Source organism: Trachemys scripta, chromosome 1 (genome assembly GCF_013100865.1).
Source record: "Trachemys scripta elegans isolate TJP31775 chromosome 1, CAS_Tse_1.0, whole genome shotgun sequence".
In the NCBI taxonomy this organism is placed as follows: Eukaryota; Metazoa; Chordata; order Testudines; family Emydidae; genus Trachemys; species Trachemys scripta.
Genome location: NC_048298.1, coordinates 341,598,991 through 341,671,079, shown reverse-complemented (window position 1 = coordinate 341,671,079; position 72,089 = coordinate 341,598,991). Strand labels below are relative to the sequence as shown.

The window sequence follows — 72,089 nt, the reverse complement described above, 5'->3', positions numbered from 1 at the left end:
TTATGGCTGACTTAGAACAACGCTTCCTTAGCTCTCGTCCCCTAACGCCCCTACTCTACTTGCGCTACATTGATGACATCTTCATCATCTGGACCCATGGAAAAGAAGCCCTTGAGGAATTTCACCATGATTTCAATAATTTCCATCCCACCATCAACCTCAGCCTAGATCAATCCACACAAGCGGTCCATTTCCTGGACACTACTGTGCTAATAAGCGATGGTCACATCAATACCACCCTATACCGGAAACCTACTGACCGCTACACTTACCTACATGCCTCCAGCTTCCATCCAGGACACACCACACGATCCATTGTCTACAGCCAAGCTCTAAGATATAACCGCATTTGCTCCAATCCCTCGGATAGAGACAAGCACCTACAAGATCTCTATCAAGCATTCTTAAAACTACAATACCCACCTGCTGAAGTGAAAAAACAGATTGACAGAGCCAGACGAGTACCCAGAAGTCACCTCCTACAAGACAGGCCCAACAAAGAAAATAACAGAACACCACTAGCTGTCACCTTCAGCCCCCAACTAAAACCTCTCCAGCGCATCATCAGAGATCTACAACCTATCCTGAAAGATGATCCTTTACTCTCACAGATCTTGGGAGACAGACCTGTCCTCGCTTACAGACAACCCCCCAACCTAAAGCAAATACTCACCAGCAACCACATATCACTGAACAAAACCACTAACCCAGGAACCTATCCTTGTAACAAACCCCGATGCCAACTCTGTCCACATATCTATTCAAGTGACATCATCATAGGACCTAATCACATCAGCCATACCATCAGGGGCTCGTTCACCTGCACATCTACCAATGTGATATATGCCATCATGTGCCAGCAATGCCCCTCTGCCATGTACATTGGCCAAACCGGACAGTCTCTACGCAAAAGAATTAATGGACACAAATCTGACATCAGGAATCAAAATACTCAAAAACCAGTGGGAGAACACTTTAACCTGTCTGGTCATTCAGTGACAGACCTGCGGGTGGCTATATTACAACAGAAAAACTTCAAAAACAGACTCCAAAGAGAGACTGCAGAGCTAGAATTGATATGCAAACTAGACACAATCAACTCCGGTTTGAATAAGGACTGGGAATGGCTGAGCCATTACAAACGTTGACTCTATCTCCCCTTGTAAGTATTCTCACACTTCTTATCAAACTGTCTGTACTGGGCTAGCTTGATTATCACTTCAAAAGTTTTTTTTCTCTTAATTAATTGGCCTCTCAGAGTTGGTAAGACAACTCCCACCTGTTTATGCTCTCTGTATCTGTGTATATATATCTCCTCATTATATGTTCCATTCTATATGCATGCGAAGAAGTGGGCTGTAGTCCACGGAAGCTTATGCTCTAATAAATTTGTTAGTCTCTAAGGTGCCACAAGTACTCCTGTTCTTCTTTTTGCCCTGTCATAGGCTGCACCTGGGAGTGGGAGGGCAGCTGGGCACCTGACCCAGGCAGGGGCAGGGCTATAAAGGGGAGTCCCGGGGGCAGGCTCAGGAAACTAGGAGAAAGAAAGGGGCTGTATGATAGCAGGAGACTATCTGTGCAGGGAAGTCTGGGTGACTAGAGAGTTCCTGGAGAAGCTTCTGTTCCTGGGCAGGGCCAGCAGTACTGGAGTTTTCCTTTGCTAATTGCAGGCGCGGGGGGGGTCTGCAGAGAGCCCGCCTGCACGAGCTCTGGGACACGTGCAACACAAAGGCAGCTAGAGTAGCTGTGTCAGTAGCTGCCTGCAGCCTGGGGAGAGGGGCGGAGGTTGCAGGAGGGGAGAGCTTGGCAAAGGCACCAGGAAGACACTCAGCCTGTGAGCACGTGGCTAGGACTGTTGGGCTGCAGAGGGAGCAGCTCCAGGCAGTTGCACTAGACTGGCTCCTGATTAGACTAATAGGAATGGAGCCTTTGCCCTCGCAACCAGCGCAGGGCTCCGCAAACAGTGGCAAGGGGTTGTTGGGGGAAATTCTTTTCTTAAGAAAGAGCTGACCTGGGAGCTTGGACAGGGAAATCCCTGCAAATCTAGAGCTTTTCATGCTGCACTTCTAGACCTAGCAGCTGCCAATCAGGCAGGCTTTATTAGCAGCTCGGCAAATGCCAAAGGGGGCAGGGATGGCTGTGGTATGATAGGGAGCTCTAGCCTCAGCTGCAAAGTGCTTTATTTCCTTGCACACCGCTGCAGCAATTCTGCTGTTTCAAGGATGCACCTGACAGTACAAAAGCTCCCCAATACAATGCATAAATGTCAGTGTTTGGAGCAGCTGCAGCCATTGGGATGCTTTTAAAAGCTTATAATCTATGTTCTCCAGATTCAGTCTAAATCTCTATCCTGCTTCCATCTAAACATCCAGTTCTACATGTTGCTGTAGTGTTGGATTTGAGCAATAAATGCTACTCAGGCAACTAAATTTGTCACACATACTTATCTATTTGCAGCCCTGCTGTGATGGTAGGGTTTTTGCTGAAATGAACAGACTTTGTAAAAATGAGTAATCATTTCTGCAAGGCTGTTCAAATAGTATAGCATTTCTACAAATCCTTTTAATGACTAGGAAGAGTGACCGTGTCTGCAGATTCAAAGACTGCTTGCTGCGGAAGTTTTGCACAAAACTTAAAGCAAACCAATTTCTGCACACTGGAGCTGCCCTGATTGTGGTGTAGTGTCCCACACTACACAAGAAGGAGGGGTGGAATAGAAAGGCAGCCAGGCTCTGTTGGGACCTGTTCCCAGGACTCTGATCCTAGAAGGGGTTTGCTCGGGGGCCAGGGGCATTTCCAATAGTGGGGACAATAGTGACTCCTCAGAGCTAGTAACTGCCCTGTCATAGGCTGCACCTGGGAGTGGGAGAGCAGCTGGGCACCTGATCCAGCCAGGGGCAGGGCTATAAAGGGGAGTCCTGGGGGTGGGCTCAGGAAAGGGGCTTTGAGACCAGATCACTGGGGCAGGGCTGGGGAAGTCTGTGTGACTATAGAGCTCTTGGGGGCGCTTCTGGGTCAGCAGGGCGTGGAGACAGAGACAGACAGAGCTGGGGGTCTGCAGAGAGCCCGGCTGTACGAGCTCCGGGACACATGGAATACAAAGGCAACTGCAGCAGCTGTGTCAGTAGCTGCCTGCAGCCTGGGGAGAGACAGGGGCAGGTTGCAGGAGGGGAGAGTTTGGCGGGAGCACCAGGAAGACACTCCGCCTGCAAGCATGTGGCTAGGACTGTTGGGCTGCAGGGGGAGCAGCTCCAGGCAGTTGCACTAGACTGGCTCCTGATTAGACTAATAGGAATGGAGCCTTTGCACTAACAATCAGTGTAGGGCTCACCTAAGGTGACCAGACAGCAAGTGTGAAAAATTGAAACAGGGAGTGGGGGCGGGGTAATAGGAGCCTATATAAGAGACCCAAAAATCGGAATTGTCCCTATAAAATTGGGACATCTGGTCACCTTAGGCTCACCAAACAGTGGCAAGGGTTTGTTGGGGGAAATTCTCTTCTTGAGAAAGAGCTGACCTGGGAGCTTGGATGGAGGAAAACCCTGCAAACATAGAGCTCTTCATGCTGCCCTCAAGCAGCTCTGCAAATGCCAAAAGAGGGGAGGCTGTTTTAGTGTGAATGCACCTAAGGACAGTACAAAAGCTCACAAATATAATGCATACATGTTTGCTTAGTGTTTAGAGCAGCTGCACCCATTGGGATGCTTTTAGAAGGTTATAATCTATGTTCTCCAGATTCAGTCTAAATCTCTGTCCTGCTTCCATCTAAACAACATCCAGTTCTACCTGTTGCTGTAGTGGTAGATTTGAGCAGTAGCTACTACCCAGGAAACTAAATTTGTCAGAATATTTCTTTGCAACCCTGTGATTGTAGGGTTTTGCTGAAACAAACACTGATTTTGTAAAAATTAGTTACTGTTATTTCTGCGATAGCTGTTTACATTTTATGTCATCCCTACAAATGCTCTTAATGACTGACTAAGAAGGGTTGCAGTGTCTGCAAATTCAAAGACTGTTGGCTGTGCAAGTCTTGCACAAAACTTAAACCGCTAGAGATGCTCTGACCATGGTGTAGGGTCCCACTCTGAACAAAAAAGAGGAGTGGAATAGAGAGCATGGAGGTGTTTTTAGCCAGGTTTTAGGAGGAAAAGCACTCCATAAAAGCTGCATTTATACTGGAAAATGCAGTGCTGTGTATCACAGTTCAGAGCCACTGCTCCTGTATTTCTGTTCAGGGATCTAGCCACGGCACCCATTCTCAGGCTATTGCCTCCCTGGCTGTTGTATCTTGAGTCGAGACCCGTCTCTCTCTCTTGACTGGGGTTTCTTCAGGCTAAACAGTTTGGCCATCACTGTGTTTCCCTGCACAGTCTGCCTAAACGGGCCTGCGTGCTTTCCTCTCAGACTGACAAACGAGGGATTGCTTCCAATATGATACCACAGAGTTTTGTAAGCAAACCTGCTTTATTCTTCAGTTGAACACATTACAGAGAAAACATTTGATGAGAGAACTTACAATCATGTTAATAAGCTTAGCAGAGTCCCCCCCCCCCAACTCTACATGAGTTCTGCCAGGATAAATCTTTCAGCCTAGGGAAGCCCTTGTGCTTACAAATCACAACTTCCACTCAGAACAAGCACACTCATGACAGGTTCATTCCAGAGATCGGGGTCTTTGATTTTGAATTTCTAGAAGCAGGCAACTAGTACACAATGGGTCTGTCTCCCCAGGGCATCTCTTCCAAAGATTGGCTTCAGCGGGGGAGAATGTGCATTCCCTTCACCTCAGGGTATTTCCTAAGGAAATCCACTTCCCAGGTATAGTTCTGAAAAGACTTTGGAACTTCCTCACACCCTCCAAAGATTAATGTAATCTTGTCTTCTTGCCAAAGAAGTGCCATCTACTGTCTCAGTAGTACATAAACTTTTGTGTTTCTAATACAATGTACCCCCAGAGGTTTAATTCAGAAAGGTTTAACTGAATTCAGTAGAGTTCATTCAGGATATTGTCACTGTCATATTCCGGATCACGTCATTGCTACATCATAGATGTGCATGGCAAAAGCTCTTAGAGAAACAAGTTGTGGACTGAAATTGTTGATACTGTCAACAGTAGGTCAAGTGCTTTGGGCATAAAATATTCCTATCTAAGGATCTGCTTAGATGTACAAAGTCTGTTCATACTTCTGCTGAGATAGAGCCCTCTGTGCTGCATTCACAGGGGTCTAATCCGGTTCAATTGATTAGTTCAGCAGATGTAAAGAGGTGGCTCACCAGCTGTGGGACAGGGAGCCCCCACCACGAACACTCTCGTTTTTACTGTTCATCTGCCTTTCCTCTTCATCTGTCTTAACTGGCTGCTGCTTCTCTCTGCCTAGCCAGCGGGGCAATTATCTGGCCTTGATTTTCCCCAAAGTCAAGATCCTCCATATATGGAGGTGTGTACCAGAACATCTGATGTTTCATAGGACACTTTATCTGGGTACTTACATGACCACTATTGTTGAAAGATCTAACATATGGGAAAATAGCACTCAATGTCTTGTCCGCGGGAGCAGCAGGGCCAGTGCAGAGTGATTAGAACCAGCTCACACACGTAAATACCTTATTTCCCCATTTATTGTTTCTGTAACAATAAAGTTGGTTGCTTTGTAGAGGTAACAGAAGATGCCTCTTTTCTGTTGTATTTGCCTTTTGATATTTCACAATTCATAGATTCTAGAACTGGAAGGGACCTCGAGAGGTCATCGAGTCCAGTCCCCTGCCCGCATGGCAGGACCAAATACCATCTAGACCATCCCTGATAGACATTTATCTAACCTACTCTTAAATATCTCAAGAGATGGAGATTCCACAACCTCCCTAGGCAATTTATTCTAGTGTTTAACCACCCTGACAATTAGGAACTTTTTCCTAATGTCCAACCTAGACCTCCCTTGTTGCAGTTTAAACCCATTGCTTCTGGTTCTATCCTTAGAGGCTAAGGTGAACAAGTTTTCTCCCTCCTCCTTATGACACCCTTTTAAATACCTGAAAACTGCTATCATGTCCCCTCTCAGTCTTCTCTTTTCCAAACTAAACAAACCCAATTCTTTCAGCCTTCCTTCATAGGTCATGTTCTCAAGACCTTTAATCATTCTTGTTGCTCTTCTCTGGACCCTTTCCAATTTCTCCAAATCTTTTTTAAAATGCGGTGCCCAGAACTGGACACAATACTCCAGCTGAGGCCTAACCAGAGCAGAGTAGAGCGGAAGAATGACTTCTCGTGTCTTCCTCACAACATACCTGTTAATACATCCCAGGATCATGTTTGCTTTTTTTGCAACAGCATCACACTGTTGACTCATATTTAGCTTGTGGTCCACTATAACCCCTAGATCCCTTTCTGCCGTACTCCTTCCTAGACACTCTTCCCATTCTGTATGTGTGAAACTGATTTTTCCTTCCTAAGTGGAGCACTTTGCATTTGTCGTTGTTAAACTTCATCCTGTTTACCTCAGCCCATTTCTCCAATTTGTCCAGATCATTTTGAATTATGACCCTGTCTTCCAAAGCAGTTGCAATCCCTCCCAGTTTGGTATCATCCGCAAACTTAATAAGCGTACTTTCTATGCCAATATCTAAGTTGTTGATGAAGATATTGAACAGTGCTGGTCCCAAAACAGACCCCTGCGGTACCCCACTCGTTATGCCTTTCCAGTAGGATTGGGAACCATTAATAACAACTCTCTGAGTACGGTTATTCAGTCAGTTATGCACCCACCTTATAGTAGCCCCATCTAATTTGTATTTGCCTAGTTTATCGATAAGAATATCATGCGAGACCGTATCAAATGCCTTACTAAAGTCTAGGTATACCACATCCACAGCTTCACCCTTATCCACAAGGCTCGTTATCCTATCAAAGAAAGCTATCAGATTAGTTTGACATGATTTGTTCTTCACAAGTCCATGCTGGCTGTTCCCTATCACCTTACCACCTTCCAAGTGTTTGCGGATGATTTCCTTAATTACTTGCTCCATTATCTTCCCTGGCACAGAAGTTAAACTAACTGGTCTGTAGTTTCCTGGATTGTTTTTATTTCCCTTTTTATAGATGGGCACTATATTTGCCCTTTTCCAGTCTTCTGGAATCTCTCCCGTCTCCCATGATTTTCCAAAGATAATAGCTAGAGGCTCAGATACCTCCTCTATTAGCTCCTTGAGTATTCTAGGATGCATTTCATCAGGCCCGGGTGACTTGCAGGCATCTAACTTTTCTAAGTGATTTTTAACTTGTTCTTTTTTTATTTTATCTGCTAAACCTACCCCCTTCCCATTAGCATTCACTATGTTAGGCATTCCTTCAGACTTCTCGGTGAAGACCAAAACAAAGAAGTCATTAAGCATCTCCGCCATTTCCAAGTTTCCTGTTACTGTTTCTCCCTCTTCACTAAGCAGTGGGCCTACCCTGCCTTTGGTCTTCCTCTTGCTTCTAATGTATTGATAAAAAGTCTTCTTGTTTCCCTTTATTCCCGTAGCTAGTTTGAGCTCATTTTGTGCCTTTGCCTTTCTAATCTTGCCCCTGCATTCCTGTGTTGTTTGCCTATATTCATCCTTTGTAATCTGTCCCAGTTTCCATTTTTTATATGACTCCTTTTTATTTTTTAGATCATGCAAGATCTCATGGTTAAGCCAAGGTGGTCTTTTGCCACATTTTCTATCTTTCCTAACCAGCGGAATAGCTTGCTTTTGGGCTCTTAATAGTGTCCCTTTGAAAAAACTGCCAACTCTCCTCAGTTGTTTTTCCCCTCAGTCTTGATTCCTATGGGACCTTACCTATCAGCTCTCTGAGCTTCCCAAAATCTGCCTTCCTGAAATCCATTGTCTCTATTTTGCTGTTCTCCCTTCTACCCTTCCTTAGAATTGCAAACTCTATGATTTCATGATCACTTTCACCCAGGCTGCCTTCTACTTTCAAATTCTCAACGAGTTCCTCCCTATTTGTTAAAATCAAGTCTAGAACAGCTTCCCCCCTAGTAGCTTTTTCAACCTTCTGAAATAAAAAGTTGTCTCCAATGCAGTCCAAGAATTTGTTGGATAGTCTGTGCCCCGCTGTGTTATTTTCCCAACATATATCCGGATAGATTCATAGATTCTAGGACTGGAAGGGACCTCGAGAGGTCATCGAGTCCAGTCCCCTGCCCGCATGGCAGGACCAAATACCATCTAGACCATCCCTGATAGACATTTATCTAACCTACTCTTAAATATCTCAAGAGATGGAGATTCCACAACCTCCCTAGGCAATTTATTCCAGTGTTTAACCACCCTGACAGGAACTTTTTCCTAATGTCGAACCTAGACCTCCCTTGCTGCAGTTTAAATATAGTTAAATACAGATGTATCATGGAGGTGAATGCTTCAAAGGATAGTTGAAGTCCCCCATCACCACCAAATCTTGGGCTTTGGATGATTTTGTTAGTTGCTTAAAAAAAGCCTCATCCACCTCTTCCATCTGGTTAGGTGGCCTGTAGTAGACTCCTAGCATGACATATCCCTTGTTTTTTTACCCCTTTTAGCCTAACCCAGAGACTCTCAACACTTCCGTCTCCTATGTCCATCTCTACCTCAGTCCAAGTGTGTACATTTTTAATATACAAGGCAACACCTCCTCCCTTTTTCCCCTGTCTATCCTTCCTGAGCAAGCTGTACCCATCCACACCAACATTCCAATCATGTGTATTATCCCACCAAGTTTCAGTGATGCCAACAATGTCATAGTTGTATTTATTTATTAGCACTTCCAGTTCTTCCTGCTTATTGCCCATACTTCTTGCATTTGTATATAGGCATCTAAGATACTGGTTTGATCTTTCCTCCCAGTTTTGTCCTGACCCTCCTTTCTCTCTGACAATATAGCCCACACTCCCTCTAGTTTCCGACTCATTTCCCCGGTCTCCATGTTCCCCACTTACCTGTGGGCTTTGCTCACCTGTCCCCGTCGAACCTAGTTTAAAGCCCTCCTCACTAGGTTAGCCAGTCTGTGTCCAAATAGGGTCTTTCCTCTCCTCGAAAGGTGAACGCCATCTCTGCCTAGCAGTCCTTCCTCGAATAGCATCCCGTGGTCTAGGAAGCCAAAGCCCTCCTGGCGACACCATCTTCGCAGCCAGGCATTCACCTCCATGATGCATCTATCTCTGCCCGGGCCCCTACCTTTGACAGGAAGAATTGAAGAGAATACCACCTGCGCTCCAAACTCCTTCACCCGTACTCCCAGAGCCCTGTAGTCACTCTTGATCCGCTCAGTGTCACACCGTGCAGTATCATTTGTGCCCACATGGATGAGTAGCATGGGGTAGTAGTCAGAGGGCTGGATAATCCTCGACAATGCCTCCGTAACGTCTCGGATACGGGCTCCCGGCAGGCAGCATACCTCCCGAGATGAAATGTCAGGGCGACAGATGGGCGCCTCCATCCCCCTCAGCAGAGAGTCTCCGACCACCACTACCCTATGTTTCCTATTCGCAGTGGTGGCAGCAGACCTCCCAGCCTTAGGGGTACGAGGCTTCTCCTCCTTTACTGTAGGGAGTGATTCCTTCTTTCCTGTATCAAGAAGAGCATAACGGTTACCTATTTAATGGCGGGAGGGTTCGGTGCAGGGGTGGAGCACTGCCTGCTGCCAGAAGTAACCAGCTGCCAGTGTCCACCCTGAGCCATCTCCTACTCCACCAGTGGTGTATCAGCAGTCCTGTGTACTGGGACAGCTACTGTCAAGGAATTGCTCGTGGATACGGATGCTCCTCAACCTAGCCACCTCCTCCTGTAGCTCTCCCACCTGCTGCTTGAGAGATTCCACCAGCAGGCACCTCTCACATTGGATGGTCCCCCCAGCCTGGATATCAGTAAGTAGAAATTGCAAGTTACAGTCTCTGCAAAACCACACCAGGATCTGGGTAGAAGCATCCATGCTCAGGCACTCTGTCTGGCTACAGGCACAGGTGGAGGAGACAGTAGCAGTGCTGGCACAGGTGTTGCGGGTCTTCCTAACCATCGTAAGCCTCCCTCTGTCAAACTCCCGTCTGCAGCCCCCTGTCCGCTGAAAGGGTTGTTTAAGCAAGAAGTTTTGAATGTAGTTGGTTTATAGGTATTAAGGGGAATAAAGAGAAAACAGAACCAGCAAGGGACCCTCGTCCCCTTCCTGCTCCCTTCCAAACTCCCTTGCGAAACTCCCAGTTAGCAGCCCCTGTTCGCAAAAGCTCCCTGGTCGCTTGTGCGCTGCTTTATAAAGCCCTGGCCTGTATGAATGCCCCGCCCACTGATTAAGGCTCAGCCACTTACCAGAGGCTTCTAGCTTTCAAACCTTCCTTTGAAGCCAGCCACAGCACACGGTCCTTCAAACAACCAAAACAAACAGATTGACAAACACAAGCTCAGCACACAGCAAGTAACCCTCAAACACAAACACACACACCCTACAGACAGCCACTTACCCCAAAAGGGTGCTGTATTGCTCCTCCTTCACCTGGAGAACTCCCTTGCGAAACTCCCTGTTAGCAGCCCCTGTTCGCAAAAACCACAATATTTCAGTGTAGTTCCATATGCAGGGAACTTGTGCGTGTGACTAAAGTGAAATAGAATTCCAATAACATCAGAGAGATGTAGGACTGGAAGGGACCTTGATACGTCATTTAGTCCAGTCCCCTGCACTGGGGCAGGACTAAGTATTATAGAGCATTCCTGTTTGTCTGACAACCTCCCTAGGCAATTTGTTCCAGTGCATAATATGCACCACTAAGAAAGTTTTTCCCCTAAGGTCTAATCTAAACCTCCCTTGCAGCAATTTAAGTCCATTACTCTTTATCCTGTCCTCTGTGGATAAGAATAGTTTATCACCCTCTTTATAACAACCCTTTACATTCTTGAAAACTTACCTTGTCCTCCATCAATTGTCTCCTTCAGATTAAAAACCACAGTTTTTGGGTTAAAAAATAAATAGTTAATTACAATTTTGTTGACCATTATCTTGTCTAAGCCCCTAGAGAATATACTTTGTTTTGTTTTTATAAAACACTTACGCAAACCGTAACCCTGGACAGTGTACAGCATTAAATAATATGAAACAGTAGACGAGAGACCCGAGACATTGTTGAAATCAGAGGGGCTATGATTAAGTCCGAATGCAGAGGGCCTTGGGGTGGAAAATGAAAAGATACAGCTGAAGCGGAAGATGGTATGATTTAAGAGGGGTTCTGGGGCTGCTTTGCAACGGTCCATAGGGAGCCTATAACCCTCATGCACAAACACCAGGGCTGGGTGAGGTGGTTGGGCCTTTGTTAGAGGAACAGGCCGTTCATATACGTTTTGTTGTTGACAAACTGTAACCTAACCGTGCATATACTACGGGGGCAACCTACTGCCCTTTTGACAAACCCCACATCCCTTGAACTCCATAAAAACATGCTTTCACAGTTATTTTTAACTGACATTTTATTTTACAATACGGCCTGTTTTGTTCCCAAAACACTCTCTAACTGTTAATGTTTTTTCTTAGCAAGATTTTGTAATTTGCTGAACAAAGATGATCAACATTTTGCATTAAACATATATCTGTCGGTTTGATGATTTAATCTAAAACGCTATTTGGGTCCTCAGCCTTTGTCACTTTGTCCACCAATTTTGCCCCTAGAGCTAAATGTTCCTGGGTTAAACAGAGGCACTGCAGCGCGTATCCCAGCGTGATGATATTTAACACACTCTCCATACACAAACTGCCGCTAATTTCTTTAATTTTACAGTTTACATCATCTAAAGACCAGTACACGCAGGCATGATGCCTCTGACTGGGGGCATCTATGGCGCACCCAGGACAATCCCCATTTTGTTTCTCTCTCAGGCAGTGCTTGGTTTCGTGCACAGCCGCTCGCACAATTGCATGCATCACTGTTTTACGGTTATGAACTCGCACCGGCTTAATACCGAATTTCTCCCTCAACTTTAGATAGTACAGGCCTATAGAATTAGTGTCCAAAACCTCCTTACTTAGGGAGTTGTTACAACAGCCCTAAACTATTGGCTAAGAGTATCATGCGCCCTCCCTCCCTAAGTAAGTAGGAGTTTCTATTTAAGCGGATCAGATGATTAAAGGTGGCTGCACCTCGAAGGCCCTGGCCAACACCGGCAGTCAAGCTTCTCATGAAGAGACGTTATACGGTCGCTGCTATGGGCCCTGAAGAAACAAACACGCCGTTGTGGCAAACGGTGTTTGAGACGGATCATGAGAGTGGGGAGACAGGGATAGCTAACGATGCCTGTATCCGCAGGAACAACGCGGTGGAGAAACACGAGGCCAGACCGCTGGGCCATGATTTGTTTGAGACTCCAGCCCCCGAGCCTGGCGTAAGTGGTGGTAAAGCACATTATAAACACGTTAGTGTTGCTGGAATGGGTGCAGTGTTCTTTTGCGTACTTCCACGACACTACGGCCGTGTCCTCTTCGATAAACTCGCATGCCGACACATCGTAATAAGGTACAAAAACGTACTTGAAGAGCTTGTCGGGGTCTGTCACTATACTGGTGTTAGACAAACCTCAAAGCTGTTTTTAAATTCCTTGTGGGGAAAATTTGGTCAGCGAACAAATTTGACTTTTTGCGGGGTTTACCTTAATCTTGTTTAGACGCAGACACACACCTTCTCTTTCATGGTATTCTTTAACGTACTGTTGTTGGTTTTTTTTTAACTCGTTGGTACACCAGTGAGGGAACCCCGAGGCCTCTTGTTTCTGTCTCAGGTGTGTTTTAATGTAGTCTGAAAACAGGGCATCTGAAGAGCGGTTAAAATGCCAGACTTCATAAATCTCAGTGATCCTGTACCCTTTGTTTAAAGCCTCCACCAACTCTATTGTGCACCAAGTCGCTGTTAAAGCCCTCTCCTCCTGTGTGTGCAGGGGTCCTTTTGTCTTTTTTCTGCAAAAAGGGCACTCGGGGGAACATTAGTTTACCACCGACCCTGTATGGTAATACGGGGAAATACAGGCCTCTCGGAGGGAACACTTTAACCTTGGTGATGCCAAAGTACTGTCTGATATCCCCAAAACCCTCATACATGATAACAGGATGCCCCACAGGGTATTGTTTAGTCTGGTTAACAAAAGGGTAAAGGCTAGTAAAATCATAGTAATCAACCTGCTCCCTGGGCTGCGGTTTGTAATAAAGGCAGAGGGCGTTTGTTCTACCACTGTAAAGGGTGTCTCTAGGAACCAAAGTCTGTGGCAGCTTTTTTTCTTGTAAAAAATCCCCCACCCAGTTATCGTTTGCTAGCATAGCCTGCCACTCGTGTTCCCGCACGGTCCTTACCTCAAGCCCCTGTCTTTTCAGAAATTCAGCCTTAATCATGGTTCGGTTGTACAGATGCCCGTAGGTCGCATTAAGCAACGGGTTGTACCGTATTTTCCGGCGTATAAGACGACCTTGTAACCCAGGAAAATCTTCTCAAAAGTCGGGGGTCGTCTTATACGCCAGGTGTCGTCTTATAGGGCGGTGCTGAAACTTCCAGCCGGACTGGAGAATCTGCGGTCACCGCATATGGTGCGGGGAGCTCAAAAATGGCCGCGACCGCATGAAAGCAGCAAGGGCGGAGCAAGCTGCAGGTGTCCGGGACGCCCGGGGTATGGCAAAAAGAGAGAGAGCGGCGCTGTGCCCAGAAAAACACACCTCTTTCACCCGTCTGGCCCGCCCTTGTATCCTATTACCGTACCTCCTTCTCTGCCTCTCAGATCTCGCTCCTGAGGACTGCAGTGAAGCGGCGCAGGCGCGCATGTGCGAGATCTGAGAGGCAGAGGAGGAGGTAATAGGATACAAGGGCGGGCCAGACGGGTGAAAGAGGCGTGTTTGCGCTACCGCTCTGATAGTCTTGGAGACAGGGAGGTCTGAACAATCCAAGCAGGCTTTGTATACAACAACCAGCCAATCGCCGGTAAGGTACATCGCTTGCCGTGATTGGCTGGTTGTTGTATACTGGGTACCACATACAGTACAGCACCAGTATCTGTACCTGTTCATACAGTATAGCACCAGTACATACAGTACAGTATAAAAATGTCCAACAGTCAAAACCCCATCATGGCTCCACCAGCAAGAAGAAAGAAATATGAAGCCAGTTTCAAACTTAAAGTTGTAAACTTTGCCATGGAACATAATAACTGCGCTGCTGCAAGACAATATGGAGTAACAGAAAAGATGGTTCGGGACTGGAAAGCAAATGAAAAAGCATTAAAGATATGCCAAGGGGTAAGTGTGCATTAAGAAGAGGCACCCCACATTGGCCAGAACTCGGAAAACATGTAGCAGACATGGTGAATGAGCATCGCCAAAACGGTTATGTAGTGACACGAAATAAAATATGTTTGTTCGCACTTCAGTGGGCCAAATCTAACCCAGATCACAGCAACAGATTTAAGGCCACTGTATCCTGGTGTACTAGATTCATGGAAAGGCATAATATGGTACTGAGGCAAAAGACGAAAATTGCCCAAAAATTACCTGCAGATCTTGATAGCAAAGTAAATAGTTTCCATCGATATGTAATACAACAGCGCACTAAACATGGCTATGCGTTAAGTAGTATTAGAAATATGGATGAAACTCCAATGAATTTTGATATGGTTGGAAATAAAACTGTCCATCAAAAAGGTGAAAAAACAATTTTAATTAAAACAACAGGACATGAGAAGTCCAGTTTTACAGTGGTACTAGGATGCACAGCTGATGGCGCCAAACTGAGACCAATGATTATTTTTAAAAGAAAAACAATGCTGAAACTCAAGTTCCCTGTTGGTTGTTTTGTACATGTGAATGAAAAAGGCTGGATGGATGAAGAAGGGGTAAAGCTATGGCTTGATAATGTATGGAGCAGGCGACCAGGTGGACTTATTCAAAAATGTAGTCTACTGGTGTGGGATATGTTCAGGGCTCATTTAACTCCCAGCACCAAGCAAAGGCTTGCAAGACTAAACACAGATGCGGCAGTTATTCCTGCAGGATTGACATCATTGGTACAGCCACTGGATGTGTGCCTAAACAAGCCATTTAAAGATCGCATTCGAGAACAGTGGAATGAATGGATGGTTAGCGGCGAAAAGTCATTCACAAAAGGAGGAAACATGCGTGCTCCACAGTTGGATGTTTTGTGCAAGTTTGTCATAAAAGCCTGGAATGATATTGATGCAGAAACAGTAATCAAGTCTTTCAAGAAGTGTGGCATATCAAATTCATTAGATGGTATGGAGGACGACTACTTGTGGCAAGATGAAGAGGAAGCCGAAGCTGAGACCACACCATCTGATACGGAATTCGATCCATACGAAGACTGCCTTACAAATGTATCACAAGATGTCATTGATGTACTTATGATATCAGATGACGAACAGGAGGATTTTGAAGGCTTTTAAAGGGAAACTGTCACGCCAGCAAAACCTGTAAAAATACCGTAGCTTGCAGTTATGATGGGCGTTGCTAACTTGCCAGGGACTTGCCCGGCACTTGCTCTCTCTCTATTGTTTGTTGTTTTCCTCCTATCATCATCAGTTCCAGTTTGGTTGACAGCTTAGAAAATAAACAGCATGGCAGCTCCCATGGGTTTATTGTCTTATCCTTCCCTTCAGCTTTAGAGTGAATTAGGAAAAGTTTAATCCACTTGCACTGTTTTATGTTTACATGTTTGATGACAAACAGCCTTATGTTTATAAGTGACAGTTTTCCTGCTAAGTACCTGCATGTCATAAGCATTTGAATTAAAATTACCATATTGAAATCAAATCTGATGTTTTTTTAATTTTTATTTGGTGTGCGTTGGAAGAGGGGTAGTCTTATACGGCGAGTATATCCCAAACTCTATATTTTAACTGGAAAAGTTGGGGGTCGTCTTATACGCCCAGTCGTCTTATACGCCGGAAAATACGGTAATCATTTTCACAATAGCAGATGGGGCAGCCATGGAAAAAAAAAACAGCCGTTAAATTCAAAGGCCAGAGGTTTTCCTGCTATGATGGTGTAACCATCCAAAAAATAGGAGCCTGCTTTAAACTCCCCACCCTGCAAAGGGTGTTGGATGTCAATGTTCTCAGTGTGGGCTATGTACATCAACCATTGAATGGCCGGGGTGGAATATCTCTTCTGCTGCTTGTGGTAATTGTCTAATGGCAGAAGGGCTATGGTTCGCGGTTTTAAAAAAAATTAAACCGGTACATGGCCATGCAAATCGAGGCTACTGAAAGGGGTCTATACATTTAATAACCACGTCCTCGTTATCCTGTCCTGGGTATTTAACAATCTACTTCTGTCATTTTTATGACTTCATTTCTGAACCGGTCACAAGCCTCTCGCAAAATTTCAACAGCTTTTTGACAACAATAGCGCAGTCCTTTCTGGAGATCGAATTCGTTTTGGCGATTGTGTTGGTACTAGTTCAGAAATTCCTTTTTTCTTCAGGCATCGTGTATTCTACTCCAAAATACTCTATCCCGGGTTAGGCCCCACAGAGTTCTGATTTTCAACAGTGTTAAAGTGTGGAAAATATCCCTTGACTTCCTCAAACCCCATAGCTTTGGGTAACTTCCTGAGTTTCATAGGAAGAAAATTTAAAGAATCTATAAATCTGATGTCTAAGTTTACTACCGTGACGCACATAAGTTAGCCCCGTAACGCAAGGTGGAAAACAGCCATTTTTTCTTCAACTGCCTAAGCACAAAATAACAATCGTAACCTTTAGCATTATGAGTGATAAAAGTGTATCCCTTAAAGTGCTTGTCTACAAAGGTTCGAACAAATTCACTAATGCATTCTTCCCCCTTAAATTCCCAGCTAGTTTCTTTATCTAAATGCAAGGCATAAACCTAATTTGGCACGTGTACCCCTGTTTCTTGCATACATTCAAAATCCTAAAACACATAATCCTTCCCCTCTTCTGGAGACCAGATATTATGCATATAACACTCGTGACCCTCTATGTTGTCGATCTTCTGATAGCACTGGGGACATTTTTGCTTTTACACCTGCGATTTTTAACCTCATAGAAGCCGCACTTATTGCAGACTTCTGTTTTTACAATCAACTTTACCATCTTTTGCCAGAGCGCTGTGCCTTTCTAAACAGGCCTTGGACCTACAAAATAGCTTACAGCTGGGGCATCTCTTCATTTCAGCGGCCACTTCAAGGCACTCGGCGCTGTTACACGTATGGCAGTGATTTTTACAGGCGTGCTGGTGTTTGTGGCTGTACGTGGCGTAACGGTAGTTGCACAAATACGGTGCTCCTATAAAGGCTTTAATATTTAGGATGCCGTAATAATGTTTGTCATGTAACAAAACAAAAACCGTTTGGGGGCGGTGTACACCATCCGTTGTAAAAAAGCGCCAATTCCCATTTTCATGATACGTGACGGTGATAGCCACGCCTAAGCGCTCTTCAAAAGAGCTCACGTCTGTAAAGCTAATCATTTTTTGGTCTGAAAGCCCCAACGCCTGATGTCTGGCCCCCTCTAGCGGTTGGGCATCTGTAAGTTTTTCATCTGATAAGAGACCCAGCATGCTACCGGCAAAACAAAGATGGTTACCCTGATTATTTAAATCAATTAAATGTTTTTTTAATTATTCTACTGTATGTGATAGTCTTTAAGGGTCTTATGGGCCCACCATCCCCAGCCCTCTTTCTAATAATTGTAACAACCAGTCTTAGAGTTCTGGACCCCACGATCTCTGCGTTACTTTGCAACACCGTGATGTTGTTTAAAAAATCTATGGTGTTTAAATCTTCCCAAGCCCTCCGTAGAGAAAAGAGCAGGTGATTTAGTATGGGGGCATCTAAGGGCAGCTGTAGAAAGTAAGCAGGGCCCACTTGGTTATTAATATCCTCTAGCAAATTTTGAATAACAGTGTCAACGGCTGCCATGGTGTCTGTGAACCCCTTTATTCTGTCCAAATTAGCAAACCAAAATTCTTGAAAATATTCATAAGTGTTAAAACTCTCTTCGGGGTCTTATCCAGTGTCTCACATGTTCCAAATACACCTGAGGAGGTGTATTAGGAGCGGGAGAATCTGGACCTTCAGAAGAGGGGGTCGGAGCGTCGATGTCTATTTCCCTTTCTTGGTTGGGTGGTTTTTTTTTTTAAATAGCTCTGGCTCTTTAAAGTTTTTGGCCAAAAGCCTCCCCAATTTTTTAGATTTTTTTTTCCATTTTTTTCCCCAATCCCTCTTTACATTTTTAGGTTTCATGTTTAGTCACACCCTTCCTTCCCCCTTCAACACGCTTTCCACCTTTTCAATCAGTGCACGGGTATCTGTTATTTTTTTGGTCTAAAACCACCCTTTCTCCTGGAAAATTTTGCTTTTGAAATACCTAAAGAATTAGCTTTGAAAACTTTTTATCTATTAAACGCTTAAGAGATGTACAAACACTAAACAGCTCATTACAAACAACAACTGATGCAGCAAGCCCTACGGGGAGATTGTTATTTGTAGCAAGGGTGCTGCGGGGCCCAGAAGCAGGGGGCTGACTACTTCACCCTGCTCTAACCCATCCCTGGACGCGGTTGCTGCTACAGGGTTGTTTGCCTTTACCATTTTTAAAGCTGATTCCTTCTGGGCTGGGAAGGCATAGAGTTGTTGAGAACTAGGGGCTTTAACCCCTTTGCATCGCTTACCAATGTCCCTGGAAGCCGCAAAGGTAAATTTCTTAGCTCTGGAGGTACAGGGTGGTTCAAAATTGGGGGGTCTGATCCCCTTTTCCCCCACCCCTGAAAAAACTGTTGCTGTTTCAGAGGTAGATTTTTTGGCCCTTTTTAAGCCGGCTGGCTTTGTGTAATGAGAGATTTGGTTGTGCAGAGTTGTTCAAAATCGGGAGGTTTGATTCCCTTGTTTCCAACGGTAGCTGATTCAGAGGAAAATTTCTTGGCCCCTTTAAGCGAGCTCCCCTTCAACGTTTCTTCTTGAGGGATAACACCTGATAAGTCTGCCAATACACATAAACAAAATGTTTTTAGCCCATAAGCCCGTATGTTCTTTTTTACTAACAACAACAAACATATCCCCCATATATATATATATATATATATTTAAAAGCCTTTTACATAACCCTGCTAAAACATTTTTTATAGTAAGGGGCTAAAAACAGGGTTTAAATACAATGGTGAAGGAAGAGATCTACAGGTGCACTTTTCATGCACACCCCCTGCGGGTGGGGCACCTAGCGTTTCCTGGCCCACCTGCTGAGCGGGACTAGGCAATGGTATCTCATGCTGTCAGGCTTCATCTCACAATGACACCGCTCCCAGACCAGAGACCATGCTCTGGCACTGGTTACTGGTGCCTGGGTGAGCGTCTGTCTCTCCTAATTGAGACGATGTCAGTCTGCTGGGCTCGGGGAGGAGACAGAGCATTAACTGTTGCCCCAGCTCATTGACTATAGACTCACTGCCCCCCTTTGGGGTAACTGGGGCAGCAACCCCCTTCCTGTGGGGAATCTGTGCAGGCTGAGTAGGCCATGGCTGGGCACTGTGCAGTGTGTGGTGGTGCAGGGCCTCTTTGGTAGTTGTGTGGACTGAGGTGGGATAAACCTGGGTCAGGCAATGTTCCCCCTGCCCACCCAGCACGGGATCCACAGCTGCTCCTCAGACTCCCCTGTCATCGTCTCCTGCTCTAGCCGTCAGAGAATCCACACAGGAGAGTAACCCCAGCAGTGCACTGAGTGTGGGAAAAGCTTCAGTTGGTGCTCACGCCTGTAATGGCCATCAGAGACGCCACATATGATGTGGTAGAGCCATAGGTGCTGACTTTTGTTTTTGCTGATGGCTGCTTTTGAGGAGGTGTGTTTGGCAGTGGGGGGGTCTGCCAGTTTGGAGGAGAGGGTATTTTCAGCTTATTTATACATTTTCATATTCTAGTGATTGTGTCAATCATTGGTATCTTAACTATTTAATTTAAAATAGTGATGGACTACATAATTACGTTATCATGAGTTACAGGAGATTAAAATCATTCCACTCACCACCTACAAGAGGCCTTCACGAATGCCCCTGTTTAAAGACATTATGTCTCATTGTAGCTTTCTGGATGAAACTGTCAACAATCTTATTTACATTTAGTTCCCTGGTATGGTCTTGATGCACGTTCAGGACAGCTACATTATTCAGTTGCATCTTTCCCATTGATGACTGGAAGTTATTTCTAAGTCTTCCGAGGCTGGAGAATGAAGTTCTGCAGTACAGGATGATACAGGCACAGTGAGAAGGATTCTTATAAATTTGCAGTACTCTGGAACCATAGTCCCCAGGATGTTCGTTTCCCTTCAGTTTTTAAAAACAGCACAACGTCCTCAACACTGGGGACTGTTGGATAAGGAGAGACTGAAGCTACACCATGACATGTTCTTGGACAAAGCTCTACAGAGGAGCCTAAGTCATCTGCATTCAAGTGTGTTACTTGTTCAACTTTAACCGTCTCGTTGCCAGCCACAAATTGTTCCATTTGTGTCAAATGCTCTTGAACGTCAGGGTCAAATCTTAAGTCAAGACTGCTTGTGACATGATCGAAAACTTCCTTGAATAATTTTTGATGTACATCCATAGGTGTAGCAAAAGCATGTGCACTGCTTCCTTTATCGGTTCATCTTGATTCTTTCCTTACACAAGACAAGCAGGGCTCCTCAAGATCCAACTGTTTGGATCTGTGGAAAGGAGCTTCTGCAGAGGCTAAAGAACCATGGTTTCTCAATTAGCTGAATAGTCTCATTGAGAGAGAGAAAATCATTCTCTGTGCTTCCTGAAAATGCAGCCTGGTCTTTGTAGATATGTGTCAACCAATTCTACTTGCTCAAGAGCAAGGAGAAACAGTTGCAGGTTAAAAAATCTCAAACTTACGAAGATGAGAAACAAATCCATGTGTTTTCGCTCCATTATCAGAGACATTATTGCTGTCGATTTATGTTAGCAGTGTACTGTAGTTCAAAACCCTTGATCTAAGGGATGTAGTGCGTAGACATCACTTTGTGGGGCAGAAAGGGTGAAGATGTTGAGCAGCGGGAGATTCTGCTTCTTGTAAGGTTTCAAAGATGCCAGCTTTTTTGGCGAGCTTCTGATAAAACTGATCCACTCCTGCATTACAGACAAGTTCCGAACAGGCTGTATTTGTTGCATCACATCTTACACAACCAGACAGTACACAATTGATATTCATGGCCCCGTCGTAACGCTGTCTTGGGCATTTTCTAATGTCCAAACTGAACTGGAGCAGTGCGTCCTTCACTATAGTAATGAGCGTATTGGCATCGGTCAGAGGTGTCTCGTAAAATCCCCAAAAAGGCTCATCAACAGAAAATCGTCTTTAACAATCCTAAGACAGATGGATTCTTTAACAGAACTGTCTGCTGTTTCATCAATTATAAGTGCACAGTGTGACAGGGCCAGGCCAGATGGCTACAGGAGAGTGCTAGAGGGTAGATACATTAGCTCCAGATTAAGCAGGTTCCCTTTCCATGAGTAAAATAACGGGCTGTTCCAGAACAATCAGAAACTTGCTGGAACAATTTAAGACAGGCAGGCTAATCAGGGCACCTGGTTTAGAAAGGACCACGGCCGACTTTAGGAAGTGCGGGGCCCGATTCGAACAGTTTCGATAGGGCCCCGGCAGGGATGACTTAAAAAAAAAAAAACAAAAAAAAACACACACACAAGAAAACCCTTTCATTTCTTCCATGTATTATTTATATAGTCATGGAAAGTAAATAACAACATTGTATATTATGTACGTTGAGTCATATATTATAAATATCCAGTTGATTAAGAGGAACTTTATTGTACACCTCACTTATGTTTTTAAAACTTTATCTTCCTTGCTTTCTGTTCAGCAAAATCTTTCAGTATATTGCTTAACTCTAAGCTCTTCATTACTTCGCATTTAATTGACATGATTGCCAAACTGTTTGATCGGTCTTCCTGCATTGTTGATCGCAGATATGTTTGTTAGATTTAACTTTGAAAAGCTCCTCTTTCCTGAGGCTACAGTTACCAGAATAGTCAGGAAGATTTGAATTGCTATAAATAAATTTGGGAATACTGTTGATCGGTTATAATCAAGAAATTGAAGTATTTTGGGGGGGTTTCTACAATCAGAAAGAAGAATTGGCTTTAACGCTTCCAGTTCTTCACAAAGCATGTAGCCATTAGGTCAACTGATTTTACAGTTGAAACTTGTTCATTTTCCTGCCCTAGTTTCACATCTGTCAATGCGAGTTCCAGATCTGCAGTAGATATTCATATGGTGTCCTTGGGAAGATGTTTGAATTCGCATAAAAATCCAAATAAACTCACATGCTTTCGTAACTGTTCAAACCTTGGTTCAAGTGCCTGTAAAGCTTTGTCTAATACTTGATTGAAGCATTGCACTCTGTAAGCTTCTTTTGGATCAGAAAAAGGCTCGTCTGCAGACTCGTACTCAAATTGTTTTTCGTTTGCAGAAGCGTTTAGTCTGGAATACTGGAGTCACATCTAGATCTTTGGCAAGTTCATTGGCACCAATTAACACTTCTTGAAAACCCTTCTCGCTGTACGTTTTTAACCAGTTACAAAGCTTTTTGAATGAAGAAATCCCTGCAGAAATATCCATTGTATAAAAGAACTCCTTACCTGAGGAGGTTGTGAAGGCTAGGACTATAACAGAGTTTAAAAGAGAACTGGATAAATTCATGGTGGGTAAGTCCATTAATGGCTATTAGCCAGGATGGGTAAGGAATGGTGTCCCTAGCCTCTGTCTGTCAGAGGGTGGAGATGGATGGCAGGAGAGAGATCACTTGATCATTGCCTGTTAGGTTCACACCCTCTGGGGCACCTGGCATTGGCCACTGTCAGCAGACAGGATACTGGGCTAGATGGACCTTTGGTCTGACCTGGTACGGCCTGCCTTATGTTCTTATGTAAGTAAATCATGCCAGAAAACTAGTGAAACCCAAAACTTATAATCCTTCTTTTGAATAGCCAACGATTCAGCTTCACTTTTTGCTTGAGCATCATCAATTGTTTCTGCTACCTCTACGAGTGCATCATAAAACTCCCCTGCTTGGTACCACAGAGCTTTGACGATTTGCATTCTACATTCCCATTGTGTTTTGCAAAGAGGCTTTACAGAAAGGCCAGTAACATGTTTTCTAAAAATAGTCCATATTTTAGTAGATACAGAAAAAAAGAATGTAAATACATTGCAAGGCTCCAAAGAAACTCATCGCATCTGGACATGTTTGGGCCATGTCTCCCAAAATGAGATTATAGTTGTGACGTGCACATGATGTAAAAAAAAGCTCTTGGGTTTGTGTTCAGAAGTCATGCTTATACACCTGAGATGTTTCCCTTCATATTTGCGACATTGTCATAGCCCTGCCCACAGACATTTGCAACATCCGATCCCAGGTCTTCGGGTTCACTTAAAAGGATATTGTACAAATATTCACCTGTGCTGCTTTCTACTACTATGAACTTAATGAAATGTTCATATACTCCTGCCAGAATATTTGGTGATACACCATCCGCTACATACCTAATTGTCAATGACATTTGTTCTTGGTGACTAATGTCAGAAGTGCAGTCAACTATAATAGCAAAATATTTAGCGGCCTTAATCCGAGCTATTATTTCATGTTTATCAGCATTCCCTACAATACTAATGTTTTGAATGTTTTTTCCTAACTAATGGTCATGTATTTCTTTGTTCTTGATCTTTGTAAATGTTCCTGCATCGCTGGGTCACACTTTCCCAGTAATTCAATAACTCCAAGAAAATTTCCATTGTACAATGTTCCCAGCCATTCATCAGACTCACGAAATCATAAGTTTCATTCTGCTAGTAACTGAACGACAGCGACTAGTCTCTCAAAAACTTGATGCCAGCGTTTTGCTTCTTGGTTAGTAAGGTTTTTTTTGTTGTATTGAGTCAATGTTTTTTTTTCAGCAGATAACCTTTGCTGAAGGTCGCAGCAACTAAGCATAGCTTGTAAATGTCCTTTTAAGTTTTCGTGCTCGGCCAGTCTTTTATGAATATTAGACCAGTCATTAAAACCATTAGATGCTAATGAACTTGTCACATTATTGCAAAAAATCTTACAGTAATAACAAAAGATCTTGTCGGCTGACACTGAGTATATCACCCATGGACGAGCTACAATTTCACCATTTGAAAGTTTTCTTTTGCAGTGAAACTTTGAAAAGTGTTTCCCAATCTTATTTTTAGGGAAATCTTGTACAATAATTTTAGGCAGCCCTTGTCTCATTTTCTGTGATGTTTGCCATTTCCTCAAATTATCCTCTTTGGACTGAGGATTTGCAGAAGACTGTATAAATGGTCTTCTAAGTGTCTCTGTTGTCTTCATCATTGGTACTTTGTTCCACACATCAACTAACCCCAGATCTTCCCGATAGGCCACACAGTAGCATTCTATTGAATGTGGTATGCACTGCTTGTGTTGTGCAGCAAGAACATTATTTTTCCCCTAGCATGACAGAAGCACCATCGGAAGTGAACATCACCATTTTTATCATGTCCCGATTATTCAGAATGTAGAAATCTTTGATAGCTCTATAGCTTGCACATTACAAGCAGATAATTTAATAATTCTATCGAACACTCCTATGCACTGCAGATACTGCATCTCTGAATTTAAAGTCAATTATAAGCATCTTGTTACGGAAATATCTGTTTTCATCAGTACTAAGTGTATGATAGGAAGACTGCAGAAATCACGTCAGAGATTCGCCTAACACTTTTGACTCAAAAACTCGAAAGCCTAGTTTTTGCTATGCCCCCGGACTGGTACATAGGTACTTTTGCCATGTTCTTATTTATATTTGGCACGGGATTCGTGGAGATGTACATTTGTACTGCAAGCAGAACATTGTCTATGAGAACTTTTATTTCTTCTGGCTTTGAACATTGTCTTCCTATCAGTTCTAGTCTCTTCTCTCTGTCATTAGGGGTTTCTAATAGAATACTTTGCAAATCAAATCCCAGTGAGTGAGAATTTATGCTTCTAAGAATATGTACGGCAGATTTATGACTTTGCTTGATAAATGCTTCTTCATGTAGTCCAACTTCCATCCATCTTCCCATTTCTCGCATTTAGAGAAGTCAGTGGATGGTCCAGCTTGAGAACACATTTTGCAGATCAAGCCCACATCAGCACTGTACTGGAATATTTTCCATGGTTGTAAACAAAACTTCCTTCTAGACTGCTGAGATTCTGTTTTGACTACTTCATCCAGCCGCACTCTTTTGTACATGAGGCAGCATTTCTTCTTAGGATTTTTCCCTTTGTTGATTGATGGTTTGCCTTCATTTACACATGGCTGTTAAAAGCATATGTTTTTGTTAATGCATAGAATCTCCACAAAAGCATAATTAAAATCAATAATTTTTAAAATTCTACATTCAACTCTGATATTGTACACAATTACTGTAGTCAAGACTTTACCAATAGTATTTGTTTGTGTTTGATGTGACAGAAGCAACTCGGAACTTTAATCATTAAAGTGAACCACACCATCATTACATTGATAGAATTTATACTTGAAGTATATATGGATTTTGCTGATAAACTCTTGATTTTCACCCAATTTTCAGTAAGATTGAACCAAAAACCCTCTAAGGTTTTTGCATATATGTGCTTTTATCAACCGCACACCACTTTGCAACTGCCCCATGGCCACGTGTGCTTCTCTGTTCCGTTGTCCTAGCATGAAGAGAGATGTCAGCACCAGTCCAGTGACTATGGAGTGAAATTCAAATGATTATTTTTTTTTATTCCGGTCACAAACACAATGAAGCCCTGACATTCTGACAAAAGTTTCTTTGACATGTGACCATGGCTGAGGATGTGCGTGGCTGTAATAATCAAGTGTGTGGCACTTGATGGACTTCTGTGCAGGTGGCAGCTTAGCGGGAACATTGACCCCATCCTGATGGCCATGATCCTGTTTAGCAGCCCTTGGTGATATGGTTTGTGCCTGTGTTGTTTGATTGCAGAACGCTTTGTGTGGATTGCTCTCTGGTACAAATCCCTGAAGTCTTCAAACGTACCTGCTGTGAAGAATGTTAAGAGCAACATTTCCAGGCCATGTCACACAACAGTCTGCTTTGGATTCACATTTTCAGAGGCTTTTTGTATCAAGTTGAGCGGTCGCAATATGGGAATCTCTGCAGCCAGAAATTTCTGGTGCAGGGATTGTCTGGGCCATTTGAAATCCCAGAACAGTGGGCAAAGCCCTCCGGGTGCTAATGGCTTGGGACTGGGAATCTACTATTTGGGACAAAACAGGGGAAATGAGAACAGGCATGTGCGTGAAAGGTTTAAACTCAGGAGCAGGATGGGGCCATTCCTGGACCGTGCCAGCTGCACCAGAAACAGTCCAGGGAATCAGTGTAGCTGTCCAGAGGAACGCTGCCCAGGTGTGTAAGATAGCTAAGGAATGGAAACAGACCCCCTATAGTTGTAGGGAATCACCTTGGGGCGTGTCATCCTTCTGCATTGATTGATGGCTCTTTTGGCCAGTGCCAGGGAGAGTCTGATGAAGTCTCGTGACTTTATGGTGTTACCTGCTGGTAAGGGTGGGGTTCTGCACTGAGGGGCTTTGGTTAAGAGAGTAGGAGACCCTCTCCATAAAATACACATTGTTTACTAAGTGATAGGGTAGCATACATACACAACAGTAAAAACCTGCTCTATATGGTTTACCTTAATCCTAGCTCTGTTCTTGCTACCGGGGGCCCTCCAGATCATAAGACTAGGGGTCCATTGCTTGCTATCCTTCAGTATCTGAGGAACAAACCAACTCCCCTCTGTCCTGCCTTCTGTGCTCCGAGGCAAACAACCCCCTGCGCATGTACAAACATCAAAATAAACCTGTGTCTAGGCAAACTTTTCTTATTTTCCCAACAATAAACAATGGTAACCACCTACTAATCATAAATATTGTCTGAACTCTGTGCATGGCAGGCCTGCATTGTCTCACTAGCTATGGTCTCTGCCCATGGTACAAGGGCACAGTTATATTACTCTAAAATGGGGCTACATATGTGTGAGAAGTGCAAGCACTGTTGTGCTCTCCAGTCCTGGTACCCATTGTCCAGAAGGTCTTAGACTGACACCTGCTAGGACCAACCTCTGGTGAGGGGCCCTCTGCTAACAGGGTAGGGAGATGGGGGCGGGGCACTATTGGCAGCTTCCAGGTCCAGGTAGAAGATCAGCAGCTCAGAGATCTGTTCTAACGAGGATGGTTTAACCCTTTCACTTCACACATCTGCTCTGAGAGACCCAGGTGTGTCAGCCACCCATCCCTCAGTGACCCAATCAGACCAAACACAGCTCACCTAGGTCCCTTCACCTCCAAGTGCAGTACACACAGTTACTTCTCATGCTCCCCTGGGACTCTCCCGTGTGGATTCTCTGACGTCTAAACCAGGAGCACCATGTGGTGGGGGAGGGGCAGGGATGGACTCCTGCCCCTCCCCACACTTTCATACAGGACGTATGCCACGCAGTTAAGAGCTCCAACTGAGAGCATTAGTGTGGAATGTGAGTTCTGCAGAGCGGTGCTTCTCCCAGCTTGTGTCCCTGGAGCAGGGGGCAGTATTTTGTTTACTAACAGAGGCAGGGTGAGTAAGATAAGAAATAGTTGGTAAATAAATTAAGGATATGGAAGTCCTTAGATGAACCTGTAAAAACAGGAATCCCTCCACTGGAGTTGGGGTGAGGGGGGCTAGACGATAGAATCCTGGGGACTCAAGAAATACAGCCAACGCCATTCAGAAAAGAGGAACCACGGGGCTAGCTTCAGAGGCTGGGGTGGGTCAAACAGACAAAGGGTGCAGTGGGAAAGGGCGGGGCAGGCAAACAAACTGGAGCTAGCAAAGGAAAGGGGGAAAAGGCTGGTCCAAAAGGGGGGGGCACATGCACTTGTAACAAAAAGGAAAGTCAGTTTAGGTTGGCTGCTGCTTCAGGCCCAATGGTGGCAACAGGGCGTGGCAAGCCTAAGTGAGCAGCTGCGTCCCAGAGGCAGGAACTCGAGGCAGATGGTGAGTAGCCGGTGGGGGTGGTGGAGAGGCAACAATTGTGGTGGGGGTCGGGTGGGGGACACAGATGGGCCAGGCTCCATGCCACACACCCCTGTGTCCCCACAAACACAGTCTAGACCCCTACCACAAGAGCACAGTTCAAAAGTTACTCAGTTTGTGAGGGCGCCCTCCACGGTGGTCTGTAGAATTCCTACACGCTCCCCCACTGGTAGATGGTCCTCTTCTCCTCGGGGCTCCAGCAGCAAACACAGCAGCTTTAGGCAGCAGTCTGGTGGCCAGCAGGAAGGACCCCTCTCAGGTGAAGGTGGTGGCAGTGGTGTCCACAGGAGCAATGGCTGGGGTCCCTCCCTCCCCTCCCCTCCTCTGGGGAGTGGGCCAGCAGCCCCCCCCCCAAGGGGCTGTAGCTGGAGCAGCAGCAATCAAGGGTGTGGGGGGGACTAGCAGCCAGCCAGCAAACAGGTAGCAGAGAAAGGGGGGGGGGGGTGTAGCTGGAGCAACAGCAGCTGCAGTTGTAGGAAGAGCCCAGGGCCTAGTAGCAGGAGGAGCAGCCCCCTACCTACCTTCCTTCCTCCAGGCCAGAGGACTACAGGGGAGTGATCTATGGGAGAGATCTATTAGCCTCAGATCAAGCAGGTTTTCTCTTCCCTGAGTGATCAGACCTATTGGGATCCAGGAAGGATCCCCCCCAGCCTAAGGGGGTCCACAGGACCTGGAGACCAAAAAAATTACGGGGGACAACTAATAAAAGAACGGACAGGAGTGAGGTCAAAGGGTCAAACAAAGCGAACCAGACGGGGACACCGAGCAGAGAACCCCGGACAGCGCCCACTGCTCCTCGAAGGCGTCAAGGGAGCCAGTGGACGCCACCCAGAGGAACTCTGCCCGGATACGTGAAAGAATGGAGGACTTGAAATACGCCCCACAGCCACAGGAAACTCCATCGGCCAACCTCCTCACTCTGGTTTTATAGATGGCCAGTTTCGCTAGGGCCAGAAGGAGGTTGACCAGGAGGTCCCGTGACTTTGTGGGGCGACGGATAGGGAGTGCATAAATAAAAAGGTGAGGAGAAAAGTGCAACCAAAATCTTAACAAAATATCCGTGAGGAGCCGGAATAGGGGCTGCAGCCTGGCGCACTCCAGGTAAACATGCGCCAGGGTCTCCCTCACGCCGCAAAAGGGGCAGGTGTCTGGGATTGGGGTAAACCACGCCAAGTGCACGCCCGTGCTCACGGCTCCATGAGGGAGCCGCCAACTGATGTCCCCGGTGGGCTTCGGGATCAGAGCAGAATAAAGGCTGGCCTACTGGGGCCCCTCACCCTCCAGAGGTGGCAGAAGGTCCCGCCACTTCGTATCGGGGTGGGACGCGAGGGTGAGGACATGAAGAACATGGAGCACGAGCGTGTATAGATGTTTCCTTGGCGCAGTCCGGAACAGAACCGGCTGCAGATCATGCAGCCAGCTCATGGCAAAGGTACAGGGAGGGGGCCGGTTGGGTCCACGGGGCGGGGGCCCGATGAAAAAGTCTGGAGGGCTCGGAGTGGAGGGTGGGCGGGGCGTGCCCTCTCGTAGGACCCGGTCAAGATAGTCCCGAGCAGTGGGCGGCAAAGCGGCCCTCACCTCCTGAAGTACGCGCCGGGGAGTATGAGGTCTGAAGAGCCCCATGCACTGAGCGAGTGTCAGGGGATCCAGCCAGTCTCCCCAGTTGTAGTCCAGGAGGTCTCTGACTTTGGTGACTTCTGCCAGGACCAACCTCTGGCGCACCATGGGGGACTCCGCCACCTGCACACGAAGCTGCGGGTTGTGCAGCAGGGGCGCTGCGAGGAGATCTGCCCCCACGGTGGTCGTCACAGACCTGGTCACTGAAAACAGTTTCCAGGTCCGGAGGAGGTCCTGGTAGAAGACTGGCAGCCCCGAAAGGCCTCGTGGAAGACCACTCGGATGGAGACAAAGGAGCTGCCGGTCATATCGGAGCCCTCGGAAGCGGCGCAGGAAGGCATGCGCCAATACGCTCCACGCTGGACTACCTGCACCATAAAGGAGCCTCTGCAGAGCCTGGAGGCGGAAGACGTGGACCTGAGCATGCAGACACTTCAGGCCCTGCCCTCCCTCCTCCAGGGGTAGATGGAGAACCCCTGCAGAGACCCAGTGCAGTTCTGACCAAAAGAACTCCAGAATCGACGTCCGGAGGGTGGTCAGGAAGCCTGGGGCCGGGACCAGGGTGTTGAGCCGGTACCCGAGCATGGACAGGACTAGTTGATTGAGCACCAGTGCTCTCCCTCGAAGGGAGAGACACCGGAGCAGCTCTGTCCATTTTCGGAGCCGCTCCGACACCCTGCCCTCTAAACCTAGCCAGTTCTCCGGTGGAGGCGGATGCGCGGCAGAAAGGTAAACGCCGAGATAGAGCAGCGGACCCGTGCTCCACCAGACGGCCTGAAGCGCGGGTGGGAGGGAGCTCGCCTGCCACTCGTCCCCTACCACCAGGCCAGAGCTCTTGACCCAGTTGACCCGGGCAGAGGAGGCCGCCGAATAGATGGTCTGGCAAGCCTCCACCCGCACCAAGTCGCAAGGGTCCTGGACCACGAGGAGCACGTTGTCGGCGTACGCCGACAGGACCAGCCGCAGCTCCGGCTCCCGCAGCACCAACCCTGCCAACCTCCTGCAGAGGAGACAGAGGAAGGGCTAGATCGCCAGAGCATACAGCTGGCCCGAGAGGGGTCACCCTTGACGTACTCCTCACCCGAAGCTGACCGGTTCAGTCAGGGTCCAGTTGAGCCTGACCAAACACTCTGCGGAGGCGTACAGCACCTGGAGAAAACCCACAAACTGGGGCCCGAAACCAAACGCTCGCAGAGTGCCCAGGAGATACCCGTGGTCCACCCTGTCGAACGCCTTCTCCTGATCCAGGGACAGGAGGGCGAACAACAGACCATCCCTACACCCGAGTTCCAAGAGGTCCCGGACCAGATACAAGTTGTCGAAGATGGTGCGGCCTGGGACGGTGTAGGTCTGGTCTGGTCTGGGTGGATCACGTCTGCCAGCACGGACCCTAGCCGCAACGAGATGGCCTTCGCTACGATTTTATGGTCCGTGCTGAGGAGCGAGATGGGACGCCAATTCCATAAATCGTGGAGGTCCCCCTTCTTCGGCAATAAGGCAAGCACGGATCGCCTGCATGAAAGAGGGAGGACCCCGCCCTGCAAGGACTCGGCCCAGACGGTGACAAGGTCCGGGCCGAGGACGTCCCAAAACACGTGGTAGAACTCCACGGTCAGCCCGTCCATGCCCGGAGATTTATTGGTGGGCATGCGGCGGAGGGCTTCTGAGAACTCGGCCAGAGTGAGAGGCAGCTCCAGCCAGTCTCGGTTGCCCGCGCTGACCGTCGGGAGTTCATCCCAGAGCATTCTGCAAGCGTTAGGATCGGTCGGATCCGGGGAGAAAAGGCCTGCGTAGAAGGCCCTGGCCCTCCTGCACATTTCCGCCGGATCCGTGAGGGGGGTGCTGTCCTCTGCTAGAAGGCAGGTGACTTGCTTCTTGGCCCCCTTCTTTTTCTCCAGGGTGTAGAAGAAGCGGGAGCCGCGATCCATCTCCCGAAGGAGGCGGATGCGGGATTGAACAAAGGCACCTCGGGCCCGATGGTCCTTGAGGGTCCGGAGCTCTTCCCTCTTCTCCTGGCACGCTCCGCAGAGGGATGGATCACCGGGTCTGGCGGCAAGACGCCTCTCCAGCTCTAAGACCTCCCGTTCCAACTGCCCTATCGCCGCATCCCTCCGTCGGCTGGCGCCCCGGCTGTAGTCACGGCAGAAGAGCTGGGCGTGCACCTTCCCCAGGTCCCACCACCGCCGCGCCGAGGGAAAGGCACGCCGCTGCCCTCACCAGGCCAGCCAGAACTCCCAGAAGGACGCCACGAAGCCCACATCCTCCAACAAGCTATTATTAAAGTGCCAATAGGCCGGCCCCGGCCTCTCCGCGCAGAGAGAGGCTGTCACGGTGGCTAGATGGTGAACTGAAAAAGGGGCCGGCCGGACGCTGGAGGAGTGGGCCCGGGAAAGATGGAAGCGTGACATATAGATGTGGTTCAACCAGGAGTGGTACGACCAATGGACCTCCACCCGGACAAAAGTGAACGTCGAAATGTCATCCGGGTGGTGGTCGCGCCAGACATCCACCAGGGAGTGATGTTCGACGATCTCCCGAAGGACATCCGCTGCGGCCAGGTGCTGCTCGGTCCTCGAGTGGTCCCGTTCCCCAAGGGTGGCGTTAAAGTCCCCGCCCAGGACCAGGCACTCGCGAGGATCCAAGGTGCCGAGGAAGGCGGATGCCTGTTGATAAAAACACAACCTCTCCGGGCCCAATGTCGGGGCATAATCGTTGACGAGATTAACCACAAGCCCCTCCATGCGGACCCGGAGGTGCAGCAGGCGGCCTGGCACGGCCTCGGTGACCCCCAGCACCTCGGGCCGTAGGTTGGGGGAGAACAGGGTCGCCACTCCAGCCGTACGAACTGTGAGGTGGCTAAAATAGACCCTGTCCCCCCACTCCAGCCGCCAGCTAGCTTCAGCGGCCGGATCCGTATGGGTCTCCTGCAGGAAAATCACAGAGTACCCCCCATCCCGAAGGAAGGAGAGCACCTGGCTCCTGCGGAGACCCACCCTACAGCCCCGGGTGTTTAATGTTGCGAAGATGATCGGTGCCATGAGGAGGGCTGGGGGGGGATCCTCGCTAGCAGAGACACCCAGGGCCTCCGTCGGGCCGCGCAACAATCCGTGACCTACCCCATAAACGATTAAAGAGTCACGGAAGAGGCGGACCCGTTGGTAGGCCGCGGCGGCCTGCCTCCCGGTCCTCTTACCCTCCCCCATGAGGGCCCTCGCGGCCCGGAGGATCTGATGGAAATCCCCCCATCACTGGAGTGCAAGCTGTACCTTGTTGCGGGAGCCACAGATGTCCTCAAGGAACTCCCGTAGCTCCTCTCTCAGCGTATGGGGGGTGGGGTCACTGATCTATGGCTTTCCCCCAGTGGGGCCCCTGTCACAGCCCCATGGCCCACCGAGACGGGCAAGCAGACCCTCGACGTGGCGTCCAATGGACCGACGCCATGTGGCCCGCCTCAGATCCTGGCTCAATGGGGGGCGGCGGAGGGAAAATAGCAGCCCCTGGTGGGTCGGGACAGGGAAAAACAAAGGCTGCTCCTTGGGGGTCATCCTCTGGGATATAGAAGGAGACAGCCCCAGGGGCGGCAAAAGCATCACGGGAAGTGGAGGGGACAGGGACGGGGTCGGTGTCAGGGGTAGGGCTGGAATCAGGAATAGGGACAGGGGAAGGGGCAATATTGGGATCGGGGGTCCCAGCAGCCAGGCCACTGGGGGGGGGGGGTAACACCCCGCAAATGGGCTCAGGGATTTGCGGGGAGGGAGGTGGGCCCTCGGCGATGCCGGACTCGTGCTCCAAGGCAGATGGTAAGGCCACGGCATCCGTAGGTGGAGAATCAAGGATCGGGCCCCCACCCGGAAAGGAGGTCGGCTGTCCCTGGCGACTCGGGTCCCGGTTGCATGGCACTGGCCGTCGCCTCAAGAGGCTCGGTGGCTGCTAGCGGGGTGCCATCTGCAGCCGAGTTGGTGGAAGAGTCCAGGGGCTCCTCGGAGGCGGGAGCGGAAGCAGCGGGTAAGGGGACAGAAGATGGGGAAAGGGGGGCCGAGGCGAGGTCGCTCAGATCGAGGCCCGCTGGCAGAGGGTCGTCCTCCCCCTGGGTAACCGGGGTCAGACCCAGGGCCTCGATCTCCTCATAAATGGAGGGGAGATCGCCTTCCATCACCCCAGGGCTCTCCCCACCTGCACTCGAAGCGACGCTCGCCGTCAGATTGTAAGGGGGCGAGAGGGGGTACATCAGGGGCTTCCATTGGAAGGGACACCGGAGGAGGGGTAGTGATTTCCTCCGATGCTGCCACGTCTTCCCTAGCCGGCAATGGTGGACAAAACCCACCCGGGGGCAAAGCGGAAGGCTCAGCATCGGTTCCCCCCTTCCTGGACTTCCGGGGGGCTACCGCATCAGATGGAAGGAGCGGAGCTCGAGCCTTCCGCTTGCCCCGCTTCCCCTGCACTAAGGACCAGCCCTCCATGGCATCATCCGGGGGCTGGCTAACAGGAGTTGGGTCAGGGAGCAAGAGCGAAGGCTTAGGGACTCGGGGAGGCAATGGTGGGGCAGCATGTAGGAGGGAGGATTCTCTCTGGGGCATGCCCGGCGATATCCCTACCTCACCCTCCTCCACAGGCCCCGCCAGATCGCAGGCGGCAGAGGCGGGGCCTTCTCGCTCGTCTGGGCGCACTGGGGGAGATACCCCTTGGGCCCAAGCGGGAGCATTGGTGGGCCGGAAAGGAGGAGGGGCGGCTTCGGGCGCCGGGCAGCTAGGGGCGCCGGCGATGACGGGGCCGGCGCCCTGCTGGGGCTCGGGGGTCCCGGATGTCCCTCCGTGCCGGGCCAAAGGGCAGTCCCTCAGGATGTGTCCTATCGCCCGGCAGAGGTAGCACCGGGCCTCCCCCGTTGAATAATGCACCCGGTAGCGCGCCCCCTGGTAGGGGACCAAGAAGGACCCCTCGAGCGCCTCACCGTCACGTGCCGCCGGCGGCAGTTGTAACTGTACCTGCCGGCGGAACGAGAGGACGTGACGGAGGGCGGGGTCTTTGCAGCCCAATGGGAGAGGGCTGACCACAGAGATCAGCCTCCCCAGGGTAGAGAGGGTGGGTAACAGGGCAGCATTTGGAAGGAAGGGAGGGACGGAAGTCAGGACCAATCGGGCGCCCAGGTCTTCTAGCGGCTCCAGGGGGACATACACGCCCCCCACCGCCAGGCCCTTCTCCACTGCCTCCTGGGCAGCGGCCTCCGATGCTAGGAAGAAGACGACCTTTCTGTATATCTTAGAGGCTGCCACAATGGCCGTGGACCCCACCACCCTCGCCAACACCCGCACGTAGGTCTCCACGTGGGGCGAGGCGGGTACCAGGAGGCAACGGACGCCGTGCTTCCTGTTTAAGGTGGGGAAGGGGCCCCGGCCACTATAGATGGTAGCAGAGGTGGTGGATGGGGAAAATGATGTAGCGGCAGGCGGGGGGGCTGCCGCCACCTGGGCATACGCCCTGGGAGCTGGGAGTGGGACACTCACAGAGCTGGTGGAGAAACGCTGCAGCCAGTTGTGGTGCCGCGGCAGTGGGGGCACCCCCTGCCATGGAGGGTCTGGCTTTTTTAATGGGGCCTTTACCCTTCTTTGTGCCCTGGCCCTTCCTGCCGGCTGGAGGGACTCCCCCAGAGTCAGAGGGGGTGAGAGACGTGGCAGCAGCAGAGGTCACCTCATTACGCACCGCTGCCGGCGCTCCAGCAGCGGCGGTTGAGGTAGAGGCTAGGGGGGATGATGGTGGGGCGGGTGGAGGAGGGGCAGCAAGGTCTGCCCGAGGGGTCCCACTCTCCTCGTCCCCTGCCATAATGAGGACGGGGGGAGAGCATACACTGGAGGGGGGGTAGGGAAGGGGGAAGCAAGTCGACCACTCCTCCCCGCTAGGCTGTAGGCAGGGGAGGAGGGTGCCAAAAAAAGGGGGGGGGGGTGGATGGGGGGCTATCAAGGGCTAGGGGTCAGTCACCGACTCAGGGAAGGTTTCCGGCTCCTCCTCTTGCACCAAGGAAGGGAGGATATAACAGCATTGGGGGGGTGCAGTGAGACAGAATCAAACTAAAACGGGGAGGGGCACAAGCGCATAGGAGGGGACATGGGCGCATGAGGGGAGGGGCTAATCAGGGCAAGGGGACCGCAGGGGGAAGGGAGCAACCAGGCGGGAAATGGGGCAGAGGAACCACGGGGCTAGCTTCAAAGGCTGGGGCGGGTCAAACAAAGGCTGCAGAGGGAAAGGGCGGGGCAGGCAAACAAACTGGAGCTAGTGAGGGGCTGGGGCAAGGGGGAGGGGCAAAAGGCAGTAAGGGGCAAACGGGTAGGTAACAGGGGCAAAGCTGGGGGCTTGCTGTAGGGGGGAGGAGGTCAGTCCAAAAGGGGGGGGGCCACATGCGCTTGCAACAAAAAAGAAAGTCCTTGGAAGCTGGCTGCTGTATCAGGCCCAATGGTGGCAACAGGGCGTGGCAAGCCTTGGGGAGCAGCTGAGTCCCAGAGGCAGGAGCCCAAGGCAGATGGTGAGTAGCCAGTGGGGGTGGTGGGGACGGGGGGGGGACACAGATGGATCAGGGGGCAGGCTCCACGCCACACTCCCTGTGTCTCTAGAAACACAGTCTAGATCCCCACCACAAGAGTACAGTTCAAAAGTTACTCAGTCTGGGAGGGCCCCCTCCACGGTGGTCTGTAGAATTCCTACGCGCTCCCCCACTGGCAGATGGTCCTGTTCTTCTCCTCAGGGCTCCAGCAGCTCCCCAGCAGCAAACACAGCAGCTCCAGGCGGCAGTCTGGTGGCCAGCAGGAAGGACCCTTCTCAGGTGGAGGTGGTGGCGGCATCCCCAGCAGCAGGAGCAATGGTTGGGGTCTCTCCCTCCCCTCCTCTGGGGAGTGGGCCAGCAGGCCCCCCCCAAGGGGCTGTAGCTGGAGCAGCAGCACCCAAGGGTGTGGGTGGGTCTAGCAGCCAGCCAGCAAGCAGGTAGCAGAGAAAGAGGAGGAGCAGCCCCCTCCCTCCAGGCCAGAGGGCTACAGGAGAGTGATCTATTAGTCCCAGGTCAGACAGGGTTTCTGTTCCCTGAGTGACCAGAGCAGGGGATGCACTAGAGTAATCAGGAACCTGCTAGAACCAGTTAAGGCAGACAGGCTAATCAGGGCACCTGGGTTTTAAAAAGGAGCTCACTTCAGTTTGTGGTGGGAGTGTGAGGAGCTGGGAGCAAGAGGTGCAAGGAGCTGAGAGTGACGGGGTGTGCTGCTGGAGGACTGAGGAGCACAAGCGTGATCAGACACCAGGAGGAAGGTCCTGTGGTGAGACTAAGGAAGGTGTTTGGAGGAGGCCATGGGGAAGTAGCCCAGGGAGTTGTAGCTGTCATGCAGCTGTTACAGGAGGCACTATAGACAGCTGCAGTGCACAGGGCCCTGGGCTGGAACCCGGAGTAGAGGGCGGGCCTGGGTTCCCCCCAAACCTCCCAATTGACCTGGACTGTGGGTTCTTCCAGAGGGGAAGATCTCTGGGCTGTTCCCCAACCCACATGGTGAATCTCTGAGGCAAGAAAATCCACCAATAAGTGCAGGACCCACCAAGATAGAGGAGGAACTTTGTCACAGTACATATAAGAGGATTCAGATAAGTGTCATACAAATTAGTACAAGATGAGAAAACCTGCCTTACAGTAATAAACTTAAAGACCTCCATCTCTTTTGATTAACAAAGATGGTAAAGGGGTAACTTGATAAGTCTGTAAGTACTTACACGGTGAACACAATAATTTTCAGCCTAGTATACAGAGGTGTAACGAGATCCAGTGGCTGGAAGTTGAATAAATTCTGACTTGAAATAAGATGACATTTTTAAACAGTGAGGCATAAATTTTTTTATCGGGAGCGTAATTAACTATTGGAACAATTTTCCAAGGGTCTTGGCACATTCTTCATCACTGAGAATTTTGAAATCAAGGTTGAATGTTTTTCTAAAAGATCTGCTCTAGGAATAATTTGGGGTAAATTCTCAGGCTTGTGTTATACGGACTAGATGATCACAATGGTCCTTTTTGGCCTCTAGATCTCCTACCATGCAGGGCCGGTGCAAGGAAGTTTCACGCCCTAGGCGAAACTTCCATCTTGTGCCACCCCCCACCCAGCTAACCCCACCTGCTGCCCCCCTGCGGTAGCTAACCACGCCCACCCGCTCTTCCCACCAGAGGAGCCCCCACTGCGGCAGCTAACCCAGCCCGCCCCCCCCCCCCCCCGAACTGGGGGGCCCACTGCCCCCCTGCCCGGGGAGGACCCCCTCCGCGGCATATAACCCCGCCCGCCCCAGCTAAGCTCCGCTCCGCCTCCTCTGCTGAGCATACCGGCGCTGCTCTAATTCTCCTCCCCTCCCGGGCTTGCGGCGCGGATTGGAGGAGAATTAGAGTGGGGGCTGTGTGCTCAGCGGAGGAGACAGAGTGGAGGTGATCTAGGGCAGGAAGCGGTTCCCTTATGCGCCCCCCCCCCGTTACTGTGGGTGGCTCTCCCCGCACTCCCCCGCCCCAGCTCACCTCCATTCCACCTGCTTGCCTGAGCAGGCTTTTAGGTGCCCTCAACCACTAAGTGCCCTAGGCGGCTGCCTTTTTCGCCTCGTGGTTGCATTGGCCCTGCTAACATGTCATCTGATGTCAGGTGGAGGTGTTTTGCCTGCAAGCTAATGCCTCAGGTTATTGAAGACACTTTTTCTATTCATGCCCATGTTGAATTTAGCCCTATGAGAAGAAATACTGATGTGACCGCGGCAACTTATGAGATATACACCTAGTGTAACATTTCCGAGGCTGAGGGATCCCATGAGGCACTGCATGGATGAACATTTTAGGTGAGGAAAAAATAATGATTTGACCCCATAAAGAGTCTGCAGTAAGAAATGAAAGTACAACCATTACCGTGAATGGCTGGTAGGGCTGGCTAGCAAATGGTCCCAGAGCAACCTGGGTTTAACACCTGTGTCCCTGTGGTTTTCCACATGGCCCCAGAATTTATCTAGGCCCTCATATGTCCCAGAGCTGACCACTCCCATTATATAATGTGCCTACTTCTCCGCTTGCAAGTTGTTCCTGTGTAAGAGTCCTTGAAACACCACGCCTTGTGTATCGGTGTAACAAGAGAAGCCACACAAGTGCCTTGGCTTTTGCCACTCGTGTGTGAGATTTCTCGCCAGTGAGAGACAGTCACTGATTACCTCCTAGCCAAGGGAGCAGGTGTGATGGGAGGCACCTCACCCCCTACAGAGGAAGAGCTGTGGGACGGCTGAGAGGTTGTTGGATCCAGGAATGACTGGGGAGCATGGAGGAGATACTGGCAACCAGGGTGCTGTTGGAATTGGGGCAGGCTGGGATGGAGAAGGAGAGTATGAATAGGGGGTCAGTGTGTGATGGGAGATTGAAGCAGCTGATGACAAAGTGTGATGGGTTCCCCCCAGGATGCCACCCGGAATTGGTGAACCTTCTGTGACTTCTGACGCACCAGCCTGGCCCCTCTCTCTCTCTCTCAATATGCTGCTGTGACAAGCTGCAGACCAGCTCCTGGTCCTACACGTCCACCTGCATTCACACACTCAGGGACACACCCAGCTGCAGTTATATGCAGCCTTTCTGACCAGCCACTGCATGAACCAACATAGAGAAGTTACAGCCAAAATAACCACCAGCTTCCTAGGACCCCAGAGCTGTACCATCCTGCCCTGGGCCAAACTCTGACCTCTATGAATTTTTTTCCTGGTTTGCCCCACCCCCCTCAGTGTGGGGAAGACAGTGTATACTTGTGGAAACCAAGCTGAGAAGTTTCCCCCAGACACTTCACTTAAAGGCATATTGGTTTAAATTAAAACATATTAACTCCAATGGATAGATTTTAAGTGATTACAAGGGATAGCAAACAGATCAAAGCAAATTGTTTGCATTTTTGCTTATTGTCTAGCTAAAGTTTAACACACCAATTAGATTGACTATGAATTAGCAATTTCTCAACCTGATTGATGATACAAGCCATCTGGCAGATTCTCCAGGCACAACCTGCATTTGCTTTGGAACTTGGGTTTCTCAGGTTCCCATACAAGGTTAGAAATCCCTTTAGCCTGGGTCCAGCACTCCCTCCTGTTCAGTCTTTTTTCTACAGGTGTTTTCAGAAGTCCTCTTGTGTGGGGAGTTAAGTGCCACCAATGATGTCACCCACGGCCTTATTTAGCTTTAGTGTATGACAGGAACCCTTTGTACTTTTCCCACAAACTGGTGTGAGAAGCAAGTTTTGAAACAAACATCCTAAGATGGAGTTCAGAGTTATGTGGCCTGGTCACATGCCCTTATAGAGTCAAAACATCCATTACTTATAGTCTTGTTTAGTGGGTGTTACCCAGATGTAACTACATTTGAAATAGATACGTACTCAATATTCATAACTTCAGATACAAAAATTATACATGCACACAAATAGGATAGTGATATTCAGAAAATCATAATTTTTCCAATGACATCTTACATAACCCATCTTGCATAATATGCATTATAATTATGATAAAATTATATCCTAATAATAACACTATGAAGAATATGGGGTGCTGTCTCACAAAAAATCAGTGGTTCTTTCCACCGGGGAAATGCCTGAAGTTACGTAACAACAGCAACAACAGTTGAGGAAAAATCCCTGAGTAACAGTCATGACACCCAGCCTGCAGTTCTGGGGCTTGAAAGGGTCTCTTTGCCTTTTCAAGACCCACCCAAACACACTTGGTCCAAGGCCAGTGCTGGGACCTTTCATGCTCCAACAATCACAAGAATAATTTCATTTCAGCAGAGCTTCCTTCCTCTCTGTATACCCCCGCCTACCTCACAGCCCACAGTGCTGTCCACCTGCCCATGCATACCCCCTCCCTACCCCCACAACCCCCAGGACTGCCAGCCTACCCGTGTACATCCCACTCCTTGCCCCCACAAACCCCAGTGCTGCTCACTTGTCCACGTAGGTCCCCCACACCCACAACTTCCAGCCTTGCCACACAGTGATACCCCTCACCCAGGACCAAAACCAGGGGCCAGATCCCACAGTGACAGCTCACAGCAATATCTCCTCAGACTAGTGTCATGGAGTCCCCGGGCGATGCTCGGGAACTGCTCCCTACGAAGCCAGTCAGGACTCTGATGAAATCCCCTCAGACTGTCTTCAGGGCAAGCAGCTCACACGGCTTCCACCTTCCTGGGTCTGACCTTGGAGCATTCAGCATACTTTGCCCCTCCATGCGCTTCCCACAGCAAGTCTGCCAGGGGTCCTGGGGAAGCCAGACGGTCCTGCACGCACCCCCACTTCGCAGTCAGATGTGACTCTTAGCCAGACAGTAAAACAGAGGTTTATTAGATGACAGGAACACGGTCTAAAACAGAGCTTGTAGGTACAGAGATCAGGACCCCTCAGCCATGTCTATTTTGGTGGGCAGTGAGCCTGACACCCACATCTGCACTCACTTCACGTCCCTAGCCAGCCCCAAACTGACTCACCATCCAGCCCCTCCTCCTCTGGGTTTTGTGAGAGGTAGGGATACCATATTTTAATATTCAAAAAAGAGGACACTCCACGGGGGAGAGATAGCCCTGCCCCCTATCCACTCCATCCCACTTCCCACCCCCTGACTGCCCCCACAGAACCCCCAAGCCATCCAACCACCCCCTGCTCCTTGTCCGCGACTGCGCCGTCCCATCCTAATTGCCCCCATAGGATCCCACCCTGTCCCCTGACTGCCCTGACCACTATCGCTGCCCTCTTCCCCTGACAGCCCCCTCGACCCATCCAACCGCCCCCCCCGTTCCCTGTCCCTTGACTGCCTCCCAGGACCCTCTGCCCCATCTCCAGCCCCCTAACCCCCTTACCATGCCACTTAGACCAGCGTGTCTGACTCCTCCGCGGAGGGTGCAGCCCCATCCCCCCAGAGTGGTGCCGGCATGGTGCGCTGAGGCTGCAGGGGAGGGAGGGAGCAGGGGTGGGGCTCTGGTGGCGGGAGACTCCAATGCAAGCAGCTCAACCCGGCCGGGCCACCCTGTCAGTTGTGCTGAGCTCTTTAAAACTCTCAAAAGGTCCGGGATTTCCCTCCCAAGGCAAATTCCTCCCAGATGGCTATTTAAAACCCAAAAAGCCAGACATATCCATGAAAATATGGACGTATGGTAGGTAACCCTAGAACGGGGAACAAGTGTGCCCAAGGAGTAGAAGGCTTTGCCCCAGATATCCCCTTCAGAAGACTTCCCCAGACTGGATTAGGGATACTGGTGTGACCTCACCTTGCAGCCCCTAAAGAAGGAATTCGGTGGAGTAAATGGACAGTGCCCCTCTCTATCTGAAGCCTAGCAAGGGAGGTACGTGGATCCCACTAGAATTTATGAAAACTAAGAGAAGGGAGGCTCTACGGACCCGGGCAGCTTTAGATACAGTACCAGGCACGTAGGAGGATTTCCACTTCTGAACCCTGGAAGAAGAAATGGACTTTTCCTCTCCAGATGTAGCTAATATTCAGAAAGGGAATCTAGCACCTGCCTTCCAGATTTGAACATCCTCAAAATTCAGGAGTGCTCCAGTTCAATCTGGGCAACCGTTACTTCATTTCTCCCGAATCAAATATACTGATCCACTGTAACTTGCTGTAGAAAAAGTAGGATAAAATTGAGCAAGAAATGCTTCCCAGTGGCTATTAGGACTGGAATTGCTATTTTCAACAGCCATTGCCTCTTTTTATTTTTTTTATTTTTTAGTTTTATTTGTTTAAAAGGAAGACAGTGATATTGCATTGGCAAATTCCCCATAGAAACAGAGAGTGGAACAAAAGAATAATAAAGGCACCTCAACTGTTCCTCATTTACATAGGACAGTCTTATAATATGCACCCAGATATCCTCCAATCACACAAGCTGAAAATTGTTCCACTAGACAGCATTTCTGTAACCATATGGGAACCAATCCTGTCTGTGTTCTGTGCACATCTAAAATTCCTGCTGAATGACCCGCCCTGGGAGTGAGTTACCAGTGACCCAGGGCTGGGGCGGCAGGAGGGTGCAGTTGAGAAGGAGAGCCCAGGGCTGGGGTAGCAGGGGGTGCAGGGGGGGGAGAGCCCAGGGCTGGGGTAGCAGGGGGGTGAGGGAGGGATCCCAGGGCTGGGGTTGGGGGGCAGCCAAAAATTTTTTGTTTGGGGCAGCAAAAAACCTAGAGCCGGCCCCGGGATGAACAATCTGTGAGATTCAGTTTGCCTGGAAAATCTGAACTCCTGGTATTTGCAAATCATTTCATCACTCCCTGGTATTTGCAAATCATTTCATCACTCCCTGGGGAGGCTCTCCAGATGAATTTTTCCAGGGTCTATTTTCTGCTCTTCATGGAGTTCAGGGAATTCTCCTCCAGGAGTCCTGGCCAACTGGGGAGTCCTCAGGGACTGTACAGGTGAATTATAAAGGTTGTTGTCCGGCATGCTGAGTCTCAGACATTGGAGATTCATATGTTGATTCTCGAAGCTCTGCATTCCTGTCGCTGTAAGAAGATTTCCACTCTCTGCTGAGCGGGATTTTGGTGAGTTGTTTGTTTCCTCATTAAAGTTAGTGCTCAGGGCTCAGTCAGAGACAAGAACCTGATCATAAAAACAAGAATTTCTCTAAACTATTTCTACTACATGTATAGTTCCAGTTTACCAGGCAAACCCCTTAGTCTTTCTGATAATACAAAACAGTTCAAGTTGCCGTGCTGGTGAATTTCTGCCCACATAGTTCTTGACTTGAGACAGACCCCAAAAAGGCAGATAATGAATGTTGGAACCCTTCCTCTTTCCTCCTACCTGTCTTTTTTTCCCTCTGGTTCGCTCAACTTTTCCAGTTCAGCGACTCCACTGGCCTGTTGGGAAGTGCAGCCAAAGCCTGAGAGGAGAAACACTGAAATCTCAAACTCACAGGCTTAAAGGTTCAGAACAAGGAGGATAGTCAATTTTTCAGGAAGGGGTCTACTTTCTCTGTGCCTCTGGAGAGGACGAGAAGCACCAAAAAACAATAAAAAGAAAAGCATATTTCTGGCATGGAGGAAACCAGGCAGGGTTGGAAATCTCAGCAGAGGAGGTCCAGGAATGCACAGTTCCTGTGTGTGTGGGGAGGGAGTGTAGTATCCATAGCAACTCTGATGCAATAAACAGTGATAATAGAGTGAATGGTCCTGCCTCCGGAGTCAATCCTTCCCGCTCTCTCGATTTCTACCCCCAACACCCTGCACAGACTGAGCAGATTCTGGGATTCCCTTCGCCCTCAGAGAGGCTGTTCATTCTGATCTCCCCCATTTCACCGGTGCAGGCAGACACTGAGTTTAACCTTGTCTGAGAAGGTATTTCTGTGCCTGTCACTGTGGGGTCTGGTACCTCGTTTTGGTCCTGGGTGAAGGGTGTCACTGTGTGGCAGGGCTGGAAATTGTGGGTGTGGAGGACCCACAGGGACAGGCGGTCAATGCTTGGGGCAGGTAGGGGGCAGGTACAAAGACAAGCAGGCAGCACTCGGCTGTTGGGGCATGCATGGGGTACATGGAAAAGTGTGCAGTGCTGGGGCTTGTGGGGAGGCAGGAGGGTGCATGGACAGGCGGGCAGCGCTATTGCTTGTGGGGGCAAACAGCACAGTGTACACAGAGAAGCAGCAGCTCTGGGGGTTGTGGAGCAGCCAGGGGGTATACACAGGCAGGCAGTGCTGGGGATTGTGGGGCAGCCAGGGGGTATACACAGGCAGGCAGTGCTGGCGGTTGTGGGGGCAGGCTGGGGGTGTGCATGGACAGGTGGGCAGTTCTGGACTTTGCAGAAGTAGGCATGGGGTGTATATGGACAGGCTGGCAGTGCTGGGTGTGGTTGGGGCAAGCAGGGAGTACACGGACAGGCAGGCAAGCGCTGGAGCATGTGGGGAGGCAGGGGTATGTACACGAATAGGTGGGGAGCACTGGGGGTTGTGGGGCAGGGAGAGGGTGTACACAGACAGGTGGGCAGCACTGCTGAAATTCATATTTTCATTTTGATTGTTGGTCCAAGTCCAGTGCTGGGACCTTTCCTGGCCCCAAGGACGTGTGGGTGCATCTCAGGGCATCTTTGGCCCTGCAAGCTACAGAACTGCAGCCTGGGTGTCACAACCTTCACTCAGTTTGGTTTCCAATCGTTCTTATTGAATGTTATTTACGTAACTTCAGGCATTTCAGCAATGGAAAGAATCATTGATCTTTGCTCCTCAGTTGGTTCAACCTGACCCCCTGTCTAACCTCTCCTTCCCCATCCTAGGCTGGCCTGATTCCAGCAGCACCCTGGTAACTGTGGTTAGATGTTTGGCTGTGTGCTGTCCCAGCTCTGCACACACAATGGGCACAGTAGACCTTAAGTGAACTCCCCAATAACCAAGACAGGTTTGTTGTTGATGAAGCTCAGTACTAGTATCTGCAGAATCTAGTGGACGACTAACACATGTATGCCCGTAACAATCGACCAGCTCAGTGAACAGTGGGACTTTTCGTTTTTCCCTAGGCTAGACAAAGACCCTCCCTCTGAGTTACAAACAGGTTACGTACTGGCCCTCTGACATAATTAGTTACTGTCCCCCGACGGGGCTAGTTATCACCCATCTCCTTCTACATGCTGGCTCGATAAAAACATCTCTATTATGTATTGTCATCCTGACCTTATCTTTTCAGAGGGGTCAGTGTGTTCCTGTTATCCTTGGGGAATATTTTTGTACCATCTTTGATATTCGGATGGTCTGGTACCACTTGATATTGTGATGTGTTTGCGTGAACACTCTCTGACTAGCACTCCTTAGGAATGTGTATTTCTGCAATATCAGCCCAGTTCTTGTCAAATTCCCTGAGCAGGTCCTACCTCTTCCTCACAATTTGTCTTTCCTTTATGTAAGTAAAGCTTTGTCTACTTTAGCTCAGGACTCAAGCTTCATACCAGGCCTCTGATACAAGGGTTTCTGTCTCAGGCTCTTTTCCTACTACATTCCCCCACTTTTTGTCTTTTTATGGGGAGGATGTTCCCCCATCGTCCCAGAAAAGCATAATGCATGCACTGAAGATGGCCCACTGGGCTAAACACTGTTATGTGGCCACCTTACTTTCCCATCCACACATTTATGCCCCATTTGTCCCATAGACTGGAAAATAAAATCTGTCCATCGGTCGTATGAGGGAATGTGCAATTTGTTTTTAGTCCCTTATACTAGACCTGGGAATGTTAGGCTCAGGACCATGACTTTGAAATGCAGGTTTATGATTGAGCTTTGGGAGCAATTTTAGATAATTAATATGTATGAATAATGTAGATATGGTGTATATATTGGTATGTTACATATGGGTATGTATGCATAGAAAGTATGTGTATATACGACAGCACTTTATATCCAGGCATAACAATCCTTTTCCAGTTTCAGTGGTGCAGTTTGGCCCTTGTGGCAAATTCCTATTAGGGCAATTACAGTTACCACCTGTATTATTCTTGGAAGTAGGTTGAGTGTTCTGAAATACTGGGATGTTCCACAGTGCTGTGTGTATGAGAAGTAAAACAGAAATTTGCAGTAATGACATTACAAATGAGGCCTTTACATACAAATGTCTTTATTTATAAATGTAATGAGTTACTGCACAGGACTGTCCAGTCAGGTCAGAGGTTACCCATACTGCTGGTCGTCTCTCTTCGGTAAATTTTAGTGGGCAGGAAACAGGAATGACTAGCTTCTCTGTTCCATTGGTTGTATTGCTCTGTGATGCACCCGTAGCTTTGCTGTGTCAGGATTTAATATTGATCGCCAGGCACTGAACAAGATTGTTTTGAATAACATGTGCCTTACTTAGGATGTAGCATTACTGACCCCAAAGTGTGACTGATACTATCAGGGAATTTATTCACCCAATTAATAGTTACCGTGTAACTAATTCCCCCCCCCCCAAACCTTTATATTCTTTGTTGCCATTCATTTTATATTGTTACCTGGGTTTTAGAAAGATAAGGAGGGGGAAGCAGGGGTAAGGGGGGGGGGGGGATTCAGAAGTGTACAGCAGCCCACCATGATCCCAACTGCATGCCGGGGGCCTAGTCACCGAGTGTTGTAGTTCTTTTAGGGATTGGCTTCTTCTGGCCTTGTTTTGAAATGGAATTAGCTTTGATTTTTGGCTTATTGTGAAAGTTGGGGTACTTGTATACAGCTTGAAAGTTGGCAATGCTTAACACATATTGTTTCCTTTGACTCAGGTTGCCAACCAATCCAGAGTGACCAACCAATCAGTGATATGTCGTCTTCATTATTTACGATCACCCCATTTTTGTGCCATCTGCAAATTTGACCAATATTCATTCATGAGAAGGGTAAGCAGCTGAGTTGCTGACACGTGTCGCTGCTTACACTTGTCAGTTAACAATTAATGTATTGTGATGGGATCCCCGGGGTGTAGCCTGGGACTGTGGGATCAATGGGCCCCCTTAAGTCTCCAGCCTGGGCCGTCTCTCACAATGCTTTGTGATTTGTGATAACAGCACCTGGAGGGGTTTCCTGCTCTTCACTAGCAAACAAATGTGGAACTCCACACCTAGCTAGATTGTATGAATGCTCCCAGAGCCACTTATGAATCACACAGGGAAAGGTTCTAGCCAAATCCCCTGTGACGTTGCACCCCATAAGACTTTATGGAAATATGCTTATGAATGTATATATGACACAACTGGAATATGTTTTATGCTACATATACCATGTAACATATCTCTGTGAAGGTTATGATCTACTGAATCTATTCATCCTATTTGTATGCATGTGTCATTGTTGTATTCGAAGTTATGAATATTGGCTGTCTACTTGTTTGATTTTAAATGCGCATAGTAAGGCATTTGGTCAGCTTCTTTAGAAAGGAATTTGCATCTTAAGAAGCACTTAACAGACAATGGATCTTGGAAGGCTCAAATCCACATAAGAAGTCTACATGAGGCTGTTCAAGGTTGCATGTGAACCATGGCTGCTACCTGTAAGTTCTGAGTCATGCATGGACATGTGACTTGCCCATGTGACTCCAAAACTCCATCTTGTAGCTTTCAGAGTAGCAGCCATGTTAGTCTGTATCCACAAAAAGAACAGGAGTACTTGTGGCACCTTAGGTGCCACAAGTACTCCTGTTCATCTTGTAGCTGGAATTATACACGAGGGGGTGGGGGGTTATCCATCCACAAGAGAAAGTCTGTTTAAACCCCTCTGAGACCCCCTACATTTTGTCTTCAACTGGCTCAAGAGAGAGCCTCTCCACCTCAAAGGATACCTGAAAGAAATTGGAACAAAGGACAGTAACTACAGGGGGTGTGAGTGATCGCTGGACCCAGACTAGAAGGAGACTAGTCTGTAAAAAGAAGTTTACTGGAACACTTCTGAGGGTGAGATTTTATCTGTATTCAGTTTTCTTACTGTATTGGACATAGCAGACAGAACAAAGTGAATTACCAAGCAAAATAAAATAGAAGACGCAAGTCTATTACTTGGAACCACTTAAATCCTACTTTCTGTATTTAATAAAATCACTTGTTACTTATTAATTAATCCAGAGTATGTATTAATATCGGGGAGGGGGGGCAAACAGCTGTGCATATCTCTCTATCAGTATTATAGAGGGTGAACAATTTATGAGTTTACCCTATATAAGCTTTATATAGGGTAAAATGGATTTATTTGGGGTTTGGACCCCACTGGGAGTTGGACATCTGAGTGTTAGACAGGAACACTTCTTAAGCTGCTTTCAATTAAGCCTGCAGCTGTTAGGGGATGTGGTTCAGACCTGGGTCTGGGCTTCCAGCAGGCTAGTGGGTCTGGCTCAAACCAGGCAAGGCAGTGAAATCCCAAGCTGCCAGGGCAGGAAAGCAGGAACAGAAGTAGTCTTGGCACATCAGTTGGTAGCCCCAAGGGGGGTTTCTATAATCCAACCCATCACATCCCCCCAGCACAGTACCTCAGTAATATACCGTCTTGCACTGATCAAGATGAGTAGTGCACATTTATTAATTGTTTCACCACACCATCAGTGGAAAGTGGATATACACCAGCCTTTGCAAAGTTGAACAGATTTACCAAACACTTCAGGAAATTTCACTGGTAAAGATAAACAGTAAAACAAGTTTATTGACTACAAAAGATAAATTTTAAGTGATTATAAGCAATAGGAAAAGAGTGAATTACCAAAAAAAAAAATATATATATATATAAGCACGCAGTCTAAACTCTCAACCCTATGAGACTGGACAACATCTAGAGTAAGCACTTTTTGCTCACCTCACTAGATATTGCAGTTCATAGTATAGTGTTTTCACCCTTGAAACATTGCCCAGACTCCTCTGTTGGAGTCTTCAGTCTTCTCCCCCACCTATGGTGCAAGCAACAAGGATGCTCAGAAGATTGAATGCCAAGCATGGGGCCCCTGTGTTCTGTTTCATACCCTTAGTTCATGTGCTTGGAGGACACAAGTCCAGCATATCAGGTGGGCATTGCATAAGCCAAGGTTGAGCAATTCTCCTGGTGTGGACTTGTTCAGGTGAGTCATTGCAGTGTAACGCCCTTGCTGGACAATGGCTGTTGATGGTTGTTTGACGCCTGCCCAGGCTTTGGAAATGTTTCCTTGCTGTTGTCTCTGGGGAGCTGCTGATTCCCAACTTAAAGCATGATTTAGATGATAACATGATCTCATAACGTCAGTTGCACTAACGATATACATATTTAGCTAGAACAATGACTTTCAGCAGATCAGAACCTTTCCCCTGATATCTCACATGGCATGTTTTATATACAATATCACAATTATATATAAATGAGGAATATGGGGGTTACAGAGTGCTCCCCTGAGGTATAGAGTGACACACTGATGTCTCAGACAAAGATGGGTGCCTGCATGAAAGTGTCTCACCAAAAGAAAAAAAAGAAGTAACAAAGGTGCAGGCCTGTCAGGGTAGTTCCTAGGGGGGTTGTGGAGCCCGGGACACTCCCCCACTCCACCTCAGGCCCCGACCCCACTCCACCCATTCCCCCAAGCCCCCCATCTCTTCTCGTCCTTGCTCTGCCCATGTTCCACCCTTGCCTCTAAGCCCCTGCTTGCTCTCCTTCCCTGAACGATGCCAGGAGCCGGTGGGCCAGAGCACGACCGGGCCAGTAGTGCTGCTGCCATCACCGGGCCCTGCACTGCCCTGGCCCCACCCGTCCCCCTAAAGTGGGGGTGGGGCGAAGAAGCTGGGGTTCACCAGGCCAGGCCGGTAGCACTGCTGCCCAGCCCCATGCCGCCCTGACCCCAATGCATCCCCCTGAAGTGGGGGCAGGGTGGAGGAGCAGGGCCACCCAAAGTGTGGGGCCCGGGGTGACAGACCCCACCTGTCCTATGGACGGGATAGATCTGAGGCATGTACCCTTAAATACCAAGACCCGTGTGGCCGTCATGTCCATTTTGTTGAGCCCAAAGTCAAAGCCTAGCAGGATGTCTGGAAATTAGCCAAATTTTCCCCATGGAAACAATGTAGGAATTGCATCATCGATCAGACTTATGGTCCATCTAATCCAGTGTCCTCCCTCTGACAGGACAGCCCCAGGTGCTGCAGAAGGAGGTGTAAGAAACTGAGTAGCAGGTGGATGGGGGAGACGACCTGACCAGCCTGAGGGGGTCACCTAATTCCTAACAGCTAGAGATTGGCTTGTGCCTTGAATCATGTGACCATATAGGCTTTCCAAAATATTTATTTAGCTGAAATTATTGTAACTGGATAGTCTCATCATAAATGCAACCTCGTGTAGAAATGAGTTTCTCGGTCTAATTTCACATTTTACGTGTTTTGAATTTGCCACATTTTAGTTTAATTGAATGTTCTCTTGATATTGTATTATGAGACAGGGGAAATACATTCTCAATGTACTCTCTACTAGTCAGTAATTTATAGACTTTTCTCATGTCCCCTCTTATTCATCTCCGTTGTAAGGTAACAATCCCAGTCTTTTCATCCTCTCTCTGTATGAGCATTTCCCCAAGCCCTTGATCATTCTTGTTGCCCTTCCCTGAACCCCTCTAGTTCTGCAATATCCTGGGTGAGAAGGGTGCACAGTACTACACAGAGGAGTCCAAAGGAGGGTGAAATATTGACTGACTGATCTCATGGCATTGTATTTCTGTAGGATTCCCCATCCCCCTCCTCCTGGATTTGATGAGTTCAAGCTTCTTCCCTCCAATGGGAATACACATTGCAGTTATTGACATAGAAGTACATCTGCCATCATATTACCCATTCACCTGGCTTGGTTAGTGCCGTCTGAGGCCTTCTCTGGACTGGACTATGATCTAAATATTCTGGTGCCATCTGTAAATATTGGCAACTCACTGCTCACCTCCTTTTTAGATAGTATGAGAAATATTTTATAGTTATTAACAATTTGTTATACAGCATGTAACCCCCCTCACTCTGCTTTTCTCCTTTCACAGGCTCCTTTACCTTTTCTGAGCCCAATCAATGCATCAAACACCTCATGGCAGCTTTCAACATCACCCCCTCTGACTCTTCAATGTTCATCCTAGCCGGCATCCCTGGCCTGGAAGCTGCTCACGTCTGGATGTCCATCCCTTTCTTTATGTTCTACATTATCAGCCTGTTGGGAAATTTCACAGTTCTCTTTGTTGTAGGCAAAGAGCAGACCCTGCACAAGCCGATGTACCTGCTGCTCTGCATGCTGGCAGTCACAGACATTGGCATGTCTTCCTCTGTAGTGCCGAAGGCACTGCTTATATTTTGGTTCAATTTGAAAGGAATTACTTTGGATGGCTGTCTCACCCAGATGTTCTTCCTTCACGCGATTGCTGTTATGCACTCAGCCGTTCTTGTGACAATGGCCTTTGATCGCTACATTGCCATATGTAACCCTCTGCGATACACCACCATCCTCACCAATGCACGAGTAGCTATGCTAGGACTTGTGGGTTTGACAAGAGCTGTTCTCTTCATTCTGCCCGAGCCTCTGTTCTTGAGCAGCCAGCCATTCTGTGCCAACCGCATTATCCCCCACACGTACTGCACGCATATGACTCTGGCAAAGATGTCATGTGGGGACATCACAGTCAACAGGACATATAGCTCAGTGACAGCATTTGTATTCATCGGGTTTGACCTGACACTCATTGCCTTATCCTATGGTCTGATCATCAGGGCCATTCTCAGAATCTCCTCCAAGAAAACCCACCTGAAAGCCCTCAACACCTGCACTGCCCACATCTGTGTGATGGTGGTGTCTTATACTCCCTCCCTCTTCTCCACTCTGACACAGCAGTTTGGTCAGGGCATTGCACACCATGTTCACATCATCTTGGCCAACATCTATTTCTTCATCCCCCCAGTGCTCAACCCTATCATTTACGGGGTCAAAACCAAAGAGCTTCGTGACAAAGTGGGCAAATACAGCTGCAGAACGTGATCACTGGGTGCCACTGACTTTATCCTTGACTGATGATGAGATATCCTTCCTCCTCTTGTCATGCAGGTTTAATCTGTTCTAGTTTGGCTGAGCTCAACATTGTGGGAGTACAGTGTGAGAACTTCCTCACACCTAAGGTCTTACAACTCTATGACCAAGCAGTTTTGTCCATTGCTGAGTTCCCTCTCTCTGACCATCACCTGATTTCTTTGGGTATCACCCATCAGCCCCCACCCCACACACCCTGCTACTCGGCCTTTCCATGACTTCAAGAACACTAAAAGATACTGAAACTGTCCGAACTGATCCAGAACCCTGTTCATACGGGGACTAAAGGAAAAGCTACCTTGTGTCAGAAAAACAGAAGCTATGTTTTCAGATAGCCTGAGTCAAAGAAAGAAATTACAAGGCTGAATTTCTTTATCATACGTGCACGAAATGTACCTATTTTTTCTATATCCAATCCTTCAGGAAGCCTGGATGATAAAGCAAATGTTTCATTTGGGAAGTGCTAATACAAGAATCTCTTGCAGCAGTTGAGGGCATTCTACTGGAGTTTGTAGTTAAGAGTTTTGAAACTGTGTTTTTGAGAACGGGACTGCTGTGTTAAACTACGATATTGTCTTTGAGTCAAATAACTTCCAACCCTAATCTTCTATGATTCTAAGAGATCTCAGAAGTCCATCTACTACAACCCCCTGCTCAAAGCAAGACTAACCCCAACTAAATCATTCCCAAATCATACCCAACTAAATCAAAATGTACCGCCTTGCACAGATGGTTTTTGAGTTGCTTTTAAGATGGAATATTTACAATACACACTAGCCATTTCTGTGGTCAAAGACATAAAAAATAGGTGTTGAGATTTCATGTTGGAGTTTGTGAAAAAGGACAACCAAGTTTAGCCGTTTTGGGTTGAAGTTCTCGAATACATGGGTGCCACCGAGGAGAAAGACTTTAGTGAACTTAGCTTGTTTGCTCTTTCATTACTGTCACTACCTTTTAGCAATGCTGAAGCAGAACGATTGTTTTCTCAGATGAACTGGATCAAAACAAAAGTGCACAACAAGATGCAAGAGGAACTATAAAAACCATTCTTAATGTTAGGGTGTATATGCAATGATACAAAATCTGTTGTAAAGAGTTTACATCAACAAAAGAAATGATTGCACTTGTCACTACTGATGTATAACCAGCTGCAGAAATATTCTTCTTTTGACGAAGACCACAAAGATGTAATGTTACCTTTTAGAGGCTAACAGAAACAAATTAATTCAACTCAAAATATGGACTTTGGCTACGATGCTTCAATGCATTAGAAATAAATAATATGGTACTGTTATTGATGTTTTTCCACTACATACGTTTTGGGCTACATCTGCATTATTTTTAACAATGTCATTCACCATTTTTTGTTTCAAACATCTGCCAACCCTCCATCGGAATACAAGTACCAGTACTGGGGATTTGAATGTTAATTTGATTTTCATCTCACTTTGTTGCTAATGTGAGTGAACTCCTGCTGGGGCTTGTAGCTTTTTTTTTTTAATCAGATCTGTACTATCTATCTAAGAAAAAAAATCCTTTGCTACTTGATGCATAGACCAATGTGTTAATAATAAAAATAAAAAACTTTGTTTCAACAAATAGATCGGGCTTCTTTAGCGTTAATTTTTAAGTGACTCTGGGCCATTAATGCAGTAGAAATCTGGCAACCACGAGCCCAGAGATGTGCGAGAGGCAGAACAGCAGAACTGAGGCAGAGGTGGGGGCTGAGGCAGACCAGAGCCAGGAGCTGGGGCAGCACAGAGCAGCTACACCTCTGGGGAATCAGGACAGAGCTACAGCAGGGAGCTGCGGGGCCAGAGCCAGGATAGCGGGTGCCGGCCCGGGCACACGTAACACAGCAGCCGAGCGTGATGAGTGGCTGGGGACAGCAAGGTGGGACCATGGGCAGAGGACGCAGCACAGGAAGACATTGCTAGACCGGAGGGCTCTGAAGGCTGGACTCAGAGAGGCAGATGTGAACTCAATGGGAGAATGTGCCTGCCACCTAGAGCCTTAGGGCCTGTGGCCACCTCCAGAGCAAGTGTTTTCCCCATGGTATCAGCACAGTGCATCCAGGGATGGGAGGGAGGCCTGGGATGTGTGAGGAACAGACTGAGAACTTTTCTTACATCCCAGAGATGGGTGTTTTTGTTGTTTCCCTTGCCCATAGAGCGGGTTCCTTGTTTCCCTGAACTTTTTTCCATTTGTTCCTTATTTTTCTTACTATTGCTGTTTAATAAATTGTATGTGGTTTGAATGTCATGAAGTGATCTGCAGGTCAGGGAAGTGCTGGTGCAGAAAGAGAGCCCCAAAGTGTGGGCACCCTAACCCCCTGTCCTAAGTGATCACAGCGAGACTGCGGGTCATACTCAGTGTGTGTCATGAGCAGTCCGGGTGACGACCCAGGGTAACGTACTAAAGGGGCCGCAGTTTGATACCTCCCACCTGATCTGATCTGCCAACCAAGAGCCAGATGGGCTTACAGAGGCAGGCAGGCAGACAAGAGAGAGACAGTGCTGGAGAGAGTGAAACCAACTGCAGCTTGACCAGGCAGACACTCACCCACGTAACTCCTCCAGTGGGAGCAGGGGTGCACAGGGCTCCCCACTCTCCCAGGACAGAAGGCCCCCGGTGTTAGAGCCATGCCTGGAGTGGGGCTGGGCTAGTTTTCTGGGATGGGTGGCTGAGGTTGGTGGGGGGAAGGATGAGGGGTGCACATTCCAGTGGGTCTATATGTCCTAGCTGAGTGCTTGGAGCCTCCATGCTATCTAGGTTGCAGTGGGGGTGGGCCTGCACTATTCTACCCTAAAAGCTCCACACTTGTCCATGGAAGAGCTTGCTCTTTCCCCCCGGCACTGATTGCAGGTAGGGGAGCACATACCTGGCTCCACACAGGTTAGCACCTGTGATATATGAGGGGCGGGGCAGTTCCCTTTTATGATCACCCAACCATTCAGTTAGTTATAAAATCCTCCTTAGCAGCTGTACCCTAATTGCTTTACCTGTAAAGGATTAAAAAGTCTCACTGCTATGCGTAGGTAAAAAGAAGTGAGTTGGCACCTGGACAAAAAAGCCAATGGGAAGGCTAGAACTTTTTAAAATTGTGAAAAAAACTCCCCCTTTGTCTGGTTGTTGTTGTTCTCTTGGCTGCAGAGAAACCGGCAGCAGCTATACTGTAAGAAGCTTGAGGTTAAGTATGAAAAATCATCAGTATCATACCCAGAAACTACCCATTTAAAACTCCAGATATGTAAGTAGATCAGGAAATGTCTAGGAAGACGTGATTAGGTTTATCTCTTTTTATTTCTTTATGACTTGTGGATTACTCTGTACTAAACCGAGGTGTTTTTGGTTTGCTTGGTAACCTTTAAGCTGGACTGCAAGAAAGCTATTCTTGGTGCTTAATTCCTGCAGTTACTCTTTTAAAATCTAGCAACCACCTGAGTTTCCAGATGTATTTTCTTTCTTCTTTTTTAATAAAATTTAACTTTTTTAAGAACGTGATTGAATTTCTGTGTCTTAAGAGGTTTGTGCACATGTTTTTTAGTTAGCTAGTGGCAACTGCTGCTTTCTTTTTTCTTTTCTTTTCTCAGCTCTTCCCCGGGGCGGGGGTGAAAGGGCTTGAAGGTACTCCACAGGAAGGAATTCCCAAGTGCGCCTTCCTGGGCTCTCAAAAAGGGGTTCTGCATTTGGGTGGTGGCAGCATCTACCAATCCATGGTCAGAGAAAAGCTGTGACCTTGGGAGTTTAAAAATTAATACTTGCCACTCCAGGCTTGTATTAGAGTCCTTGCAGGCCCACACCTTCTGCACTCAAAATGCCAGAATGGGGTTCAGCCTTGAAAACCCCATACTAACCGAGGGGGCTGCAGCCTGCTCCCATCCCTCCCCTGCAGATTGGTGATACGTGGTAAGTCAAAAAAAAATGGAGAACTGGCAGAAGGGTCAGAATCTTGGCAGAACATGGGCTGTTATAACAGGGATAAGGGAGGGACAAGACAGAATTACGGGGAGAAATAAGTCAGTATCTTACATGTCTGTGTACTAATGTGAGAAGTATGGGGAATAAGCAGGAAGAACTAGAAATGCTAGTAAATAAAAAGCTATTACATAATTCAGGGGTTCTCAAACTGGGTGTCGGGTCCCCACAGGAGGTCACGAGGTTCTTACATGGGGGTCACGAGCTGTCGGCCTCCATACAAATCCCGCTTCACCTCCAGCATTTTAATGGTCTTAAATATAATTAAAAGTGTTCTAATTTAGAAGCGGGGGGTTGCCTAGATGCTTGCTATCTGAAATGGGAAACCAGTAAAAAAGTTTGAGAACCACTGAGACAGTTGGCATCGCAGAGACTTGATGGGATAATATGCATGGCTGGAATATGGGTATAGCAAGGTACAGCTTGCTCAGGAAAGACAGGAATGAAAAATAGGATGGAGGTGTTGCCTTATGTAATAAAAAAATGTATATACTTAGACTTGTTGGAAGTCTCTGGGTATCTCCATCTCAACTTCAGTCCATCTCCTAAGGATAAAAGGTATATAATCAAGATTGATGTCATGGTAGGGATCTACTGCCGATCACTTAACCAGGAAGAAGAGATGGATGAGGCTTTTTTAAAACGACTAACAAAATCATCAAAAGCACAGGACTGCATAGTTATGGGGAACTTCATCTACTCTGACATCTGTTAGGAAAATAACATAGCAGGGCACAGATTATCCAACAAGTTCTTTGAATGTATTGGAGACATTTTTTTTATTATTATTTCAGAAGGTGGGGAAAGCTAGGGGAGAGGCTGTTCTACATAAGAACGTCAGAATGGCCATACTGAGTCCCACCAAGGGTCCATCTAGCCCAGTATCCTGTCTTCTCGTAGAATATAGAATATGAGGGTTGGAAGAAACCTCAGGAGGTCATCTAGTCCAACCCCCTGCTCAATGCAGGACCAACACCAACTAAATCATCCCAGCCATGGCTTTGTCAAGCCAGGCCTTAATAACCTCTAAGGATGGAGATTCCACCACCTCCCTAGATAACCCATTCTCTGAATATGTTAGCACATTAACGTAAGTTAGCACAAGAACACCCCAATGTAGACCCTCAGCAGTGTATTCTGGCAATGCTAGCAATACCGGTGCCAAGTTCATGTACGAGACACTGATTTGCAGGCAAGCATCTGCTTTTGACAGGCCCTGGATGTTGCTCAAAACATAACCTTTGCTGACTTTGGTTCAGGTCTCAGGCCTTGCACCAGGCCTCTGCTTCAGGCTCTCTCTTTCTACTACAGACAAATGCAGAAAATTCAGTCGTTCTCCACTTGTACAGAATTTCCGTGACACTCATGGGATAGCATTGTTGGCATATCTGGCTGCCATATTCATAGTATCGGCAAGAAAAAATATGGACATCCTTGTGCAGTTCACATTGTCTTCTCAGCATCTTGTCCCTGGACAGCCCACAAACTTCTGCATGTAACAACCACTGTGTGAAGTTCGCCCTCACCTTTTTGGATCAAAGCCCTTAAATTAACCAGGCACTTTATAAAGTTTATAATATTTACAGCAACTGAAAGAACATTGCTGAGCTCCTCTGCCATCTTCTTAGGAGCCAATGCCTGTCAGTGGATCACACAATGATTCCAGATTGCTGAGGGAGCTACTTCTTGTATCCTTGTCACAGGCCTGCTATGCCGTCCTATCATAGACTGTGCTCCCCATTGCTGCAAATTCCAAAACAATGTCCCCAGCCCAGGCCCGTGTCTTGGAAAAAATAATTTAATAGTTTAGGAAGTTCTTCACCAGTGGCTCATGTTGGTAGTGGACAGCAAAGCAGAAATTCCTCTTTTAATTCTACTGCTGTAGCAACATGAATATACACCAGCAGCTCTGCAACATTTGATATCCAGTAGAACCTCAGAGTTATGAACACCTTGGGAATGGAGGTTGTTTGTAACTCTGAAATGTTCATAACTCGGAACAAAACTTTATGGTTCTTTTGAAAATTTACAACGGAACATTGACTCAATACAGCTTTGCAACATTACTATGCACAAGAAAAATTCTGCTTTCCCTTTATTTTTTGTTTTCCTTTATTGTTTAGTAGGACTATATAGTCTTTCTTTCTTTCTTTCTTACTTTTCTCTGCTGCTGCCTGGTTGCATACTTCCGGTTCCAAATGGGGTGTGTAGTTGACTGGTCAGTTTGTAAGTCTGGTGTTTGTAACTCTGAGTATCCACTGTGCACAGTCCACAGTACACAAGTGAAATGTGTCCCTTTTAAAACAAAGTCTCTAAGCTGCTGATAGCTTTGGATCCAAAAGCAAGCCAGGAAGCATGCATCTGTGTAAATGCAAATTACCTAGCTAATGGGTTAAGAAGAGAGCTGCCCATAAGTAGCAACACAAACAAGCTGCAAATATTGACCATATCTCGTCAGCAACAAACTACCTAAAACCCAAAAGCTCAAATTATAATCCTCCACATGGGAAGGAAAAAAAAACAAGTCAAGCCTAAAAATAAGGAGTACAGCTTAACCCTAAGTACTGTGTGTGTGCGTTTGTGTGTGCACAGTACTAAAATCTGAAGCTGTCTCAGCTATCACCTGAAAATAAATTCAAAGCTTGACACAGCAGAGAAACCATTGTAAACCTGGTCTGTTGTACAAGAGGGGAAACTGAGGTACACCACCTCATAAATTTCATAAATGACCAGTGGGGTAATTCACTAGCCTAATTATAAAACAAAATAAAAACAGCACAAAAGTAGTTCTGTTTTGCTTGCAATTAATAATAATAATAATAATAATTAATACTATCCTCTTTTACAATTTTTTTTAAGAAATAATCTGTCCCCACCAGGGGGATGGGAAAATGTATCTTTTGTTTTTCAGACACTCCAGAAGCAAGCTGGCACCAGCAAAAGAATAATCCAGAATATCATAAATCGACTGTTGCAACAAAAAATTGCATTTTGTATTTTCTGTTTTTGGTATTGTTTGTCTGTAGTGTTTGTCTTCTTGCTTAGCATGGGTGGGAAACACATGAGAGGGGTGGTCACGAACTGCCACCCCTACAGTGTATAGAACTGGTACCCCCCCTCAGCATTGCGTGGAACAGGAAAATAAAATTTGCTGGGAGGGATCAGCTGTGCTCAATGGCCAGGTTCTGGAGGGTGGGAAGTGTGTGGAGTGGGTAGGGTTTGGACCAGGAAACTTCTCCTTGCAGCTGGGAAATGTCACTTATCAAATCCACATACTAGCGTGCGACAGCTTAACATAACTGGACGCCCAATGCTGGCAATTAACTGGACTAAGGTCGTACTGGAACCCACCTGGATAAACTGGGACCTTTTAACACCGTTGCTAAGGCAGCTCCAGGCCAAGTATCACTGAACATAAGTTTTGGAAGTCCAAGCCCTCCAAGGAATGAAGCATTCCAACTGGCTACTGAACTGCCTACTGATTGTACTTGGACTGATGTAGCCTGTGCCCTTCAGACAGGCCTGATGGACACTCATTCACTTCTTGGTCGTATTTCTCATGTTGTAGAGGTGTTATTCATATTAATTGTATTACTAATCGTATTCCTGGGGTGCTTAACGTTATGTGCTTCCTTAGCCTCTCCCTGAAAGCCATACTTGTAAATTCAGCAGCTTACCCCTTTTGTGATCCTCCTTCCCTCTCTCTCCATAGCATGACCGGTGGACCAAGGTATCAGGCTAACTGGAACCAGGGCCTCCTGCATGAATGCCCCTCTGGCTAGTGTGCAGGAAGGAGGGACGCCTGGGCCCTTCTTTGAAGAGCGTGGGGGAATATGTAAGGGTTAAATAGTGAGCTGGCTATTCGCTACCATGAAAACAGGGGAGGAAGGTATAGGCAGGGCCCCATTCCTTGTGCTTAATAAGAGTTTGCTATTCCTCTCCTCCTTTTTCTGCATAAAGAATGTGCTCCTCTAAATGTTAGCTCTTCTCTCCCTTTTTCTTCCCAGCTACATAAAAGTGTACAGGGTCATGACATCATGCCGCCCCCCACCCACAGGCTGCTGATTAAGGGAATTTGTAACTATAAGTATGGTAACTGTGCCTGCACAATATGAATAATGCTTAAACAGGGGTGGGTGTAATTATATTCAGAATATAGTTATTAATATTTATCATATGGGTGTTCATATTACTAAATAAGGATGTTAGGGATATTGTAGTAAATCTGTATATTTGCATATTAACTTAAATAAAAGTGTGTAATGTAGTTAACCCCGTTGCTTACTCGACGGGTTGGATTGAGGGGAACAACTACTGCAATAAAGGAGTCCGTTTACTCATCCATCTCTGGGTCCTCCTGCTCCTTCTATCCATCTCTAACAATCTCGACACCTACTTTTGACGTCTTTGACAATAGCAATGGTAACATCAGGTGCGCAAAGCAGTAAGTTATTTGATTCTAAGGCGATGTCATAGTTTAACACAGCAGACTGTTACCCAGGTTTTTCAGAACCCCCAGAGGGGGCAACTTAACTATTTCACTCCGTGTGATATCAGGAATAAATCAGTAGGAACACAGACAACAGCATGCTTACTTGCATTTAATCCTTGATCAGACAGAATAGCTAACACTGCAATTTATTAGATTTAAGCACACATGGTAGAGGACTTTCCCTTCACCACCACCCCTAGTTCAAACAGAAAGCAGAAGACCAGAAGTCTGAAGTGCATACAATGTGATGTTGGGGTTAGTTTCCAGCTAGCATGTATACCACAGAGCCTTGTTTCCCACTGTTCCATTCCTAGCTCTGACGCCACAGAGCCTTGCCCTGTGTCCCCATTCCCCCTTCCCACTTCCATTTTCTCCTTCTTAGCAGCCTCAAATATACCTCCAATGCTCACCCTCAGCAACTTATGGTCATGTTCCATTTTGGAAAGTCATGAATCTAGGGTCTTCGTTCCACGTCTTTTGTATTCCGTGGGAAAGGTTGAGGAATCAGGTTGTGCTATGGCCAGGAAGAGGCATTTACTTGGCCTTTTAGTGTTTGACCTTGCCTCGAGAGAAGAGCCAGCAGCCTTCCAGTGTATGCTCATATATTATACTCCCCCCATACCCTCTAGCACTTTAGCTCTACCCTTATCTTTTTTCATTGTACTAAAAGCCCCATCTAGTTGTTGGAAATGCGACACACATATCTTACATTAACATGTGTGAAGGAGAATGAACAATGACTCTGAGAGTATCAAAAAGTCAAACCCAAAATTCTATCTCAGGCTGACAAACAAACCTATAGACTATCAACACATAGGAAAATATCTGGGATGCTCTAAACCTGCTACTTATGTCCAACATCTAGAATGGTAATGAACAGCAAGTTCACAGAGACCAGTTGTTCACCAGCTGGAGAGAAATGGTGTTAGGAAAAATGTCTCTCAAGATAGTTTCAGAGAACTGCTCCAAAGTACACTGTATTAGCTAATCTTTTACACATTGTACAACACACATAGGAAAAGTGATATTCAGTAGGGGTCATTATTGCCTCACTTTCAATAAACATCTAATATCAGAGGCATCTAGACTCAAGGTTTCCATCCATTTACCTTTTTTCCTTCTCACTTATTTACATCTCTGTCCACTCCTCCCATTCTGATTACCAGAACCTGCCAGCTAGATTTTGACCTTGCATCTAAAAACCTGCTTTCCAATTAACCCTACACCATGTGGTGTTCTATTTTATTAATTCCTTAGTGACAGAAAGTACTCTCTCATATGGCTGCAGTTAGCTTTGGTGTACACCTCCCCCCCAACAAATCCAGGGAAACACAGTCCATTTCTCAAAAACAGTTTCACAACTCTCACTAATAAGCTCTAGTGGAATGTCCTCAATCCCTGCAGCAGCTTTCCTGTATTAGCACGTTCCAACAAAAACATTTGGTTTTCCCTCCAGGATTCTTTAAGGAAAATCATAGAATCATAGAATATCAGAGTTGGAAGGGACCTCAAGAGGTCATCTAGTCCAACCCCATGCTCAAAGCAGGACCAATTCCCAGCTCACCGGCTCACTGTACATATGATAAAGAACCGAAGTACTGTAATTGCTTTACTTTTCTTTGACTATCAGAAAATGTGGCTTCATCGAGTCAAACGGACAAGGACCCTGTTGACACAGAAAAGCCACCTTGCTTCAGAGAGCTGCAGTATCTTCTGGTAGTCTGGAACTCACGGAAAGGCCGAGTGACAGCGGGTTAGAAGAGTGATGCTGAAAGATGAGGAGATGCTCAGAGAGAGGGAACTCATCACTCCATCACCAAGCACTCCTCTCTCCCTTGCTAAGACATTAGGTGTGAGGAATTTCTCACTGTGAACTTCCACAATGGTGTCTTCAGCCAAACTAGGAGAGAGCACCCGTGATCAACAAGGAGATATCCTTTCGCCCTCTTGTCACACAGTTTTAAAGTCAGTGGCCCCCAGTGATCACATTCTGCACATGTATTTGCCCACTTTGTCACGAAGCTCTTTGATTTTGACCCCATANAGTTAAGCCTGCAGCTTTTGGGGGACGTTGTTCAGACTGGGGTCTATGTTTGTAGCAGGCTAGCGTGTCTGGCTCAAACTATGCAAGGTTCTGGAGTCCCAAGCTGCCAGGGAAAACGGGCTCAGAGGTAGTCTCAGCACATCAGTTGGCAGTCCCAAGGGGGTTTCTGTGATCCAACCCGTCACACCTTTAGTTTAGATTACTGTTGCACCACATTTTAATGTGACAGGTGTAAAATCCAGAAAGTAAATGCCACAATAAACACAATGCAGATCTCTCCTCAGAGCATGTCACAATTACTGCGAAGCTACACCATGCTATGACGTACCTTATGCTTCCTGGGGAAGTGGAATACAGAAATTGACAGAAGCACTCTCTCCCATTGATTGAGCATGTCTTCATCAGGCCTGCAAAATTGATACCACTGCATTGATTGCAGCAGCGCCAAATGCGTACCCTCAGGGAGGAGACTCCAGCAGTGGCCTCACACTGGATAGCCACCATGGGGATCAGGGAGTGCAGAGAGCTTACAATTGTTTGGGGGTTGGACTGAATCGTCCCATGGGCTTATAGATGGGGTCTGTACCTTGGTGGCCAGCCTCTCAAAAAAGTCATAGAATCACAGGGTTAGCAACACGTCTCGAAGAACAACAGTTATGTAAGGTAGGTAACCGTTTTATTCGAGTGCTTGCTTATGTCGATTCCATTCTAGGCGACACACAAGCAGTATCACTGTGGCAGGCTCGGAGTTCATGGTCATGCAGCTTGCAACACTGCTCTGCCAAAGCCAGCATTGTCTTGGACTTGCTGGGTGAGCGCACAATGAAACGTAAACGTGTGGATAGACAACCAGGTAGCGGCCCTCCAGATATCCTGAATTGGCACCTGGGCAAGGAAGGCTGCTGATGAAGCCTGAGCCCTAGTCGAGTGGGCAGTCATGGTTGCCGGTGGAGGCACCTTTGCTAGGTCATAGCAGTTAAAGATGTAGGCCATGATCCAGGATGAAATCCTCTGCACAGACCCTGGGTGACCTCTCATCCTGTCTACCACTTCAATGAACAATTGCGTTGACTTACAAAATGGCTTGGCGTTGTCGATGAAGAAGGCAAGCGCCCTCCTGATGTCCAGGGAATGCAATATCCATATCATCAAGAATTACAATATAATATATAACGCTGCTAACACAATATATTGTAGAGATACATTTATAATTAATCCATAGTATTTATTAAAAACGGTTTGATCTTATTATCCTTATTATCTCATTTTCATTTGATAACGCACCAAGGCATAATTACACATTAAAACTCAGATAAAATGGTAATTAATGCTGAGCCGTAATCCATATTTAAACCTACAGATTTGTTTGTACACCAAACAAATAACACAGGTAAAGGGAGCGTTTTTTTTTATTCTGTCAATAAATCAACTTCACAATTTGCATACATGTCGGACGTGCCAGCAGTCTCCTTCTTCTTTGATGACTTCGCCATAGTCAAGACTTGCTTCTGATCAATCACAAAGCTGTAGAAGTCCTTGCAACTCATCCGGAAATTCATTTTGACAAGGGCTGCACAATGCACCAAATCTATGCTCCTTCGATTCCGGACATTAGTGCATGCACCTTTTATGATTGAAAATCACACACTCTGTGTATGCATTGCGGACTGGCACACTAAGCACATAATGAACCAGCTTTGTCGTGTTCAGTAACTCAGTGCTACTGTGCTTGTTTCTCAGTACTTCAGACCAGAGTTCCCCAATTGAGTATTTGCCAGGCCCCATCTCGGAGTTGATGACTTTGATGATACAGTACTCATCCTAAAGCTGATGAAGATCCACTGTTTTCTGTAGATTTACAGCTGTCATGGCCACAGACAAATCCCTATTAGAATTCCCTATTAACTTTGATGTTCAAGCACTGGCGACTGAACAAGCAGCCAGTTGTCGAAAAAATGAACCATTTCTTCAAATATTGGACCAACACACTGTAAAATTTCATGAAGTCTTTCAGGAGATATTGAGCAATGAGAGGCAGCATTTTAGTTAATGCATTTTTAACTTTTAAACATCAGCAACAGAAGAATGACAAATCCTTCGGAAAATGAGAGTGTGGCAGTATATGAAGTATATGTCTTATGAACAGTCTGAGAATGAAGCCAAACAGAGAACAGTATCATTGAAGACTTTCAGGACATTCTGGGAGAGAAACAGATGAACCTCAACTTTGCTAGGCCCCTCAGCATGTTCACCATTTTCCATGTCGGAGAAAAGCATCCATAGAGGTTTTGGATACCCTTCACAGCTAATAGAAACAAAGTAGCTCTTAGAAAGAACAGGAGTACTTGTGGCACCTTAGAGACTAACAAATTTATTAGAGCATAAGCTTTCGTGGACTACAGCCCACTTCTTCGGATGCATATGCATATGCTCTAATAAATTTGTTAGTCTCTAAGGTGCCACAAGTACTCCTGTTCTTTTTGCGGATACAGACTAACACGGCTGCTACTCTGAAAAGTAGCTCTTAACACCCTGCCACATATTTAGAAGCCTGTTTACTGCAGCCCCTCCCTGCAGCTCCCAGCTATTTTGTGCATGTGCTGTTAGTTGGTCCCCTTTCAGTCCCTCTCTCCAGCAAGTGCTGCGGGTTGGGGAGAGGCAATCTGTAGGCAAACCCTGCAAGTACCACGCAGGGAGATAGAAGGGGACAGTAGCCAAACCCTTGCAGAAAACTGAGGGGTTATGTGACCCTGCATACACCCGTAGAACTATAGGCCATGAAGGACCCTCGAGAGGTCATCTAGTCCAATCCCCTGCTCTCATCACAGGACTAAGTATTATCTAGACTGTTCCTGACAGGTGTTTGTCTAACCTGCTCTTGAAAACCTCCAATGATAGAGATTCCACAACCTCCCTAGGTAATTTATTCCAGTGTCTAAGCACCCTGACAGTTAGGACATTTTTCCTAATGTCCAACCTAAACCTCCCTTGTGGCAATTTAAGACCATTGCTTCTTTTCCTATCCTCAGAGGTTAAGGAGAACAATTTTTCTCCCTCTTCCTTGTAACAACCTTTTAGGTACTTGAAAATGGTTATCATGTCTCCTCTCTGTCTTCTCTTTTCCAGACTAAACAAAACCAATTCTTTCAAACTTCCCTCATAGGCCATGTTTTCTAGACCTTTAAACATTTTTGTTACTGTTCTCTGGACTTTCTCCAATTTCTCCACATCTTTCCTGAAAGGTAGCACCCAGAACTGGACACAATATTCCAGTTGAGGCCTGATAAGTGTGGAGCAGAGCGGAAGAATTATTTCTCATGTCTTGCTTTCAACACTCCTGCTAATACATCCCAGAATGATGTTCGCTTTTTTTGAAACAGTGTTACATTGTTGATTCATATTTAACTTGTGGTCCACTATGACCCCCCCAGATCCCTTTCCACAGTACTCCTTCCTAGGCAGTCATTTCCCATTTTGTATGTATGCAACTGATTGTTCCTTCCTAAATGGAGTACTTTGCAAGTGTCCTTATTGAATTTCATTCTGTTTAGAGAAATGGTTTGAAGTAATTTGTCCAGATCAGTTTGAATTTTAATCCCATCTTCCAAAGCACTTGCAACCTCCCAGCTTGGTATCATCCGCAACCTTTGTAAGTGTACTCAGTATGCCACTATCTAAAGCATTGATGAAGATATTGAACAGAGCCAGACCTGTAACTGATCCCTGCGGGACCCCACTCGTTATGCCCTTCCAGCATGACTGTTAACCACTGATAACTACTCTCTGGGAATGGTTTTCCAACCAGTTATGCACCCACTTTATAGTAGCTCCATCTAGGGTTGCATTTTAGGGTGACCAGGTGTCCAATTTTTGACCGGAACACCCAGTTGAAAAGGGACCCTGGTAGCTGCAATCAGCACCGCTGACCAGGCCGTTAAACGTCTGTTCAGTGGTGCTGTGGAGTCAAGGCAAGCTACTCCCCACCTGTTCCAGCCTCGCCCCCCGCTGTGCCCCAGAAGCGGCCAGCAGTTCCAGCTTCTACCCATGTAGGCCATGGGGCTCCGCATGTTGCCCCCGACCTGAGCACTGGCTCCGCACTCCAATTGGCTGGGAACCAGCCAATGAGACCTGGGGGAGGGGGGCAGTGCTTGCAGGTGAGAGCAGCAGGTGAAACCTCCCCCCAGGAGCCGGATCTGCTGGCTGCTTCCAGCCTAGGGCACAGCACAGAGGCAGGACAAGCAGGTAAGCCCATGCCCCAATCTGGAGCTCCCTCCTGCACCTCAAACTCCTCATCGCGGTACCATCCCAAAGCCCACACCCAGAGACTTTACCCCCTCTGCACCCTGACCCCTGCGCCCCAGAACCTGCACCTCCAACCCAGAGCATTCACCCTCTCCCACACCCCAATTCTTTGCCTCAGCCCAGAGCCCCCTCCCACACCCTCAACCCCTCACACTCCACCCTACCCCAGGGCTCTCACCCCCTCCTGCACCCCAACCGCCTGCCTCAACCCCCAGCCCACTCCCACACTCTGAATCCCTCATCTCCAGCCCCACCCCAGAGTCTGCCCCCGCCTGGAGCCCCCTCCCACACCCGGAACGCCTCATTCCTGGCACCACCCTGTTGCCCACACCACCATTGAGAGCCCTCACCCTCTCCTATACCTCAACCTCCTGCACCAGCCCAGTGAAAATGAGTGAGGGTGGGGGACAATGAGCCACCGAGGGAGGAGGAATGTAGTGGACAGGGCCTCAGGGAAGGGAAGGGCTAGGGTGCTCAGTTTTTTGCCAGTAGAAAGTTGGCAACACTGTTGCATTTCCCTAGGTTTTTGATGAGAAGATCATGCAAGCCAATATCAAAAGCTTTACTAAAGACAAGATATACCACGTCTTCCACGTCCCCCTATCCAAAAGGCTTGTTACCCTGTCAAAAAAAAAAAGCTACCAGGTTGGTTTGACATGATGTAGAGGGGTTTGGCTGAGGCTTGTTCCTCTCCAGGTCAACGGCACAGGGGAACCACACCACCTCGTTATGTCCTCACAGTTGCTGGCAGGGAATCAGTCTGGCCATGGGAGTGTCTCGCCGTGGCAGCAATAGAGGTTGTTCATGTCCGGCTGGTGGTCAGCGGGTACCAATGAGTCAATGGCACAGGCCCCCCAGCAAGGGCAGAGCAACAGTCTGGCATAGCCCTGGGTCAGGGCAGGGCGGTAATGAGTCAATGCCTCAGGCCTTAGGCTGTGGCTGAGCAGCAGTTTATACAGTTAACAGGCCCAGCAGGCCTTGGTTCAGGGGAGGGCGGCAATGAGTCAACGGCTCAGGCCCTCAGGCAGGGGCTGAGCAGAGGCAGGTAAATAGCAAGCCCAGGCTCTTGGCTCAGAAGGGCCTGGGAGAGGAGGAGACGGCCACCCGTGAGGGGATGGCAGGGGGGACGCAGGCCCTCCCACTCCACTGCATCCCAGCCCAGGGTCCTAGAAGCAGGAGAAGACCCCTCTGGAGGTACCTGGGTCTGGACAGTGTCCTCTGGGGGAGTCAAGCACCATGGGGTCCTCAGGGTGACTGGCGAGGGGCAGGCTTGGCAACTCCTTCGGGTAACTGGCAAGGGGCAGGCTGGACAGCTCCTCCAGGCTCTGGTTAGCATCAGCTGTTGACAGGTCAGGCCAGTCCTTGGATCCGCCGGAGTCTCCCAACCGGGAGCTAGGCCAGAAGCATCTGGCCTCTCTGGCGGCTATTCCATGAGTGAGCTCTGGGGTTGGGCTTTTATACTTCCTGTCCTGAGCCTGACCCTCTGAGGGGTGGGTTCAGAGCTCTCTAGCTCTGCCCACTCTGGTGTCCAGAGGGGCTCATCCCTCTCTGAGGCGGCGGGGCACAACACCGCCTTGTTACACATGAATTGTTTTTCACAAATCCATACTGATTGTTACTTATCACCTTATGTTTGCCAATGGATTGCTTAATTATTTGCTCCATTATCTTTCTGGGTACATATGTTAAGCTGACTCATCTGTTATACCCCAGGTTGTCCTTATTTCCCCCTTTATAGATTGGTGCTATATTTGCCGTTTTCCAGTCTTCTGGAATATTTCCCGTCTTTCATGACTTTTCAAAGATAATCGTTAATGGCTCAGATATTGCCTCAGTGAGCTTCTTGAGTATTTTAGGATACATTTAATCAGGCGCTGGTGTCTTGAAGACATCTATCTTGTCTAAGTAATTTTTAACTTGTTATTTCCCTATTTTAGCTTCTGATGACAACTCATTTTCACTGGCATTCACCACAACCTTCTTGGTGAAAACTGAAACAAAGAAATCATTAAGCACCTCTGCCACTTCCACATTTTCTGTTGTTATTCCCCCCACCCCACATTGAGTAACGGGCCTACCCTGTCCTTGATCTTCCTCTTGCTTCCAATGTATTTGTAGAATGTTTCTTGTTGCCCTTTATGTCCCTATTTAGTTTGATTTTGTTTTGTGCCTTGGCCTTTCTAATTTTGTTGCTACATGCTTGTATTATTTGTTTATATTCATCCTTTATAATTTGACCTATTTTCCACTTTTTGTAGGACTCTTTTTCGATTTTTAGATCATTGAAGATGATCCTTAATAGGTTTAAAACAAATAAAAGGATCTTTCTTCACAGAACACACAATCAACCCATGGAACTCCTTGCCAGGGGATGTTATGAAGGCCAAGACTTCAACAAGATTCAAAAAAGAACTAAATAAATTCATGGAGGATAGGCCCATCAATAGTTATTAGCCAGGATGAGCAGGGATGGTGTCACTAGATTCTGTTTGCCAAAAGCTGGGAATGAGCGACTGGGGTTGAATATCTCAAACATATGGCCACCCCTGAAGTGATCCATCCCCTAACTGCTCAACTTGGTTGTCCTGTTTCACAAACTCGAACATGAAATCTCAACACCTATTTTTTATGTCTTTGATCACAGAAATGGCTAGTGTGTATTGTAAAAATTCCATCTGAAAAGCAACTCCAAAATCATCTGTGCAAGGCGGTACATTTTGATTTAGTTGGGTACGAGTTGGGAATGATTTAGTTGGGGTTGGTCTTGCTTTGAGCAGGGGGTTGCAGTAGATGGCCTTCTGAGGTCTTTTCCAAACCTAATCTTCTATGATTCTATGTTATTTGACTCAAAGACGATATCATAGCAAAAACACACAGTTTCATAACTGTCAAAAACAAGTTCTCATAGAATGTCCTCAATTCCTGCAGCAGCTTTCCTGTTATTAGCACTTTCCAAATGAAACATTTGATTTATCTTCCAGGCTTCCTGAAGGATTGGACATAGAAAGATCAGGTACATTTTGTTCACCGGATCACTGCACATATGATAAAGAAGTTCAGCCTTGTAGTTTCTTTATTTGACTTTGGCAATCTAAAAGCATAGCTTCTGTTTGTCCGAACTATATCCAGAACCCTGTTCACACAGGGACTATTGGAGAGCCACTTTGTGTCAGAAAGCTGCAGTGTCTTTTGGTGTTCTGGAAGTCACAGAAAGGCTGAGTAACAGGATGTGTGGGAGTGGGGAAGGATGGGTGATGCTGATAGGAAACAGGTGATGGTCAGAGAGAAGAAACTCAGCAACAGAGAGAACAGTGCTCAATCGTGGAGTGAAAAGACCATAGGTGTGAGGAAGTTCTCAGACTGTAAACTCTCACAATGTTGGGCTCAGCCAAAATGAAGAAAAGCATCCTTGACTGATGATGAGATATCCTTTCTCCTCTTGTCATGCAGGTTTAAAGTCAGTGGCCCCCCAGTGATCACCTTCTGCATTTGCCCACTTTGTCACGAAGCTCTTTGGTTTTGACCCCATAAATGATAGGGTTGATCATGGGTGGTACGATGAAACAGAGGTTGGCCAAGATGATATGAGTGTGCGGAGTGATGCCCTGACCAAACCGATGTGTCAGAATGGAGAAGAGGATGGGAGTATATGATGTCAGCATGACACAGATGTGGGCTGTGCAGGTTTTGAGGGCTTTAAGGTTGGCTTTCTTGGAGGAGATTCTGAGGACAGCCCTGATGATCAGACTGTAGGACAAGCCAATGAGTGTCAGGTCGAACCCAATGACTATAACTGCTATCAGCAAGCCATACACCCTGCTGATTGTGATGTCCCCACATGACATCTTTGCTACAGCTATGTGATCACAGTACGTGTGGGGGATTATCTGGTTCGCACAGAATGGCAGTCTGCTCAAGAACAAGGGCTCGGGCAGAATGAAGAAAACAGCTCTTGTCAAACCCACTAGCCCCAGCTTAGCTATCCGTGCGTTGGTGAGGATGGTGGCGTATCTCAGAGGGCTACATATGGCGATGTAGCGATCAAAGGCCATTGTCACGAGGATGGCTGAGTGCATAACAGCAATTGCATACAGGAAGAATGCCTGGGCAAGGCAGCCATTCACAGTAATGCCTTTCAGATTGAACCAAAATATAAACAGTGCCTTTGGCACGACGGAGGTAGACATGCCAATATCTGTGAGCGCCAGCATGCAGATCAGAAGGTACATCGGCTTGTGCAGGCTCTGCTCTTTGCCTACAACAAACACAACTGTGAAATTTCCCAACAGGCTGATAATGTAGAACATAAAGAAAGGGATGGAAATCCAGATGTGAGCAGCTTCCAGGCCAGGGATACCCATTAGGATGAATGTTGAAGTGTCAGAAGGGGTGAAGTTGAAAGCTGCCATGAGGTGATTGATGCATCAGTTGGGCTCAGAAATGGTCAAGGTGTCTGTGAAGGGAGAAAAGCAGAGTGTGGGCGGTTACATGCTTTATAACAAATACTATGGTTAATATTTATAGTTATTAAAAATATGGAAAGGGCAGTGAGTTGCCAACATTTACAAATGATACCAGAATATTTAGATCACAGTCAAGTCCAAAGAAGTTTTCAGAGGGAGCTAACCAAGCCAGTGAATGGACAGCATGATGGCAGATGAATTTCTATGTCAATAAGCTGTGATGTGTATGTCAATTGGTGGGAAAAGCTTGAATTCCTCAAACACCTAACAAGGTTCTAATTTAACTGTATGAACTCTGGACTGAAGCAAAACACTGGGATCCAGGAGGAACAGGGTGGAGACTCATACAGAAAATACAATACCATGAGATCAGTCAATGCTTCACCCTTCTCTGGACTCCTCTGTGTCATACTAGGCACATTTCTGAGACAGGATATTACAGAACTAGAGGTGGATCAGGGAAGGACAATGAAAATGATCAAAAGCCTGGGGAAACTCTCATATGGAGAGAGGTTGAAAAGACTGATTTTTGCCTTCGAAAAGAGATGAATAAG

The 72,089-nt window shown here is 47.5% G+C and overlaps 2 protein-coding genes across 2 annotated transcripts; one reads left to right on the top strand and one right to left on the bottom strand.

The window, feature by feature from the left end:
* Positions 1–12,201: 12,201 nt before the first annotated feature.
* LOC117886788 (olfactory receptor 52E4-like) lies at positions 12,202–52,208 on the top strand. The gene is made up of 2 exons (XM_034788871.1): positions 12,202–12,388; positions 51,226–52,208. Exons 1-2 carry the CDS (start codon positions 12,202–12,204, stop codon positions 52,206–52,208), a joined length of 1,170 nt encoding a protein of 389 aa, XP_034644762.1.
* Positions 52,209–70,548: 18,340 nt separating this feature from the next.
* LOC117873461 (olfactory receptor 52E2-like) lies at positions 70,549–71,481 on the bottom strand. Its single transcript, XM_034762878.1, has one exon. The coding sequence runs from the start codon at positions 71,479–71,481 to the stop codon at positions 70,549–70,551; it is 933 nt and encodes a 310-aa protein (XP_034618769.1).
* Between the last annotated feature and the right edge of the window lie 608 nt (positions 71,482–72,089).

Bases quoted from the DNA above. Each gene is read 5' to 3' on its own strand.
- LOC117886788 (XM_034788871.1), top strand. From the start codon at position 12,202: ATGGGCCCTGAAGAAACAAACACGCCGTTGTGGCAAACGGTGTTTGAG. The intron at 12,389-51,225 runs GTAAAGCACATT...CTCCTTTCACAG, and splicing joins CGAGCCTGGCGTAAGTGGTG to GCTCCTTTACCTTTTCTGAG.
- LOC117873461 (XM_034762878.1), bottom strand. From the start codon at position 71,481: ATGGCAGCTTTCAACTTCACCCCTTCTGACACTTCAACATTCATCCTA.